The sequence below is a fragment of the Lissotriton vulgaris genome, chromosome 11 (assembly GCF_964263255.1).
Source record: "Lissotriton vulgaris chromosome 11, aLisVul1.2, whole genome shotgun sequence".
In the NCBI taxonomy this organism is placed as follows: domain Eukaryota; kingdom Metazoa; phylum Chordata; class Amphibia; order Caudata; family Salamandridae; genus Lissotriton; species Lissotriton vulgaris.
Genome location: NC_141699.1, coordinates 492,163,000 through 492,235,088, shown reverse-complemented (window position 1 = coordinate 492,235,088; position 72,089 = coordinate 492,163,000).

The window sequence follows — 72,089 nt, the reverse complement described above, 5'->3', positions numbered from 1 at the left end:
CTATGGTGGGTTTTTCGCAAATAGATATTATCTGGAATAAGGTTTTTTAGCCAGCTCTCAATGGCATTCCTTTTGCGAACATTATTCAAGCCATTTACATTGAAAGAAATAAACTTCACCATGCTATTTGTTCTTTAAAATGCTAAAACGCCTATAAACACAACCAAACAAATAATAGAAATAGGTATATCCGAGGGTGTTTAAAACCTAGGCTTGTACAAATGGGCAGTAAACAGCATATATATATAATAGCAGCAAATGATCATAGAGGAGCTACCTTTCTCTGTGCAAATATGCAAATAAGCAGCAAAATTATGCAATAGCAGCAGAGCTTGAAGAGATATACCCCCCTTGTGCAAAATACGCAAATAAACAACACAGTTATGCAATCTTAACCTGTGCAAATAAGCAAAAAGCAGCACAAGTATATAATAGTATAGAGATCATGTAAATAAGCAAATGGGCAGATAATTTAGCACGGTTAAGAGATAATAAAAGTACATAAAACTATTAACCTCTCTTTGTGAAAAACCGCCAATAAGCTGTGCAATTGTAAGATAGCAGCAAAGCCAGGATGAAAAACCTATTAATTGATCTTTAAAGTGACAAGTGCGAGGTATCAAAATGAGATTACCCTTTTGTACAGAAAAGCCTTTTAAATGTAGCATTGTTCGTACCATAATTGTGTCAGTCTGGAAACAGATAATTTTTCAAAATATGAACTCTCTTTTTTCCCCCCTGCGACACCCCCCTTCACCCCCCTCCCCCTCTTGAGTGGACGGAAACCCCCCGTGTCCCACTTCCTTCCTTCTCTGATATTCTTCTTTTTGGATGCGATCTCGTTGCATCCTTATGTGCTTCCTGCCTCCACCATAGGCCCGCCATTGAGTGGTAGTGAGTACAGCAGTGAATTGTACCCCGAGGCCATCAAGGAAAGACTGGGCTTCATGCAGGATCGAAAAAATAAAAAATTTCCCTTCGGCCAGGACTTTGAGTTTTGATTGCTGTACTATCATAGCTTGAGCTCCCTTGCTCCTAAAGGAGTCAATAAGTTTAACAAAGTCCCTGCGTCTATGGGCAGATGCTGCCGACATATCAGAAAAGATTTGTACATTTTTCACCCTCCCAGCATTGAAGGATTTTTTAGAAAATGCAGTGTTTATAATTTTTTGTTTTACTCTGAAGTCTGAAAAGTTAAGCAGAATTGTATGGGGATATTTCAAGTTATTAGGTTTGTGCGCAGGGACTCTGTGCGCCTTGGAGCTCAGGTATGGCTTTTTTCAGTAGAGACTCTGACCATTTAACTACATCCTTATCTTCCAGCCCATCTGGTATGCCTACTAGTCGTAGATTAGACCTCCTATTATAATTCTCAAGGTCCTGCATCTTTTCCGCTAGTTGAGTTTTCTCTCTATTGACCACTAGAAGATCTTTCTGCATTGCCGTTAGGGAGTCCTCTATTGGTGATATCCAGGCTTCAGCTTCGGAGATTTTCAGGGGGAGATTGCCAAGGCACTCCTCCATTTTCGTAAGCCTGCTGTGCATAAGTTAAATTTCCTGAGCCTGGGAGATTTTGAAGTCTCTTAATTCCTGAAGGATAGTTGCTTATCTTCAATCGTGTTCGCTTTTGTAGCACACGGGAGAGAGAGCAAACTATCCTCTTGGGAGATTAGAGAGGCTTGTAGACTTGAGTCTTGGCTTGGGGCTTTCGTGATTTGCTTGTTGCTTGGGCTTGTAATCAGCTGTGCCGGAGGGTGGGAGGGGGGGGCTGATCTGGGACAGGTCTGCGCAGGAAGCCCTGGATGATACAGTTAGTGCAGAAGAAGCTGCGTCTTCTAAGCCTGCCACCACCCCAGGTACTGCCGTTGTCTTAGGCGTTGTAGGGCTCATTGTCTTTCCTCCAGCATTAGAGACATACTGCTCCGAAGCGCCGCTTGCACCCCCCTGTTTCATCTCTCCCCGTGAAGGAGTGCTCGAAAGTTGCCCCTGCTAGAGAAGGGGTTTAGAAAAAAGAGGGTATTGCTTGGGGGTAGGTTGACTCTCAGGACGTTTAGTAAAAGGCATGTTAACAGCCTTGGCCATTTTGTCCACAGCTTTATCCCCCTGGTCTGACTTTGTTCCCTTGTCTTTCCCATCCTCCTCTCCTTTGATGCCAACAACCAGCAGGCTCTATTCTGCTGATAATTCAGATGGAGTCAAGCTCTCTGCATCTTCACCCTCTTCGCCCTCTTCGTCTTCATTTTCTTCATTGTCTTCATTATCTTCAACCTGTTTTCTTAAAACATTATATTTATTTTTTCTATATGGCTCAGCGGATTCCGTTATTTTCTGTTTTAGGGCGTTTTTTGTTGATTTTTCCTTCTGTTTTTTTTCTCTCCCTTGGCAGCTGGTGGGGATCTAAACGGTATTGGCAGCTTTAACAAATCCCTCCCCAACTCTGGCTTGGTCTGCTTGCCCTTTGCTCTTGCCGCCATATCTGCGTGGGGTTTATTAAGCTTGAGACAGCGATTTTATTAAATACTCTGAATTGCTGAATTGCTCACTGGTTTTTTCACATTAATTTTTTCAGGAGAACTCCCCGCTTATTGTCCGAGAAAAAAAAAGCTATGGTGGTATAGCCTGAGAGTTCTTCCAATAGTCTTACTTGACTTAGCCTCCCCTCCGACCATACACAGTAGCACCCCTTCTTCTCCAATGCCAATGCCCGGATTCTCAAGCACAGGGAGATAACAAGCTCTGTGGCAGAGTCAGAGTTAAAGTCAGAGTTAAGTTCGTTTTTGTCCCACTCGGCGGTGTCCCAGGCTATTTTTTAAACAATTCGAGCGAGAATGGCAGCCGTCTGATAGGCACAGATCTCTGCATAAATACAGCGGAGCAGGCATCAATCAATCAATCAATCAAAGACATTTATAGAGCGCACTACCTACCCGTAGGGTCTCGAGGCGCTTGGGGGGGGGGGGGGGTGCCGCTACTGCTCGAACAGCCAGGTCTTGAGCTTCTTCCTGAAGGAGAGGTGGTCTTGGGTCAGGCGCAGGTCGGCCGGGAGGGAGTTCCAGGTCTTGGCGGCCAGGTAGGAGAAGGACCTTCCTCCTGTGGTGGCTCTGCGGATGCGTGGGACGGCGGCGGGGGCGTGGCTGGCAGATCGGAGGTGGCGTTTGGGAGCGTAGAAGTTGATGCGGTTGTTGAGGTAGCTCGGGCCTTGATCGTGGAGAGCTTTGTGTGCGTGGGTAAGGAGGCGGAAGGTGATTCTCTTGTTGACCGGGAGCCAGTGTAGGTCTCTTAGGTGTCCGGAGATGTGCCTGTGTCGTGGGATGTCGAGGATGAGTCTGGCTGAGGCGTTCTGGATGCGTTGGAGTCTCTTCTGGTTCTTGGCGGTGGTTCCGGCGTAGAGTGCGTTGCCGTAGTCCAGTCGGCTGGTGACGAGGGCCTGGGTGACGGTCTTCCTGGTCTCTGTGGGGATCCACCAGAAGATCTTCCGCAGCATGCGCAGGATGTTGAAGCACGACGAGGAGACGGCGTTGACTTGCCTGGTCATGGAGAGGGAGGAGTCCAGGATGAAACCCAGGTTGCGTGCGTGGTCCGTCGGTTTGGGTGCGGTGCCCAGGGCGGGGGGCCACCAGGAGTCGTCCCAGGCAGAGGGCGAGGAGCCCAGGATGAGGACCTCCGTCTTATCTGAGTTCAGTTTCAGGCGGCTTGTCGTCATCCACTCGGCTACCTCTTTCATCCCTTCGTGCAGGTTGGCTCTGGCGGGGTCGTTGGTCAGGGAGAGGATCAGCTGGGTGTCGTCGGCGTAGGAGATTATGTTGAGGTTGTGTTGGCGTGCGATGGCCGCGAGGGGGCTCATGTAGACGTTGAAGAGAGTAGGGCTCAGCGAGGATCCTTGAGGGACGCCGCAGATGACTTTGGTGGCCTCTGACTTGTACGGTGGTAGGCGGACTCTTTGTGTTCTTCCGTCGAGGAAGGAGACGATCCATTCCAGTGCCTTCTCCTGGATTCCGACGTTGCTGAGGCGCTGCACTAGGGTGCGGTGGCAGACCGTGTCAAAAGCCGCGGAGAGGTCTAGGAGGATGAGGGCCGCTGTTTCTCCGTTGTCCATCAGGGCTCGGATGTCGTCAGTGGCGGCGATGAGGGCGGTCTCGGTGCTGTGGTTGGCACGGAATCCGGACTGCGATGGGTCGAGGGATCCATTCGTCTCGAGGAAGGCGGCCAGCTGTTTGTTGACGGTCTTTTCGATGACTTTGGCTGGAAACGGGAGAAGAGAGATGGGGCGGTAATTCTTGAGTTCGGTGGGGTCTGCTGTAGGTTTCTTGAGTAGAGCGCTGAGTTTGGCGTGCTTCCAGCTCTCGGGGAAGGTGGGGGTGTTGAATGAGGTGTTGATGATGTCCCGCAGGTGGGGTGCGATGACAGCGTCGGCTTTGTTGAAGACGTGGTGAGGGCAGGGGTCGGTCGGAGATCCGGAGTGGACGGAGTTCATAATGTGGACGGTGTCTTCGGTGTTGACCGGGGTCCAGGCGCGGAGGGTGGTGGTGGGTGGTGTTGCTGCGGTCGTGGCGTGCGTCGGTTGGGTGCTGAAGCTGTTGTGTATGTCCGCGATCTTGTTGTGGAAGTAGGAGGCGAGGGAGTTGCAGAGGTCTTGCGATGGGGTGATGTCGTTGTTTCCGGCGTTGGGGTTGGAGAGCTCTTTCACGATGTTGAAGAGTTCCTTGCAGTTGTGTGCGTTGTCGTCCAGTCGGTTCTTGAAAGCCGTTTTCTTGGCGGTGCTGATCAGTTGGTGGTGTTTCCGGGTGGCGAGCTTGAGGGTGGTCCTGTTGTCCGGCGTGGGTTCCTTTCTCCAGGCTTTCTCGAGGGCTCGGCAGTTCTTCTTGGAGCTCTTGAGTTCGTCGGTGAACCAAGGGGCTCTCTTATTGCCGGGTCTGCTGGGTGGGATCTTCAGAGGGGCGAGTTCGTCTACGCATTTGCTGATCCACTTCGAGAGGTTGTCGGCGGCCTGGCTGGGGTTCGCTGAGCTGGCCGGAGGGTGCTGGCTCAGGGAAGCGGCGAGCTGGTCTGCTGTGATCTTGTTCCAGCTTCTTCGGGCAACCTGTTGCTGGTGGTGGTGGATTGTCGTTCTTCTGAAGGTGAAGTGGATGCATCTGTGGTCCGTCCAGTGGAGTTCTGTGGCGTGGCTGAAGGCGATGTCTTTGCTGGATGAGAAGATGGCGTCGAGTGTGTGTCCAGCGAGGTGGGTGGGGGTGGACACCAGCTGCTTGAGTCCAAGGTTGGCGAGGTTGTCGAGTAGGGTGCTGGTGTTGCAGTCGTTGTTGTTCTCCAGGTGGAAGTTGAAGTCCCCCAGGAGGATGTAGTCCGCGGAGGGGAGGGCGTGCGGGCTGACGAAGTCGGCGATGTCCTCGCTGAATTGAGTGCGTGGTCCCGGAGGTCGGTAGATCAGGGCACCTCTGAGGGTGGTCTTCGGGTCGGTGTGGATCTGGAAATGCAGGTGTTCGGCGGAGGGTGGGGTGTTGTCGGTGCTGGTCGTGATGCGGATGGTGTTCTTGTGGATGATGGCGATGCCTCCTCCCACCTAGTTGGCGTTGCGGTCCCTCCGGGTGATCTTGTAGCCTTCTGGGATGGCGATGGCGATGTCGGGCGCTGAGGAGGCGTTCATCCAGGTCTCCGTGATGAAGGCAACGTCAGGGGCTGTGGCGTCTAGGAGGTTCCAGAGTTCGATGGCGTGTCTGTGGACGGAGCGGGTGTTGAGCAGGATGCACTTGAGGTGGTTGCTGCTGGTGTTCGGCTTGGCAGGTGCTGGTGTCGGGCAGGTCCGGATGCAGGTGAACTTGCAGGTGTTGCAGCTGAAGGGCCCGTGGACGCGTCGTGGGGTGGCTCTGCAGCATCCCGGGAATCGTCCAGTGTTGAGTGCGGTGAGGGTGGCGGCTGTGTAAGTCAGGCGGGTTGGCCGGGGTCCTCGTGGGCCAGGGGTCCTGGCACTGGGCGCGGTCCAGGCGCGGACGGGCGTAGACGGGCTTACCTTTGGCGCGCCTTCGGCGCACAATCGGTGCGCCTGCTGCGCGTGACCGCTGCGCGTTCGCACGGTCGCCATATAAGGCGAAGTGCACGGGTGGGCGGAGCAGCTGGGGGGCGGGAGCGGGGAGGATACAGAAGGGAAAAAAGGGGCGGGGTTAGCGGCGGTGGCGGGAAGCGGGGAGGGAGAGCGGAGGGCGGCGAGACAGCGGGCAAACAGGAAGGAAAACCACAATGACGGGCACAGAATTATAAAATAAACAGGCACAAAGGAAGGAAAATACAAAACAATGCAGAAAACAGGCTACAGAAACCGGCAGGCGCTCACGGACCACGCCGCTTGAAGGAGGGGGCGTGGTCAGCGGCAGCGAGGCAGGCAGCGAGGCAGTCGGGGCAAGGGGGCACACGCAGCAGCTGGTGGCCGTGCGGCGCGGGGGTGTCCTACAAGTAGAGGGATAGAGGGAAGGAATAGGTGCAAGTGCGAGTGCTAGCTGGGTAGAGCCCAGCCCAGCACGCCTTTCCTCGCAAACCGACGTCCCAAACAATGTGTTACTGCAGCAGCCGCTGGTTATGGAATCACGTCAGCGGGACCGAGTGACCTAGTGGGACTGAGCAGGCATCAAACTCCCAGTGAGCAGCAGCAGGTAGTCTCCGATTTAATTCTGATTGAATTCACCCGTAGGTATGCATCAAAGCTCCGATTCCGGCTCCGGCATCTAGCGAGGAATCAGTGTTGCACACGTGGGCGTGACCTCAGGGAGACAGGAAGCATAGCGGCGGGGCTTGCACTACATCATGTGGGCACCACACTCTGCCTCTTCCTGCCTGGATGTCACTGACTACATCGCTGCATGATCCGAACATCGACCGGCTCCGTCTCCTGCATCACAACCAGCCAGTACTGCATTGAGCACTTCCTCAGCAGCACCATAAGCCTTGGGCTAACTGATGCTGTTTGGACGATTGTCACCGAGCCACTGCCTGCACTGTGTTATGAAGGCATGGCACCCTGCAACGACTCCATTTTTGCAACGTAACCGCGGCAGGTGCCCTGACTGACTCGGACCCACATCTCGGCTGCAACGAGAAAGGTGCTGTTCATGAGTCTGTCAATGCTCTAGCTGTCCCGTACTGACGCGGTCGGCTGGAACTGTTGGACTCTGTTGTTTTTAGCATCGCACTAGCCCCAGACGGAGCTACTGACTCGGAAAAACTGTGTTTTGGGGATATTTCTACAATTTTAAGGTTTTCTAGCAAACTGCATATTTTCCAGAACTGAATAGTGGATTTTTGTTGTTTTTGGTCTTGCTTGGTTTAGATAAAGAATTGCTTATTTTTCTAAAGTGGTGTTCATTTGTAGTGTTTTCACTGTGTTACCGTATACATGCACAAATGCTTTACACACTGCCTCTGAGATAAACCTGTCTGCTCCTTCCAAGCTACCAACAGAGTGAGCAGGAGTTATTTTAGAAGTGTATCCGCCTTACCCTGACTAAGAAGAAGGGTCCCCAATTGGATAAAGGTGCAAACTATTGTCAACTAGCGACCCCCATTTCTATTACAGAATAACAGAAACTCAGGTACTGAGGTAAAAGAGCTGCAGGACATGATGTTTCCTAATCACTGAGAAAATAAGGGGGATAGTTACAAGAAAAGGACATCCTGGGCTGCTGCAACACCGGACCTTACTTTCAGCACCAGTCCATCTACCAAGCCCTAGTCAGCTGGCTAAACAATTTTGTGCCATGCAGTGATTTTGTCTTTATTTTGCCCTCTGCATACCTGTGAACTCACCCGCATCTGGAAATCAATGTGGATGCAAGAGCTAATTAACAGTGCAGTAAGGTAGTCCATAAAAACTCTACAGAAAGGTAATACCCTGGATGGATGAATGTGTAAGAGGTTTTCAACAGCTGCCTCTTCAGAGAGGCACCTTTGGAGTCCGGACTCTGTAGGTCACTTGCGTCCAGCATTAGAGGTACGGGCAGGTACAGGCAGTGCCAGTGAACTTGATTGTTCAGATTTGCAACCACTCGAGTATCATTTTTAGTTCCTTGATTGCATAGCATGGCGACACCACATAATCAGGGTAAATTAGGAGAACTGCCTGTCTCTAGGAAATCTGCACACTCCTTTAGTTTCTATGTGAACGGTGTGCATTCAACTTTTTTCAAGTAGTAATTTTCTCTCCGCAATCCATGCGAGATAGTCCAGAAAGGCTAGGTAGTTTATTGGGTGCCTGTAAACAAATCTATTGGCTTTTGGCTGTCTATTACCATTTCATTTCCTAATGAAAGATCACCCTAATGAAGAAAAGGGTACTTTATATGTATAAATATAATTGAAACACTTAATCGTGGTCCTGACCAGTAGGTTAAAAGTTCACTGTGAAGGGCAGTAACACAACATCATGACACACTACTCCTATGTTTTTTCAGGATGGCAGGAATTTGGTGGCAAGTGGCATTTTACCTTTACCAAATCGTTACCACTTAATTCCTTTGGGGCAGGAATCCCCAAAATTACACCCTTCCAAATTCTCCTTTGGAAGAACCACAAACCTCTGCTGGTGTTCAGTAATGCTTCTCCCTCAAAGTGCTCTTTTTAAAGTCCTAGAGCATCATTTATGCTTTTTTTTGCCTCAGGGCAGAGCAGCAGGTCTTGCTGCTGCACTGCCCTAAGGCAAAAAAATAGAGCATGAATGCACCTTATCTATTAGATATGGCGCATGCCTGTGTTTTTCCCTTTGCCGGTGCACAATGGGCTGCCTTGGGCCAATGCAGGCACCTTTGCACCGTAGATATTTCTCCTAGTTGTGCCTCCCTTACGCCTCAGACTTACTATTACTCGTAAATCAGAGGCAGTGTCAAACAGCCATGGATGTTGCTGGAAATGCCACCAACACTTATTTATAAGGCCATGAAAAGCCATGTATCATGGCTTTATGTGGCCTTATAACTATATGCCATGTGGCACAGTGTGCCACCGGAACATCAAAAAGTGACGCTCCGGTGGCGCAATAGTGTCGGTACCGCCTCATAAATGAAACCCATAGTACGTTCCAGATAGTTAATGCCCTTCAAATCCATCTCTAAAGGAATACAAGCAAAGGAAGAAAGAGCATTTGAGTCCAAAGAGGATTTTTTTAGTAGAAGACGTATTATAGCAGTTTTAAGATTGGTAGAAAAGATCTCAGAAGAGAGAGACACATTAAAAAGAGGTTCTAATTAGTAGCAGAAGGGAGAGTGCCGGCTTGGGCAACACAGAAAGTAGAGGTTCGGATGGAGCAGTTGCATCCTAGGCCAGTTGAAGAGTAGCTAAACAATCAGACTCAGAAGAGGTAAAAAGGACTAAAAACATTTGAGAGTAGGCTGGAGTCCTATAAGATCCTTGAGACAGCCCAAGTAGTAGGGTAAGACATCTGGGAGAATGGAAAAGAATGAGGCCCAAATATCATCCATTTTAAGAAGTAAAGTAGTTAGCAAAGCCGCCTGCCCAGCAGGATGAAAAGAGTGCTTGATCTGGAGACAGGAGTGGGAGTAGGCAACAGGCGAGTATGAATGAATGAATGAATTTATTGTTTCTTTTTTTAAAGTTTGATATTATTGAAGAAATAAAGAAAGGGGGGGGGAGAGAAGGAAAAAACAGGAAATGGATTTGACAATATAATACATCCTAATGGAAAGTATTAGCCAATGAAATATATAACGGAAATAAGGAATACGCTACAATTCTCATGAAAGGCATGGATAACAAGCATGAGGATTTCATGAACATAACATGTGTGTATGAATTTATTGTTTCAATTAATTAAAATTGTTACAAGAGAGACTGGTCAGGAATCCCTCGAGAGACTTGCCAGGAATCCCTCCATCCGATTGCTTTCCTCAAGCACAGTCAAAATATATTATTTTCCTTGACAACAGGCAACAGGCGAGTAAGTGTGCCCATCTGTGCACAATCCAGTTTCATCGGAAATACATACGAAAAGGCAAAACCACATATTTATGTCTTTTTCAAGTGTTTCTTAAGAATCATGTTTTATTAATTCTAGGAACACTCTCACTCCGAAATAAAGTTTTTGACATTTTTACTTAGAGATAAAACTGAATACCCAATCACACACAAGCAGCACCCACATACACACACACACACACACACACACGCATGCACCCACACGCACGCTCGCTCACACACACATACACACACACAACAAAAGGGTTTTCATAATGCAAAGCTAAATTTGAAGTACATTTTTTTTATGAGAGCAAGGTTTTATCTTTTTTTAATCGGATTGTGTCAATTACTATGCTAAATCACGTTTGAACAGTTGGAATCGTTTAAGATGTTTCAGAGTTATTGCACGTAAAATAATTTCTTGAGCAACAACAGATGTTACTATAAAATATTGTTTGGATTTTTGCTGGGCATAAAAAGAATAAATCTTTGCCGCTTGCTTTGTCTAGAATCAACAAGAGTAACAAAGCAACTTTTTTTTTTACAGAGGAGACAAAATGGGCTGGTAAAGACTGGGTCTTGAATTCGCACATTTTAATTTGGGTATTGCAGATCCAAATCCTATTTCGACTTTTAGCAACATTTTTTTTTTAATGGACAAAAAGATGCTGTTGAACATGTACTACCGCATATTATTGCACTGCCATTTAACTAAGTGAGCCCCTGTTCGCTTGAGAAACTATAAATTCACTTAAGTGATTTTTCACCAGTAGTTATTTTGGGAAAATATCTATAAATATGCATGCATACATGCACCAAAAGCAAATGTTTGGTTCTGTAGTGCCAGAATATTGCATTGCCATTGAAAGGCATCCGTAGAACATCCTAAATATACTTTATGTAGTGCCCCGTGCTACTAGAAGTACTAATTCCATAATACTAAAAAGCCCTAGCCCCAACTCCCCCAAGTACAGTAGTTTCTTGGTTGATTATGCCATGCTTGTGTTCACTGCAGATACTTTGAGTAACATGAGATATGACGTTTGTAAAGTGACACGTGCAGTGTGAGCCCAAGTGCAAGAGGCACTGCTACCCATAAACAGTGTCAACACACACATATAAAGATATATTATGCATGTACTAAAGGTTCCCAGAGTCGACAAGTGCCAATGGAGAAAAGTGCAAGTCTTTAGATTTCCCTTCTGACAATTCCAGTCTGGTGCAGGTGGGAGCAGAGGGCAGAGCATTGTCTCAATAATTAATACAAGGACTGCAAGTCTGCAGAGAAGGCGATAAGACAAATCTACATTTTACAGACCGATCCTGAATTTCAAATAATGCACACTGAAACAGTCAATGAATAAGACCAAACAGTAGCCCTTTTTTGCCAGAATTTTCATCAACAAACTCAAGAATATTAGGGGCCTCATAAGGGAAAAGGCCATGTGGTGATGGCCAGTTACACCAAAGCAAAAAAAAACATGGACCCACACGAAGTGACATGACCATGTTCTTATACAAGGCCATGGCAAGGAGTGGCAAATAAAACAGGTCTGCCTTTAATATGCTACCGTAGGAAAACACAGGCATGCGTAGGCTAATTCTGTTGTGTCTCTGTGCAACCTTCCTCATTCTGTGCCTTTTAAGTCTGTGTCCTAGTTTTATTCCCATAGCCTAAATTCCTCCATGGCTTCAACACCCCAATATTAAGGAATTTAAAACATCAGCACTACAAGCTTGGGAACAAAACCATGGTACAAAAATAGGAGGATCACAAAGAGATTGGTTGGATAGAGATAATACAAATTGTCTGTGAATATTTGCGCATGCCTGTGTTAGTATGCTGTTTTACATAAAGGCCAGACCTGTTTGTTTTGCCAATACATTTTGCCACATTGAAGAACCCGGTTTATGTGGTTGCATTAGGTATTGGATGAAGGAAGATGTGGAAGTTGCCTTAGAGATCCCTTGAATGGACGTTTAAGAGTGTATCTTTCATTGGATGTATAAAAGATGAGTCAATGGACTGGGTGGAGGTGATTCCTGTGTGGTTGCCTTGGGGTGTTGAGCATTGATTATATGTAACTGGAAATTGGGAAAATAGGATTGTTGTGTGATCCTACACTATGCAAGTGTGTGAAGTGTGTAGAGCCCACGTTCATTGGTGAATGTCCAAAATCCCCAGGTTGGCGTGCTTGTTGGGTTCTTCAGGTACTGCTGCATCAAATGAAGTATTATGGAGGAGGGGGATTAGTGTGAAGAAACTTTAGTATAACAAATCACATTTGTGTGCAAAAAACATTTAGTGGAATAAAATCATCTTTGGCATAACATACATAACTTTGTTTTTATAATATTTAGGAGAGATATCATTTTTAAGTGCAAATCCACACCAAAATCCAACATCGTGAGGAATGCGAAAACATTTTTGATGCACAAATCAAATTTAAGAGGAGAGCACATTTAGCTAAACAATCACATTGAGATGCAAAATCATCCTTTGGGCAAAATTAACAACAAGGTGCCCTATGCACACAGCAAAAAGACAAAATCAAATGGTTGTGCCAGAGTCAACACAATTACATCAAAGAACAAAGCTAACAGAGACAAGACAGGGGTTTCCTGTGTGGTGTATCAACAGTTGAGTCTTTTTTAATTTCTCTCAAAACCAGCCAGCCGACACGTGTTTCGTCGCATTTGGAACAGTGATTCCGCGACTCCTCAGCGCTGGGAAAGATACAAAAGACAACAATGGAGCATCTGACAAGATGTGAATATCAGGTTGAGCATTGCAATCAGTATTTATATTGAAAATTCAATCTGTTGAGAACCCAAAACGCAAAAAGACCTTCGTGAAACTTTCGTGGTGTGCAAAGAGTTTCTTAATGATCGAATTTGTGCGAAAGAGAATATGGTGGGACACGAAGTCAAAGAGTGGGTGGGGTCGTATGAAGAAGACATATGCATGAAGAAGGAAAGGAAAAGTGACGCGGTCATGCAAGAATCGAATACAAGATTGATATGGGTCTGAGTGAATATGTTGTGACGAACGGATCAAAAACATGCTAGTGCTCTATGTGTCACACAACTGATCAAAAATAGATGTGGTAAATGATGGCTTTTCAGTGAGTCATACCTATGGTAGAACAGTATACAGTTGGGAAGTCTGTATGGGAGGGAGGTAAACAAAGGTAAACATAAATGAAGGTGGAAGCAATTGCGGGTCGAAAGCCTAGAGATTCAAAGTATTTCAGGAGAAGAATAAAAAATTGAAAATGAAAAAAGGGGGGGGGCGGTTTGCTCATCGCTCCGCCGGTGATAATTCCGACCTGGCAGGGCCCGTGACTCTGTTGGTGGTCTCCCAGGTAAAATATGCTGTAGGGGAGGGAAACATGACAATAAAGGTGGAAGGTATGAGCTACCTATGTTCTATTTAGATGCATCAGAGTGTGGTTGTACGACACAGGGTTGCAGGGTATATAATAAAACAGGATCTCACCAGATATGAGTACACCACATTGTGAGCATCTAGAGATTATAGAGTGCTCTTTTTGCTTCAGAGGTTTAGCTTGACAGTGAAAAGATCGGAGTTAGTGAGCATGTAGACGCTGAAAGAATACAAGTAAAAGAATGTGGGTTCATGAATAAAAGGACCCGACAGTGTATACATGCGTGAACTGGAAAGAGCAAAATTCAAAAAGATTTACCGATTGTATTTTCATCAAAGTAGTAACCCCCGCAGAGGGGAAAGTGCTGCAATCAGGGAGCGGATAACTCCTCGTATCGGTGTAACCTGAAATCTAAAGAAAACAGGTTTGTTAAAACCCTGTCGTGCGTGTAGTCAAAAGGCTAAAACGCAATGAAATATTGCGGGTAAAGACGGAGTTCTGGGAAGCAGATTGCCTTACTTGTCAATGGTAATAGTTCACGTCCTCCTTCCCGTGGGTCGCCGTGTTCCAGTAGTGGACACGTGACCTCAAAGCGGAAATTATTAAATATCCGCTTTGGTTCACGGCGCAGTGACCGGATGTAAGCAACTAGAACGCTCCATACCCGATGTCACAATGAGCATGGTTTCTATAAAATCACAGATGAAACCACGTATGAATGGAATGACAGTCATGCCCTCGTTTAATTAAGAATATAGGAGACGTGTAATGTGAGCGAAAATATGATTAAGTTGAATCCCGAGTCTTTGGAAAAATCGAAAAGTGGTTTTGTGATGGGTGATCGTAAAAAAATATATAATGACCATCAGTGTGCAGAATGATCCATAGAGGTAGAAGGTGAACGGGGCTGTGAGCACATGCAAAAGAAAGTGACCATACGTAGACATACATGATTATTTGGTGATACTTATTATTATTATTATTATATTTATTTTTATAGAGCGCGCAGCTACCCGGAGGTTTCCCGGCGCTAAAGACACATTAAGCGAGAATACAATAGGAGGACAAAAGGGCCTAATAGGAAGTTTATTGGTTAAACAACCATGTTTTCAAGTTCCTGCGGAATTGGAGGTAGCATGGGTCTGTGCGAAGATAGATGGGGAGGGAATTCCAAAGGGAAGGGGCAAGGTATGAGAAAGAACGAACACCCATTCTTGCTCGGTTAATCCTGGGTACCTGAAACTTATGTTGGCTTGAGGAGCGAAGGGTTCTTAAAGGACAATATTGGTGAACAAGGGTACTCAGGTAGGATGGTGCTTTACCTGATTTTATTCTGTGCATGTAACACAAGGCTTTAAATTTTGTGCGGCTTACGATTCGAAGCCAGTGAAGGTTACGTAAACCAAAGAAGGTGGAAGATTTTTTGGCCAATTTGCAAAGTAGCCTAACCGCTTCGTTTTGTACTGTCTGAAGTTTCCTCGTGACTTCCTTACAGGCTCCTAGGTACAAGATGTTGCTGTAGTCCAGTCTAGATGTGATTAGAGCCTGGACTACGGTTTTTTGTGTGTCCTGGGGGAGCATCCATATGATCTTCCTTAGCCACTTGAGGATGGTAAAACAAGTGGCAGCAACTCTGACCGCTTGTTGTTTCATGGATATTTGGTCATCAAAAATGATGCCAAGATTGTGAGCAGTTTTGGAAGGAAGGGGTGTGGGTCCCATCTGAGGCGGCCAATGTTGGGGACCCCACAGGGCAGTGTTTTTACCAAACAGAAGCAATTCAGTCTTTCCCCCATTGAGTTTAAGTTTGTTTTCGTGCATCCATTTGGATGCACAAAGGTCGATATTCATGGTAAAACAATTACACATTTGAAGTAACAGTCTCCGGAGCAAGTACAATTGTTCACAAGATACGGAGAACATATCATCACTGCACTGTTGTTTTTCACAGTTCCAGTGTTTTAGTGTTCATAGAGTTCATTATTAGCAAAATCAAGTAACAGTCTGTGTACTTTAAACGTTTCATGAGAGTAAATAGGTGTTGTTCAGACATATATTTAGGAGGCTAATTTAGACATACTGGAAGGGAAAAGACAAAATATAGGTAGGACATGTTCGCTAATTTCTATTGTTACTATAAGTACAAAAATTAGTTCAGAAGTTATGGAACGGTTATTAAAGGGATTAGAGAGGGAACGAAGAAAACTGGGGGTGCATGGGGGTGTTCAGGTGGTATACATGTTTTGTATGGTGACACTGACAACACTACTTTCTCCCAAATGCTCTATGTGCATCACTGATGTATAAAGCTCAGCGTAATACTTGTAGGGCATAAAACATCAAAAAGTTTGTATTGTTCGCCGTATGTATGGAACCTGCAAACACCGTTGTGTTTGGCTGTATTACATAAGATTGTCTCAGGTTAGTGGTATATCAACCAAAGTGACGACCACATAGGTGGTAGGTTATTTGTAAAAAAGGAAGAAAAGTGAGTCAGCGTTTCAGATGGAAAAGGCAAAAGGTCAAAGAGATACATTGTAAGACAGGCGATGTGAGTACATGAATCACTGCAAGAGCAGAGGGCACTAGTTTCACTTGCCCAAAAAGTATTGTAGTTCCTGGTCAAGACCTTGTTCCACGGTACGAAGACGCATGATCCACATCACCTCTTTGCGCCGTAGTTTGAGTTTCCTGTTTCCTCCCCGCACGCTCGGTGCTTCCTCAAATAACACTTCCCTGAGTGCCACTAGGATCAGTGAAACTGAGACTGAGAATCGGATAGTGCAGGACAAGAGAAATCCTCTTTTTTACACGAGGTCCAACGCATCAGGAGAGGCAACAGGGGTCCACCTGCAAGAGAAAAATTAGATCCAAAACCTGCAGGGGCAGGAGGGTCAAACGCAGAGGACTACAGGAAGAAGCTGAGATCATGGACAAAGAAGAACTGACAAACCTAGGGGAGAATGAGGTACAGGTTATCAATTTCTCCTCTAAACCCCTAACCCCGGATATGAACTCTCTTTTGAGCAAGGGACTTAATTTCAACCCACATGCCACAGGTGATATTTATAAACTTAAAATAGACTTGTTGAAGTTCATTAGAAATTTGGAACTTAAAAAGCACTTTGTCTGTAACGAAATGACAAACAAAGCATGCAAAAACATTCCTTCACTTCATGATTTGATGTGCTTTCAATAAATGACATCCAAGCAACACATCTTCTCTTGTCTCTCACTGACTTAGAAGAAACACCCTATGACATGGACAAACTGTTGGACGAACTAAACATTGAATCTGACTACAGCATTGCCAGCAGTCTAAAATCTAAATCCAAGTGGATTCCAACCTTTTCGGGGGCAATGCAATAGAACATTTTCACAAACGTGTCTTGAAGGACATTGACAAACTGAACACCAAACACAACAACTGCTCCATTAAGTACAAGGATAATTTGACACGGGCGAACGTCTGGCATTCACTAGACTAAGCAATGATCATGAGATCATTATAAGGGAAGCTGACAAAGGGGGAAACATGGTGGTCATGGACCAATGCAATTACCATGGCGAGATCCAGAACCAATTGGACGACGGTACTTGCTATGAACGCCTCTCGCAAAACCCAATAGGACCCCTGACACTGGAGATAAACAAGAAACTGGGTATTTGGAAAAAAGAAGGTCTGCTCAATGATGATGAATACTTATATTTGAAGATTTACAGGCCAACATACCCTTGGCTATACACATTGCCAAAAGTCCATAAACATCTTCCCTTCCCTCCAGGAAGACCCATTGTGTCGGGCATGGGTGGACCCACGGAGAGACTGGCGGAATACTTTGATCTCTTCCTGGGCCCACTCGTGCGCAACCTTCCGTCTTATATACAGGACACTAAGCACATACTCAGTGTACTATCTGATATCCAATGGCAACCCGGCACCATCTTGGCAACTCTGGACGTGGTAGCTCAGTATACGAGCATCAGTCCAGACCTGGGGATGCGCGCTATTACAAGACTACTTCACAACAGACCAGATACTCTGTGGCAACACACCAATATGTTAACATCCATGATGGATTTAATCTTAAGAAACAATTTCTTCATTTTTGACATTTTTGTATGGACAAACAAGGGGAGTGGCCATGGGATCGAAGTTTTCACCCTCATTCGCGAATCTCTTTATGGGCACTCTAGAAGCAGACCTGATATGGGGACCCAAGGGTGCACAATTTATCGACTCCATAATTTTTTGGGGTCGGTACATTGACAACTGCATTCTCCTTTGGTCTGGAACACAAGAACACCTACAGGAATTCTTCACACATCTCAACATTAACAATTAGGAAATGAGGTTCACCTTGGAGTCCAGCACAACAAGAGTTGAATTTCTGGATGTTGAATTCTATGTCAAACAAGATACGTTGCAGAGTAGGCTATTCAGAAAGAAAACTGCATGCAAAGTAGTTTTACATGCAACTTGCTCACATCCACCACACCAAATACAATCCATACCCTATGGGGAATTCCTGAGGGTTAGACAAAACTGTAGTGAGGGAACTGAATTTGGAAATTGTCTTCTTGACATGAAAGATAGGTTCTCCAGAAGAGGATATCTCACAAACACACTCCAGAAAGCTGAAAACAGACTTAGGAAAGTGAAAAGGGCTGACACATTGAAGTCACCGGGTCTCAAGAAACCACTTGACAAATCTTTACGCATGATTTCTAACTTCAATGCTATGCACCATGGTTTACGCAAAAGTTTCACGAAACATTGGGGCATCTGGAAATCAGACAAAACCATTCATGAATACATCTCTGACTACCCTCAGATCACTTTCAGAAGGGGAAGACCTTAAAAAAACAGATTGAGCCCAACAATCCCGTGCAGCATCACCTATTGCACTTGGCTGACACAACACAATCTTGGCTTCTACAAATGTGGGTTTTGCTCAGTATGTAGATGGGCCGAACATGGCATGACTCATTTCACTGGTGCAAAGGGTTAAAACTATGAAATTAAATCAAACATCAATTGCACAACACGATTCATTGTGTATGTTATTGAATGTGTCTGTGAAAAATATTATGTGGGCAGCACAATTAGACCACTAAAAGAAAGGATCACTGAATACATGTGGGCCATTCATAAACAGGACCCTAAATATCCTGTTGCACTACATGCGGCCGCATGCCAGGCACAGAATATTGACAAAAAGGTGCTTTTCTTCGGCACTGACACAGTAGCACCGAGCGTGCGGGAAGGAAACAGGGAACTCAGACTATGGCGCAAAGAGGTGATGTGGATCATGCGTCTTCGTACCGTGGAACAGGTTGTTAACTATGACCAGGAACTACAATACTTTTTGGGTGAGTGAAACTAGTGCCTTGGCTCTTGCAGTGATTCATGTACTCACATCGCCTCTCTTACTCTTTGACCTTTCGCCTTTTCCATCTGAAACGCTGACTCACTTTTCTTCCTTTTTTTACAAATAACCTACCACCTTGGTTGATACACCACTAACCTGAGACAATCTAATGTAATACAGCCAAAGACAACTGTGTGTGTATATGAAGGTTCCATATATACGGCAAACAATGGAAACTTTTTGATGTTTTATGCCCTACAAGTATGACGCTGAGCTTTACACATCTGTGATGCACATAGAGCATTTGTGAGAAAGTAGTGTGGTCAGTGTTACCATACAAAACATGTATACCACCTGAACACCCCCATGCACCCCCAGTTTTCTTCGTTCCCTCTCTAATCCCTTTAATAACCGTTCCACAATTTCTGAACTAATTTTTGTACTCTATAGTAACAATAGAAATTAGCGAACATGTCCTACCTATATTTAGTCTTTTCCCTTCCAGTATGTCTAAATTAGCCTCCGAAATATATGCCTGAACAACACCTATTTACTCTCATGAAACGTATAAAGTACACAGACTGTTACTTGATTTTGTGAATAATGAACTCTACAAACACTGCAACACTGGAACTGTGAAAATCAACAGTGCAGTGATGATCCGTATCTTGTGAACAATTGTACTTGCTCCGGAGACTGTTACTTCAAATCTGTAACTGTTTTACCATGAATATCGACCTTATGTATCACCAAATACTCATGTATATCTTCACATGGTCACTTTCTTTTGCATGTGCTCACGGCCCCATTCACCTTCTCCCTCTATGGATCATTCTGCACACTGATGGTCATTATATATTTTTTTACAATCACCCATCACAAAACCACTTTTCGATTTTTCCAAACACTCTGGATTTTACTTAATTATATTTTCGCTCACATTACACGTCTTCTATATTCTTAATTATATGAAGCCATGACTGTCATTCCAACCATACGCAGTTTCATCTGTGATTTTATAGAAACCATGCTCATTGTGACATCGGGTATGTAGCGTTCGAGTTGCTTACATCTGGACACTGCGCCATGAACCAAAGCGGATATTTAATAATTTCCACTTCGAGGTCACGTGTCCACTACTGGAACACGGCGACCCACGGGAAGGAGGACGTGAACTATTACCACTGACAAGTAAGGCAATCTCCTTCTCAGAACTACATCTTTAACCTCAATATTTTATTGCGTTTTAGCCTTTTGACTACACGCACGACTGGGTTTTAACAAACCTGTTTTCTTTAGAATACAGGTTACACCGATAAGAGGAGTTATCCGCTCCCTGATTGCGGCACTGTCCTCCCTGCGGGGCTTATTACTTTGATGAAAATACAATCGGTAAATCTCTTTGAATTTTGCTCTTTACAGTTCATGCATGTATACACTGTTGGGTCCATTTACTCATGAACCCGCATTCTTTTACTTTTATTCTTTCAGCGTCTACATGCTCACTAATTCCGATCTTTTCATCGTCAAGCTAAACCTCTGAAGCAAAAAGAGCACTCTATAATCTCTAGATGCTCTCAACGAGGTGTATTCATATCTGGTGAGATCATGTTCCATTATATACCCTGCAACCCTGTGTCCTACAACCACACTCTGAAGCTTCTAAATAGAACATAGGAAGCTCATACCTTCCCCCTTTATTTTCACGTCGCCCTCCCCTACAGCATCTTTTACCTGGGAGACCACCACCAGAGTCACGGGCCCTGTTTGGTCGGAATTATCACCGGCCGAGCAGTGAGCAAACCCCCCGCCCTCCTTTTTTTTCATTTTCAATTTTTAATTCTTCTCCTGAAATCCTTTGAATCTCTCGGCTTTCCACCCGCAATTGCTTCCACCTTCATTTATGTTTACCTTTGTTTACCTCCCTCCCATACAGTCTTCCCAACTGTATACTGTTCTACCATAGGATTGATTCACTGAAAAGCCATCATTTACCACATCTATTTTTGATCAGTTGTGTGTCACATATAGCACTAGCATGTTTTTGATCCGTTCGTCACACCATATTCACTCAGACCCATATAAATCTTAATTTCGATTCTTGCATTACTGCATCACTTTTCCTTTCCTTCTTCATGCATATTTCTTCTTCATATGACCCCACCCACTCTTTGACTTTGTTTCCCACCATATTCTCTTTCTCACAAACTCAATCATTAAGAAACTCTTCGCGCACCACGAACGTTTTACGAAGGTCTTTTTGCATTTTGGGTTCTCAACAGATTGAATTTTCAATATAAATACTGATTGCAATGCCCAACCTGATGTCCACATCTTGTCAGATGCTCCATTGTTGTCTTTTGTATCTTTCCCAGCCCTGAGGAGTTGCGGAATCACTGTCCCAAATGCGACGAAACACGTGTTGGCTGGCTGGTTTTGAGAGAATTTTAAAAAACTCAACTGTTGATACACCGTACAGGAAACCCTTGTCTTGTTTCTGTTAGCTTTGTTCTATGATGTAATTGTGTTGACACTGGCACAACCATTTGATTTTATCTTTTTGCTGTGTACATAGGGTACCTTGTTGTTAGTTGTACAGTGCGTTGGTTTTTTTACCATCACACACTGAGGGGTTATAGGGCTTTTCCCCTCACCCAGTTGCACCACACCAACTTTTGTTACTCACATATTGCGTCCACTTTTAGCAGAGTGCCCAGGTATTAGCCTGTGGAGAAAACCCCTTTTGCCACCGCATTATCCTTTGGGGAAATATCAACTGATGTGTGAGAATTTGTTTAGGTGCAGAATATGTAATCGCAAAAATACATTTCAGTGCAAAAACACATTTTGATGCATAATAAGCCACATTCTATCCTCAAGACCAGTGTGGAGACACAGGCCTTCTTTAGAGTTTAGTTGGCAGGGTACTCCACCAAAAATGTGGAAGACTTTCCTGTCTGCCAGACTGTGTGCTCTATTTAGAGCCATGATGTTTCTTTCCACTGGCTTGCTCCATTGGCACAAGCCTTAGACCATTCATTGGTCTAAGCACCTCTGACCACTGTTCCTATTCAGAACAGACGTCTGACATAATTTATTTTCCTGTTCTGGACCCCCAGGAAAAGCTTGGCGTTAACAAACAGAATAAAATAGATATGCTACACACACCCTATCCTGGAAGGAAAATTCCAAGGGTGCCAGGGCCATGAGGTTTTTTTTGCAAAATAAAACTTATGCTTTGAGAGTTTGTTTTTGAAAATCAAAAATGCTTGTTGAGCAGCTACATAAAGCAAGAGGCACTGCTGAGGGGCTGACATGGGGGTAGCTTATGTAAAGACACAGAGACCTCTTCCAGAGATCTCTAATTATGGTGGACGGTCATTACTGGGATGGTGAGCTGTGCAATAAGCATTAAATAACCCTTATGCTAGACACATCACCACAGGTGCAAAATCACATTTAGTTTCTTAAATATATTTTGTGCAAAATGGTTTAGTCAGATGGAATTAAATTTAGGTGCAAAATCACTCAATATATGTTGAAGTAATATTTAACATTAGAATTGAAAGAAGTACATCAACAGGAGAAGACAATTTGGTAAAAGCACATTTAGCCGGAATATGACCCTTATTGCAACATCATCATGAATGTGGTCATTTTAAAAGAATACAAATTATAATTAGGAGCGGCATCAAATGAGGCATAACATGCAGAATAGGTATTTAACATGCCTTATTCAGAAACATTTGCAATGTTTTCAGGCCTTTTCCCTGAAAAAGTTTGTCAGGTTTGACCTGCTGTAATTTATCATGGGAAAATTGCAAAGGCTATAATTATCACACAACTCATAATTGCTATTCCAGTGCAAAGACATGTTTGCAAAGAGATCAGAATTTAGCCCTGAACTTGAAATCAGGGTCTTAGACTCTCATAACACACTGTAGCTGGCTTGCTCTGATTTTTCTATTTCTGAGCTCCAAGAATTGGACAATATGGCACTCTTTCTCACCTGTGGCGTTTGGAAATTAATCAATTATCTCTGCTCCTGTGAAGCATTAGTTGAGTTCCCTTGAAACAAACAATTCATACATAAATCCTCTGCCTAATATGCCAACCCTTTTATAAATCAAGACCAGACTTTCTGTCAAGCAAGGCAACTCGCTGCATGCAAGAACTTCGTTCGAGCTCATGGCTGCTCTTGGAATTCATCCAGTTTAAATATATTAGACGTGAAGGTGGATCCTTCCAAATTTTTATCTATAAAACCCTGGAAAGAATCACATTGACACTTCGCAGCATATGTAATTTTAATGTCTTTAAGTGTTCTCCTAAATCTTGCTTTGATTTCTATCTAGTTGTCGTCCTTGCTCCCAGAGCTGTGAGGCTCCAGTATAGTTAAGATGAAGAAATAGTAAATATGCCAAACGTTTACACCAAATGGGTCCCTGTAAATCCCCTCCCTGCAGAGTGAAAAGATATTATAATGAAAATAAACGTTAGGATTGAGTGCAATGGTGCCACTCCATGCAAGAACCTGCGAAAACTGGCTACGGTTCAGATCGCCAAATTGCATACAGATCTGTAAAAAAGAAAACAGATTGGGGTGGGATCTCGTTTTTGAAATCTAAGGTCTGACAAACAATACAGAAAAACAACTGAATACATTCATCAAGCAAAGAAAGCTGTATTGTGAGCCCTGAAGAAGTTAATTAAAAAAGAAAAGCTCTGGTTATAATCAAATCATTTGAAATGAAGATCTAATAAAGGACTGGAAACATTCCAGGTCATGGATCATCCTTCATTTTATTGAGTCTGCAATTTGGAACATTTGCATACATGTGGAGAATTGATGACTTTGTACATTGTGATTAATTCATTTATGATTGTACGTTTTCTTGATAGAGAGTTTGTGGTTTCTGTTCACTAAAACTCGTTCACCTGTATACATCTTCCTAGAATTAAGGGGTCTATTATGATGTAGGGTGGATCGCCACCGCCCGACCGGCAGTGGCGATCTGCCCGACATCTATCCCTGCATGCCCTCCAAATTACCCCCACCATAATACTAAGGCCCGCCATATTACTATGGCGGGGTCGCAGCGGCGAATGGAAGGACCAATTGGTTATTTATAAAAAACAGTTAAAAATCACAATTTTTTTTTAAAACATTTCATCATGAATGTCACAGTTGTTCTTGTAGACTACAAGAACAACTGTGACATTCATGATGAAATGTTTTTTAAAAAAATTGTGATTTTTAACTGTTTTTTATAAATAACCTATTGTGTATTTGGGCACATTTATTGTACAAACTATTTGTTTTTATCTTTGAATTGTAATAAACTGTATATTTTTATAAGACACACATTTTCTATGGTTTATATTTTTCTTAACATTTGTTTATGTTTACATGGTACAAACTTCAAGCTAGACCTGGTATTTAGAGGAATATGTGAACTACACTTGGGTTCTTTTTGAGTTGATTTGTTGTGGGACCTTCTTTTGTTCCTCCTAATAAGCTCACAAACACATGGGGTCCGATTCCGATCCTGGAGAAAAAAACGTTGTACGATTCGTATTCGTAGCCGACTCCGTACGAATGAAAAAAGACCGTCCGAATAGCGTAGTACGATTCGTATCCCGAAAATACGTCCGAATTTCAGCGAACCGTACGAACCGTAATGAAGACCCTATGAAATGGCGTCGTAACCCAAACTGTACGATTTGCAAACATGCCGTACGAACTAACAAGTACGATCCAGACCAGGGACCAAGTACGCGATTTGTATGGGCAAACGTAGTGGCGCTTGATTCATGATTCGTAAAGAAAACATTGCGTATAAGCGAGCCGAAGCAGTAAGTACGACACACACCCCCCCTCAATCAAGCATACACGAACACCCCCCCAACGGACCTTAAGAGCCAGCTGCACAAGTAAATACAACACGCACCCCCCTCAATCAAGCATACACGAACCCCCACCCGGAAAACAAACCGTAACAGCCAGCCGCACCAGTAAATAAGACACGCACCCCCCTCAATCAAGCGTACACAAACCCCCACCCGGAAAACGGACCGTAACAGCCAGCCGCACCAGTAAATATGACACGCACCACCCTCAATCAAGCGTACACGAACCTCCACCCGGAAAACAGACCGTAACAGCCAGCTGCAGCAGTAAATACGACACTCACCCCCCTCAACGAACCCACACCCGGAAAACAGACCGTAACAGCCAGCCGCACCAGTAAATAGGACACGCACCCCCCTCAATCAAGCGTACACGAACCCCCACCCGGAAAACGGACCGCAACAGCCAGCTGCACCAGTAAATATGACACGCACCCCCCTCAATCAGCGTACACGAACCCCCACCAAGAAAACGGACCGTAATAGCCAGCCGCACCATCAAATACGACACGCAAATCACTCAATAAAGTATACGCGAACACCCCAAAAACGTCACTAATGAACCAGCAACAGCAACAAAAGCGAACTTCACCCCCCCACTAATAAAGCGCACACAAATCCCGAAACCAGCACAAGGAGGTTGCAAAGGAGTCGCACAACCCCACAAAACATGTCTCCTGTGCATACACCATAGGAAAACAATGTCCTGGCCACAGGCAAACAGAGGGCCCAAGTCACACCCACCCCTTATAACACACCAACTAAACATTCTACAAAAGCCACGCCCACAAATGGACCAATAAAAGGGCCCACACATGCAACCCTTCATCCTTTGCAAGATACCTATTTGCACAAATACACTGATAGCACACCAGCAGCTGCAGCCATACATCTTCACACATACCCCCTAACTCATTCACGTACACACCACCCCTTCACAATCAGACCCACAAACCCTCATCTATACACACCATCACCACCCTAATCACAAACACCCCACACCATGACCACACCAAAGAATCCAAAGTTCACTAACCCGGAGATGGAGGTCCTTACAGATGAAATCATCAGAGTTGAGCCACAGCTGTTTGGCGCATTGGTCAGACAGACCCGCATAGCGGAAAAAACACGCCTGTGGGTGAGGATAGTCGATAAGGTGAATGCTGTTGCACCCATCAGGCGCACCAGGCAGGAATGCCAGGTCAGGTGGTACAATCTGCGGAGGATGGTTAAGAAGAACATGGACCAAAACTACGCCTATGCACAACACACAGGAGGTGGTGGACCCTGCAGACCTCCACAATACCATCCGTGGGAGGAGAAAGTCATGGCCCTGCTACCACTGGTGGGAGTTCACGGAATCGAAGGAGCCGTGGAGCCTGGTGAGTGTTCAAACAACTCATGTAACATGTGGGGACTACCAGCAGTGCCTAACAGTATGGGGGTGGTGTGGGGGGGTGTGGCCATGACTCCCAGCAGTGCCTAACAGTATGGGGTGGTGTGGGGGGGTGCGGCCATGACTCCCAGCAGTGCCTAACAGTATGGGGTGTGTGGATATGACTCCCAGCAGTGCCTAACAGTATGGGGGTGGTGTGGGGGGGTGGCCATGACTCCCAGCAGTGCCTAACAGAATGGGGTGTGTGGATATGACTCCCAGAAGTGCCTAACAGTATGGGGGTGGTGTGGCCATGACTCCCAGCAGTGCCTAACAGTAAGGGGGTGGTGTGGGGGGTGTGGCCATGACTCCCAGCAGTGCCTAACAGTATGGGGGTGGTGTGGAGGGGTGTGGCCATGACTCCCAGCAGTGCCTAGCAGTGTGGGGGTGGTGTGGGGAGGGGTGTGGCGATGACTCCCAGCAGTGCCTAACAGTATGGGGGTGGTGTGGGGGGGTGTGGCCATGACTTCCAGCAGTGTCTAACAGAATGGGGTGTGTGGATATGACTCCCAGCAGTGCCTAACAGTATGGGGGTGGTGTGGAGGGTGTGGCTATGGCTCCCAGCAGTGCCTAACAGAATGGGGTGTGTGGATATGACTCCCAGCAGTGCCTAACAGTATGGGGGTGGTGTGGGGAGGTTTGGCCATGACTCCCAGCAGCGCCTAACAGTATGGGGGTAGTGTAGGGGTGTGGCCATGACTCCCAGCAGTGCCTAACAGTATGGGGGTGGTGTGGTGAGGTATGGCCATGACTCCCAGCAGTGCCTAACCGTATGGGGGGTGAGGCCATGACTCCCAGCAGTGCCTAACAGTATGGGGGTGGGTGCAAGGGGAGTGCCAGAAGCCTGCAAGGGGAGGGTGAGAGAGTGAAAGGTGAAGGGTAGGAGGCAGCAACCAACCCATATGGCCCAGGTACACACCCATGCACCATTCTCAATGCACATGGACTGTGAAAGTACTGACAAGATATCGGACACGGGGCCCTGGGGTAGGCAGCACAAGGGCCTCCTGTGACCAGTGCAAACACTAACAACATGGCAAGGTCAGGTATCCTGCACAGGAACTCACAACCACTAGCATGGCAGCATGCTTCATGGGGGGACAGACACACCACAAGGGATGCTCACCTGCAGATCACACAACTACTAGCATGGGGTGTGACACATACTCCTTACAGGAACTGATCCCCTGGGGACAGGCAATGGAGTGCACCACTGTCACAATCGTCTAGTAATACAACATTTAAAATACTGATCTGATGATGCATCCAAGCAAACACAACACAGTGCTGAATCACAAGTCCATTGTGCCACTCACACAATGTTGTTGACACAGTTTTGTCACGCTGTGGATGCACGCAAGTAGCACCTTGGCCCTGGGTATTGACAAGCTAATGCATTCCAGAGAACTGACACGTTCTAAAGCCCTTTGCCAGAAGTAGGTGTACTGGTCCTGGGGGGTTGGCAGTGGCTGGCCGTCACGGCACAGCAACATCTCTCAAATGTTTCAGATCAAAATCAGCAAATTTCCACTCAATCCATATCATAAACAGGGTGCATTACAACCCTGTGAATGCCTGAACCAGGCATTTGAATTGACGCAGCATTGTGCAGATTGGCCCACACAGAGCACTGCTGGATCTCTGTGGTGGTTGCAACACAAGCCACAGCAATGGCTCTGCCAGTCACCGTAAACAGTACCCAACATGTAAAGCACCCCTGAGCACATGTGAATCTCATCCCATAACATATCCATACACAAGTGAACAATTACAACGATCCAAAGCAGGTGGAACAGTGCCAACGGCAATGGTTATTACAATTGGATGTTGCATGATAGTGCATTAACACTGTTTGTCTCTCACACCCACAGGGGAACATGTGGAAACTACCCCCAACCAGAGGGAAGATGGATCCCTGTGCCAGGCTCAGCAGGACCCTGACCCCACCGACAACGACGCCTCTCAACACACAGTGGCTGACCCCAACCAACCAGGCCCCTCTGGATCCCAAACCCATGCAGCAGCTGGATCAGGTACATCTGTGCCAACCACCACACCCATTCCCACCACATCCCAGCAAAGATCTGGGAGCCCTGACCATCATCCACAACAGAGCCAGTCTGACAGTGAGGGACAAGGTTCGCCGGGCACCCATGAGGTGGCAGATGACACTACCACTGCCAGCACTCATGGGTCCCGTCGACCTGATGTGCCCACAAACGCAGGCCAGGCTCATGTGGGCAGGGGTGGTGGAAGTGGCGCAAGGCAGAGGTGAGACCCTGACCTGCCAGCTGCAGGGCCCGGTATGTCCGAATTCCGAGACATCATGGATGTATACCGGCGGGAAACCAGGGAGTTCAGCCTGGTAGTGGAGGCCCTCAACAAAATGACAGATCAGCAGGCCCAGCTACATGCCAGTCAAGAACAACACCAGGGACGGATGGAAACAAGTCTGGATGAGCTCCTGACGGTGCATAGGGAAATCAACCAATCACTCCGTCTGATCGCTGCCAACATGCAGCACCCTCCCTGTGTCACAAGGCCAAAAACATCTAGGCAAGGACCAACAACAGGCACAGAGAGGGAGGAGGAGGAGGCAGATTTGTCAGATGGCGCATCCCACGCATCGTCAAGGCCTGCACGTGAGGGTCCCCCAGGGAAGGTGGGTCATCCATGGACAAGACGTTGAGAGGCATAGGGCCATGCACAACTCCCAGGTCACCTGGTCTGGCATCTTGCCTTCGTGTGCAACAGCATTACCTCATTGACTTTCTGACTCGCCCACATGGACTTGCTGGTTGCAGTGTGCTCAATGATGCCAAGCACTGTGGCCTGGACTCTGTTGACTCAACCTGTAAGGCATCACATCTCCAGCTGTGAACTTTGGATTCCCCCCCCTTTTTGTACAGCACCTACTCACTTCTCATGCACAAGATCTGTAAATAAATGTAAATAACATATTACGCAGTGGTGGAGACGTTTTGTACCCAGATGCTAAAACATATGTGTGGGGACATGGAAATAATACAAGAGTATTGAACAAACTGCAGCCAACCACACACTGAGATCTGAGTCCGGTTGAGGACACACATAGGTCACAATATTCCAACAACTACATACATGGATAGCAATTCACACCTGTGATGGTTACAAAATGCAGAACAGGGGTTGGCTTGCAATACTGCAATTACAGACAGGTACTGAAAAATCACTTAGAGGTGTACAGATCATGGGTAATATGTAGGTGTCCACGGAGGGAGTACCAGGATCAGTGTACAGAGGTATGAGAACTATCAGCCGCATGCAGTTGTACTGTGGATGTCATGAATGATGTCCAGGCCAAGGGTGGCAGGACGGACTGCGGGCAACGGGGTGTTGGATGGTAGACGTACATATCAGTGTATTGGCCTGGGCCTGTGGAGTGCCTACTGAGCGTGGCTTTGGATTATGAAGGAGAACCTGCAGTTGACTGTGGGACTATTGTAGGTATCTCAGGTGGACGGTCATGTGGCAGTAGCAGGGGATGTTGAGGATGAGAAGTGTGCATGCACCCTGGAGTTGCACGACTACTCCTGTAGTCTGGTACTCATACCTGTGTAGAGGTTATTGCTGTAGTTGTGCTGGCTGGTGTCGTTGACGGCGACCATGCTGAACACCACCTCGTCAACAGACATCGCCATAGCCATCCCAGAAGACCATAAGATCTCCCGCAGGCAACGCACAAACCGAGTGGGAGGGGGAATGGCCATCATCCTCATGAACACTCCCAGAGTCACAACAAACAAGAATGACCCACTCCACACCGCCTAGCACATGCACTTACAGATACACACTGACGCCAACAACACCCTCAGAGGAACACACATCGACAGACCACCTGGACCACGACCACGATCCATCAACTCCATCCCTGACCTCATCAGCACGCACGGCCTTGGATACACAGATTCCATACTCATTGGTGACATGAACTTCCAGCTTGAGAATAACAACAACGCAAGCTCCACTGCCATGATCGACAACCTTGTCAACCTCTGATTAAAACTACTCATGACAACACCCACCCACACCCCTGGACACACACAGGAACCCATCTTCTTTGCAACTCAACACGTCTCCTTCAACCATACCACATTACACCACTGGACAGACCACAGATGCCTCCACTTCATCTTCGATAAACCCAACACACCACCCCGCACACAGTACATGCCACGCCGCTGTTGGTGCAAGTCCACCATGGACTAAGTGAACGCCACCCTCGCCCCGGGACCACCCGCCGACCACACCTACCCCGACTCTGCTGCCATCAACCTCAAACAGTGGATCAACAACTGCGCCGTCATCCTCGCCACACTCAAGGCCTCCTTCACATATCACAACAACAAGATAGCCGCATGGTTCACCAAAGACCCCAGGACCTACAAGTGCACCTGTTGTAAGCTGTAGTGGATCTGGCTCGGATGCAAAACACCATACAGCTACACTGCTCACATGAGCGCCACATGCAGACACCACCAACTCATTCGGACCACCAACAGGACAGCCGAGACAGTAACGCACATAATAGAAAACAGACTTCAACATCGTGATTGAACTCACAACTCCCACCTACAACACCAATGAAATAGCACCATCACAAGACCTGTGTGACTCACTGTCCACCTTCTGACCTTTTACGATCATCCACATTCACAATAGCTTCAACTCCGCCGCCCCCCCAAATGAGTACACCCCCCCTTAGTCAAACATCCACAAAAATAAGCTGACCGCCCAGTACTACGTCAGCAATGAAGACACCATCAGGACCATGGACTCCATCCACTCCGGATCCTCATCTAACACCTGGCTACTCAACATTTTAAAAAAAAAACAGCTAAGCCAGCGCACCTCTTCTCCCATAAACAATCCACATCACCTTCCAGACAGCTATCTTCAGTGGGAGCTGGGAGAATGCTGAGCTCAACGTCTCAGTAAATATGCAAAATGCGGACCACAAATACCTCAAGAACATGTGGCCCATCTCCCCCTCACAGAAAAGGTCACATTGAAGGTCGTCAACAGACTGCTGACCCGCTACCTCGAAGACCACAACATCATGGGACCATCCCAGTCTGGATTCCTTTGCTGTCACAGCACGGACACGGCCCTCATCACCGCCAACAACGACATCAGCATCGTCATGGACAAAGGAGAAACATCCGCCCTCATCCTTCTGGACCTCTCACCAGCCTTCCACGCGGTCTGCCAAGACACCCTAACAGCACGCATCCATCACATCGGAACCCTAGAGATAGCCCTGGCCTGGGCAACATCCTTCCTCTCCCGCAGGGCCCAGAGCGTCTGTCTCCCACACTTCCATTCCAAGACCACTGACACCATCTGCAGCGTCCCACAGGGATCATCCCTCTCCCCGACATTGATCAATATCAACATGGCACCACTCACCCATGTTGCACTACAACATATCCTCACCATCATCTCCTACGCCAATCACACACAGCTGATCACATCCCTCACCAAAGAATCACAGACTGCCAAAGGAAACCTCCACAGAGGAATGAAGGCCGTTGCCAAATGGATGAAGGACAGCAGGCTGGAGCACAATTCTGACTAAATGGAAGACCTCATCCACGGCCCCACAACCTCAGCCTGTGACGACTCGTGTTGCCCAACATCGCTAGGAACAGCCCCAGAACATGCACGCAACCTGTGGGTCATCCTCAAATCCTCCATCACCATCAACATGCAGGACAACGCCATCTCATCTTCCTGCCTCAACACCCTCTGCATGCCCAGTACGATCTTGAAATGGATCACCTCAAACTCTTGATAAACAGTCATCTGGGCCCACTCCACGAGCTCACTAGATCACGGGAACGCACCCTATACAGCTACACCAACCAAACACAGGAGACGGCTGCAACACATCCAGGACGCCTCGTAATATATGATCGTCCATTTCCCCAACACGTCCACATCACACCACACCTGAGAGGCCTGCACTGGCTCCCTGTCAACAACAGGATCCCCTCCAGACTCATCATCCATGCACACAAGGCTCCTAACCACGCCAGACCAGCATACCATTACAACCAACTCAGCTTATACACACCCACCCGCAGCCTCCGCTCTGCAAACCTCGCACTTGCCACAGTCCCTCACTTCCAGAAAAACACCGTCAGTGACAGATCCTCCCCCTACCTTGCCTCAAAGACCTGTAACATATTCCCTACAAGGCTACAAATGACCCAGGACCTGCTGGCCTTCAGAAGACTTCACCAGACTGGGGTATTCAATATGTATCAGCCCCCGCCCCAGCACATTGAGACCCTCACAGGTAGGTAGGGCGCTTACTAATAGTATGGATTGATTGTTTGAGAGATGGCTTAGCCTAATTTTGTGTGTAGGATTGGAAAGCTGTAGATGATTGTCACAATGAGGGTGGACAGGCATTTGTTGTGATCCCGGATGTGCAGATGATTGACAATGCTGATTGTGTCCTTGGAGTTGTATGTGACTCTGAGAGTGTACCTCCTTAAGTTGCACCAATCATAATCCTGGTTTTGGTCTGTGGTCCCTGTGGGTTTTGGACTATCCATCTATGAAGGCTATGTAGAAGCGCTGTTCTGATGTTTCGTACTACCACGGTACAGTAATGAAGGCGTTGTGTGGTGCAGCAGTGTTGACGAGGTAACACAGTACAATGTGATGGTGCTGGAAGTTGTATGCATGTGCTGTACGAGGCCCATACCCTGTTTGCACGTAGACGCACTGTTAGGTGGGGCTTCATCGTGTTGCCAGTATGAGTTGCACACACAGGCTGAGAAGCAGTCATGGGTGTGTTTGTGGTAGCATGATACCGGGTGGATGATTGTCTGGTGTTCACTGTGTGGAGGTTGGCTGGAGCAAGAGTCTGTTGAGTCACATGAGTCATGAAAAGAGGTGAGCGTCTTGCAGTGTGGTTGTTGCCAGTGTTGACGGATCTGCCTTTCTCATGGAGGTTGTGCAACAGTGGCACAGACAAGCTGCGGCATGCTTTAGAAATAGATGGATGGAGTTGTGTCTTGTAGGTGTGTGTGGTGCAGGATCTGGACACTCGCTGCTGCACTGTGCCTGGGGATGCAGCAGCACAAATGAGTGAACACATTACGGCAGAAGGGGTGTGACAATATGCTAAACAAGCACACAAATCAAAGGATTCTAGCAGGGCACAAAGTTACATGTGTATGTGAAGGCTGGTGTGTCTGGTCACCCATGGCTCAACGCGAGGTAAATGTGTTAACAGTCGCCAAAGATCATGGGCACAGGATTAGGCAGCCTAAGGACAAGCGGGGCACAGGACACATAGCGTCAGCAGGTGTAGCATGCACGTCGTGTGTAGCAAGCAAAAAAACACATACACAACCATGTACGTCTGGCACTATATGGTACATTTACCATTCCCAACAGTATGCATGTTGTCACTGTACACGTAATCACATGTGAACAACCATCATAAGCCAGGCCATATTTAACGCATGCAGACTGGCAAGAGATGTGCGTTGACAGCAATGAAGCACAATGTACTGTGTTAAACACACTTAGTGCACAATAAGATAACATTGTTTGTGAGGCCATGCTGCATTAGCCATTGTACATGCCCAGTGGCATTGCTCTGAAGACAATAACAGTCCTGCAATGATGTCACCTGTAATGCGGCAGAAAGATTCTCCACACGACTGCCAGGGACTGGCCGTACCTTTGATCATCAGAGTGGTGCGATGCTGAATGAGTTCCATCTCCAAATAGCCCCTTGGTCTGAGTACAAATGACAGGCACAAAAGGGAGATCAGGCGAGGGAAGGAGAGAATGGGAACTGCATGGAGGGAGATCTGAAACAAAGGTAAACATGCATAAGGATTCAATATGTTTGTCACAGAATCACAGTATACCTTTGCACCTACACTGTACCAGTCACACCTGTGAAGTGTAACCACTGGCACTGTACCCTATGTTTGATCTCAGATTTGGCAATGAGACTTTATCAGATGCATCAACACCAACAGATAAATAGGTAGTACAGGTTATCACCTGAACAAAGCAAGTGTAACGCTCACAAAGGTGCTACTATGCAATTAGATCCATGCGGCCATCAAATGTTTCACAGTGTATGATTGAGGGTCCTATTCTCAGAAAATGAAATGTATAGTAGTGCTACTGATACAAGGACAACAATCCATATGTAGCCCTGCGAATCTGTAAGGGCCATGACAGGACAGCAGACATCACCCGCAAGAGCCGTTAGCTGCACCTCAAATGAGGAAAGGAATCACCTTAACACAAGGAAGCCCAACAGGAGCCAGTCATTGGCTCTTGCAACTGTGCCCCACTATGCTAAACATGACAAGCAGGTGTGACCTAACTCAACAGCGGGTAAAGAGGAACAAAGCCACTAAAATAAGCCTACCGTGACCTTGAGATGCTGTACTGCACAAGATAATCCTGTGAATTACCTTAGTCGACTGGTGCCACGAACATGTAACATTTGCTACAGCCTAACGAAGTGATGACATCAGCGCAACATACCTGGCATCATGGGAATGGAAAGTGAACATCAACTCACCGAGAAGGCTAGCAAAGCAGTGTTCTCCACCGGCACTGAGGTAACGACATGACAGTGACATGACATACTGGCACTGGGGGGAAAGCATCCATGCAAACAGACTCACAGGACAGTTGACAGAGCATGTGGGACATACACTGGCCCACACCGACACAACATTGTCATCTGAAAATCAAACTGTACTGGCCGACAAGGTTTAGTGGATGATTGGGACACATCCTGCTGCACACAGTGAGGCTGCAATTCTCCATCTCCACGGAGCCTGTGTCTGTGATGTCACACACAATGGCAAACCCTGTCATTGGTAATGTGTCAGGCTCAATGTTACTACACATTGATGCATTCACCAAAGTCAATACTCAACTACAGATGACTGCCAAGAAAGGTGAGTGTCTTGTCACATGGGAGTGGCGCAACATGAAAATGATTGATGGTAACGTGCCAATGTATGTATGGGCCTACAACATGCACATGAACAGTTTCCACACATTTATGAACCATACCAACAATAAATTCCTGTATGTAATCCTTACCCAAACTGACATTTCCACATGTTCGTGCAGGGAACGCAGATTCATCCGACGTTGCCATCAACAAGAGGAATAGCAGGAGGACCAAGATGATTCAAACAGACAAGAGGCAGGGTGACCTAGAAAGGACAGGCACACAAGGGGTCAGGTCATGGATATATTAATTCTGACATGGTCATGTACAGAACACTAACAATGTCGTACACTTGTACATTCAAAGTTCACTCATTGCGCTCATGTGTGTGGCATCACATCGGCACTTGTGTGACACTGCACCACAAACATCAAAGTGACATTGAAGACAGTCTGCTGGACACACAGTCTGCTACACATGTCACTCCATGGTAGTAGCATGAACAGAATTTTACAGGTATTCTCCGTTATGAGAAGAAGTTGCGTATGAGCTGACTCCGGATATCATCATCATCCTCATCGCTAGCATCCTAGCAGAGGCCTTCATCCTCAATGGGTGGGTGTTCCTCATCATCAGGATCCAGGATGAGCCATCCTTCTCCACTGCCATGTTGTGCAGCATGCAGCACACAATGAAGATGTTACATACCTTGAGCGGGGCGTATGGTAGGGATCCGCCTGTCTTTTCGAGACACCTGAACCGGCTCTTCAGGAGTCCAAACGTTCGCTCTATCACTCGCATGGTCTGCCCGTGTGCATTGTTGTACTGCTGGTCTGCAGCAGTTCTGGGGTTGCGTAGTGGAGTCATGAGCCATGGCATGTTTGGATATCCGGCGTCTCCTACAACAATACATCATGGCAATGAGTGTGTAAAGAGAAGCCATGAGAGAGATAAATCACATTAAGACATACATGAGAAACAGTGTTTACCCACCAACAAGACATGCCCGATGGTTGCGCAGCTGCAGCATCATCTGTGGTACCCTGCTCCGCCTCATGATGAATGCATCGTGGCACGAACCTGGAAATTGTGCACAGACATGGGAAATCATCATGTTAGCAAGATACACCACCAGGGCATTTATGGAGTGGTAATGTTTCCTGTTGCGAAAGGCCTGCTCCTGAGCCTGTGGTGGCACCAGTCCAACATGTGTCCCATCAAAGGACCCAATTACATGTGGCATGTGTCCCAGGGCATAGAATTCACCCTTGACATTGGTCAACTCTTCTGGAGTAGGGAACTTAATGAATTCATCAATGTGCTCCAACATAGCAGCTAAGAAATCACATAGAACACGGCTGAAGATTGTTTGGGACCCCCCCCCACATCAGCTATGGTGAATTGGAACGTACCTGTGGCAAAGAAATGTAGGGTTGCTATCACCTTTACCTTGGGTGTCAGCGCAGTTGGATACCTGTGTTGCGGTTGGACGTCAACTTCTGAATCAACTCGTGCATGAATCTGTAGCGGCGTATGCAATCACGTTGCCTCATGGCATCCAAGTCAGGCAACGGCCTTGGCAGAGGGGGTGCCCTACAGAACATGTTTGTGGAGAAAGGTGTACAACTATCAGCATACAACAATTACAATGTACATAGCACAATCAATACTGCTGCAACACATCAAATGAAAAGAAATTGTGCCGTGGGCAATACATCATGGACACTTATGCCAGCTAGTTAGCACTCCTACTACAAAACTGATTCACCTGTTGTCAGTGAAATGGGCATGACATGCACTGAAATTTTCAGCTGGTCTGCTCTGAGTTACCAGAACAGTGTTTCACGTCAGTGACACAAGTCACGTGACCTGCAGGAGAAGGTTGTCAACACATCCAGACAGCTGACTGCAAGGAACACACCCACGTCACATGTGCTATATTTTTTTAATTTCTGTGATGTTGTGCCTGATTTGCCCATTTGACTAAACTACACCACACCCATCCTCAGAATGCAGATCTGTATGTCTGTGGACAAATGCTCTATGATGCCATCACACGCATGAGCTGTAGAAATGCCCCTGTGGCATGATGTGCGAACATGTGAGACACTTGCAATCACGACACAGACCCATCACAGATGCACCTGAAGAGGATTACGTGCACAGGATACAAACAGAATGTCCAATCTGTTACATGTCACACACATAACATTGTCACACGGGGTAATGCTGAGCGTCAATTGGTCAAGTGAGACAGTGCCCCTGTCCCTGGCATCATGTGACAGATGCCCGTACTGAAGAGTGTGACATCCCAGTGTTCATGTGAATTACAACATGTTCATGATGTAACTCATGTGACAAGTGTGAAGGTAATGTGAACAACATAGTGGGCCATCACACATGCCATGTCTCCACAGCCCACCACACATCAACTGTGCCACTAGATCACATGCCCTCTGCCATAGAACTGTGTGCCACACCTAGGGCCTGCTCATGTAAGTATGCCATGCCAACACCTACATGGACATCCTCTTGATGACCCCACACCCACATCCCTGCATGTGTTTTCCTGTTCTCACTATAGTAATGGTGCCATGCGTGAACTTGTTGAATGCACTGTACACATGCATTCACTAGAGCGTGTGAAACGCCCAGTACCTCATTTGCACGTGCGTGTGTACGGGTCATCTCCCTATTGCATTGTAGACATACGCGAGCAGAGCATACCCCAATGGTACGTGCGTGCGTACGAGTCGTCTCCCTATTGCATTGTACACATACGTGAGTAGAGCGTACCCCAATGGTAGGTGCGTGTGTACGGGTCGTCTCCCTATTGCATTGTACACATACGCGAGCAGAGCGTACCCCAATGGTACGTGCCTGCGTACGGGTCGTTTCACAATTGTATAAGTTGCATTTGCGATGGAAAACGTACTGTACTTGTGTGGGGATTCCAGATACTACATAGGGAACATCTAGGGGATGAGTAGAATGCCCAGAATGCAGGCTAGTTGACAAGGAAACAGAGATTTGAGTGTGTTCTACAGGTGTTCTGGAAAAATTCAGTTGGTCAAAACTATACAATGTTGCAAAATTTGTTGTGGTGCTCAAGCTCAGTTTTTAAACCATGCAAATATGTGTCATGGACTTATGTGTGATGGGATTGGATGAAACATAGGATGCAAAGTTATGTGGCCTATCACACTGTACTCCTTGTGCTGACAGCCCCTCAACAGCACTGATTTAAGGCTGCATGTGGCTTTGAGAGGGCATTTGCCTGCACAACATTCAAGTGGACAACACTGCTGCTGTCTCTGCATTCCCTGGGCCCTGATTTTGCTGAGCATGGAAAGGGTACCTGCATTCAGTGAGGAGGGGAACAAGGCCCTGCTGGATGCCCTCCCGCCCAACTACAGCAAGCTGTATGGGATGAGGTGAGTGATGACTGCACTACCTCGGACTGTGCACCTGTTGTGTGTGTGATACTATAGCCATTGTGTATTAATTAATGGAACTGAGATGCAATGTCGTTTTGAGTGAGTGCCGGCTGTGTACATTGTGGTATCTCCCATGCAGTGAATGATGTGGTGAAATTGTGTTTACTGCTCACCTGCATTGTGCTAACTGTGACTTTTAATGCAATGTGAATCACAATTTCTGCTGTACCACACCTTGCATGTTTTTGTGGCATGATTTACTGAGGAGTGACAGTGTTTCCCCCAGAGTGACAGATGAACTCACTGTTGATGATTGTTATTCATCACCTGTGTGGATGTTGGACAAATGCATGGTTTGAAGTAATGGACATGGAAGAGTGTGAATGTTCTTTGTCACCTGGCTAATTGGTATGCGCGGTTTAGCAACACTGATGCATGACGTATGCCACCGCTATACCCATCTGATGTGGCAAGTGTGCAGTGCCGTGTGCATAACTTGGACAGTTAGCATGAGGCTTGTGTCACATCTTCCTAAAGTGTGACGTGTGCAAAGAGAGGTTGTATACACTGTTGACAATGACAAGCAAATGATCTGTGCCAGGGTGTGCATGTGTGGTCTGCTGAGGGTTCCTAGGTGTATTGGGATATGTGACAGCATGTCACGTGCTGTCCAACACCCTGAAGTAGCATATCTTGTGCAGTGTGTGCCATGCTCAGGGAGTGTTTTGCAGCCCTTATGGCATCTCTAGCCTTTCAAAGACTTGTAGTGCATTGGTGTTTGCTCACAGGCCACATTCACATGGTCAATGATGCAAGTCCGCTCAGCATCACATGCCCTGTTGTCATCGTCAATGTGGTGCAAGTGTGTGTCTTTGAGACTTGGACCAGGTGTACTGATGTTGTTTCACTTTATCTTCCTGACAGGTATCTGCCTATGAGAAGGGGGAGATCTGGCTTGCCATAGCCAGGGCTGTCAGGAGTGAGGGGGGCCCTCGCTGGAGGATATCTAACATCCCCAAGAGATGGCAGGACATCCGGTGCTAGACCCGCTGTATAGCCCGTGTCCAGCTCAAGCTGTCACCTCCACGCCAGCATAGCGGCGGACGTCACCTCACCCCCCACATGCTCCGGGTCCTGGAAGTGGTTTTCCCAGTCCTCCATAGGCAGTTGCAGGAGGGACAGCAGCAAGGAGGGGGTAGGTACATGTCTGTTTGTTGTAATGTGTGTCACATGCTACCTGCAGTGTTCCAAAGCCTGGTAACACTCCCACAGTTGGGGTGGGTGGTCGGACAGGCACTTTATGCATTGTCAATTAATTGCCCCATATTCAGCAGATGCTCTTTTATATCCCTTCCCCTCCTCCACATCTGTCCCCTGGTTTGGGTCTTTCATTTTTGCGCATGTCCAATTAGGGTGCAATGTATTAGTATGCATCTTGCTCATGACATCATCATGTCGAAGGGAGGTCTGTGACACGTGTTGGTACCTTAACTGTTGCACTACATGTGCACTATGTTTGGCCTTCATGATATGTTGGCACTGATCATGAGTCTCTACATGGAGCTCAGCAGAGGTCTGCCTCAGTGGCCTTTGTCCCTGGTATACTTTGTACTTCTCATGTGTTAGCTACTTGTGCACACTGTCCATGTATACAGATTTTTGCTGGTGCATACTCCCACTGGGCAGTGCGTGTGTGCATATTCACAGGAAATGTTGCAGGTTGGTTGTAAGTAATATTCATGGCCAGCAACACAATGTGACCTAGGCTTACTTGATATAGCTGCCCAGTTATTGATACCCAGATTATGATTTCTCACTACTTCAGCTGTATCACTCACATTGACGGAGTGATGGGGTGTTGTGCATGGGAGGTGTGATGGGCCTGCCCATTTGGCCTTGTCAGGGGTGTGCTGTGTATGTTGTTTCTGATGTGAAATAGTCATTGTGCACTTAGCCTGTGCTGCTGGACAATGCAGTCATTGTTGGATTTACAGGCGTTGTAATTGGATCCCAAAGATGATTTTTCCACATCGTTTATTGCTACATGTATGGATTGGTGGTGCAACACAGTATTTTCTTGGTGTGCCCACTAAAGTATTCAGATTTCCCATGTGGTTATGGGTGTGTGAAGAATGCATCAATGTTTTTCACATTCACAATTGTAGGCACATTAGCGTTATCATTTTTGGAATTTTGGACATGTGTGCAACTTTGTTTGACAGCCAGTGTGTGTTCTGTACTAGCAACTGTATGGTGTGGTGATAGTTCCCCCTGTGAGGAGTGTCACTACAGTGTGTGGGGATGGAGGGAGCCTCTCTACCAATCATATACTCACACAGAGTCAACAGGTCAGGGTTCTATCCATCACCTCTCTGTTGCCCACTCTGCCCCCCAAGTTTAAACATGGTCATCTGCAAATCTGTCTGTCCATGTGCCTCATGGGAACAGTCCAGCCATTATTGTCAAGCCATGCCTTCCCTGGACTGGGAACAAGGTTAATGGAACCACTTTCTGGCATTACAGCAGTCTTCAGCCATGCTTGTCTGTATACACATCTGTGTTTCACACAGGCCTGGCTGTAGACAGCTGTGATGCCAGTGAGAGGTGGTTGTAAACTTGTTTCAGGTCCAGGGATGGCATCACATAGCAGTTCGGGCAGGACTGTTCCCATGTGGCACAGGGTGAAACAGATTTGAACATGACCATGTCTGGACGTGGGTGTCAGAGTGGGCAACTGAACGGTGATTGATCAACACCTATCCTTTTGACAGGCAGTGGCTCATCATTGTGACTCTCATACAAGTGGTGGCCTTGTCTGTTACTTTGTATACAATGAGCGTTGTGTCTATTACACTTGTGCATTACTAGACTTATATATGGGCTCGGTTATGTGACATGCCATGATTAGAAAAGTCCACAAAAGAATATTTTGCAGATATGTCTGATGTGTACAGGCAACTGATATATTTGTATTTTTCTCCTTGCCAACAGCATCATCACCACAAACTGGAGGAGACACAGACACAGACCGGACAGAGAGACCCAGCAACAGTGCCAACAGCTTTGAGGAGTCGGAGGGAGATAGTGGCACAGAGGGTGAGGGGAGTCAGGTGGCTGGACCTCATGAGCACGACACATCTTACCATGCGGACGGCTCGGATTCTGACTTCCAGGAGGAGGGGTAATATGCAGCCATGCCATCTGCAACAACTTTGTCTGTACCCTCCTCCTCCGGAACCATCTCCACCCTCCCAGTTGTTAGGGTCCCTAGGGTCCATGCTAGCCCCCGTGTCTCCTTTGTCCCCGGCACCGCAGCCCCTGCCCCTGTCTCCCCTGCTGCCATCAGTGCTGAGTCTGTGGCCCTGCTCCGGCAGTTCCAAGTTGGTCAGACATCAATGCTGACTGTCCTCCATGCCCAAACACACATCATGACCCAGGTGTTGTCATACAGGGAGGGCATGTCAGCAGCCATGTCTGGCCAAAGTCGAAGTTTGGCTGCCATAGAGTCATCACTGACGGCAGCACTGTCCATCCTGCAGAGTCAGCCCCTCCACTCCTTCTGACCCGTCCACATCACCCTCTCCCATACCTGTCCAAGTTACACGCAGACTCCACAGGTCAGACACCACAACAGACACACCCAGCACACCCACACGCCAGACAAAACGCAAATCTCCACGCACCCAATCTCAAGGGGATGTAGGCACACCCACAGGGAGAGGGGACAGATGCCACATACGCATCCACAGGCGCACAACACCTGACTCACAGCCCTCTACCTCCACCCCCATTGTGTCCGCGGGTTCAGGTGCTAGTTTGTCAGAACTGGCAGCAGTGTGCAGCGCTGAATATTTATCATCCTTTGGCGCTGTGCCAGACATTGTGGAGGATTCCACTCCACCTGCACTCACTACACCTGCCCTTCCCTCTCCTGTCCCTGCGGTGCCGGACAATTCCACCGATGATGCCCCCCATGTGTCCACAGACATCTGATCTCGATGTGCAGGCAAGTTTGGGTGTGACAACATCCACTACACCACCACTGTTGGGGACTTTATTTGGACATGCCATTGGCCTTCTGTGAGCCTGGACTCATTCTTTCAATTTTTCATTTGTGACGCTGAATAAAGCTTTTTTTTTTCTTTCTGAACTTTTGCATTTCAGGACATTGCTTTGACTGCTGTGTGCCTATGAGTTGTTGTGATGTTCATATTTGCTTACTGTGACATATGTCTATTTCCTGATGGTAATGAGCTGGACCATGGTATGTTTTTGCCATCCCAATGTTGCATCAAACTATCTAGATTTATGTGTCTGCAGTTTGCATGCAGACATTGTCACAAAGAGTGTCCCTTCCTCAGTGACACATGTGATGTGTGATGTTCACTGTGGACACTTACACATTAGTGGTGATGATGTTTCTGTTGATTCCCTATAAATTTGTACCTTCACTTCATCAATGGCCAGGCCTGCGCACAGATGAATTCAGATAATTGTTCAGTGCTATCCATGCTACTCACTGTGCTTGGGTTTGTAGTATGTAGTAATGCCTTCAGGCAGACCATCATACTTTATCAGACTATGCATGACAATGTTATCAGCCTTGACGTTATGATTCAGATTTTACATTTCGAATCTTTGGACACACACAATAGAATTTGTTTCTTTGTATCTAGGGGATTTCTACCCTGTTACATCCATGAGGGGGTACATGTTGCACCACCTGGACATTCACATCATGTCCGGGATGTACATGATACTTTATTATTACATTTGTGCTTCGTTTGTTTGGTGGTCTGTTACATGACTGCACACTATTGAGTCAGGATGGAGAGGGGTGGCAGCGACCTAGACGGGTGGATATACATGTGGGATCTGTACACACCCTTCTCCTATGTCTGGGCACTGCTGGGGGTCCTGTACACACCCATTTCCTATGTCTGGGCACTGGTGGGAAGTCCTGTACACACCCCTCTCCTATGTCTGGGCACTGCTGGGGGTCATATCCACCCACCCCTGTCATGTCTGGGCACTGCTGGGAGTCCTGTACACACCCCTCTCCTATGTCTGGGCACTGCTGGGATTCATATCCACCTACCCCTGTCATGTCTGGGCACTGCTGGGAGTCCTGTACACACCCCTCCCCTATGTCTGGGCACTGCTGGGAGTCATATCCACCCACTCCTGTCATGTCTGGGCACTGCTAGGGGTCCTGTACACACCCCTCTCCTATGTCTGGGCACTGCTGGGAGTCATATCCACCTACCCCTGTCATGTCTGGGCACTTTTGGGAGTCCTGTACACACCCCTCTCCTATGTCTGGGCACTGCTGGGGGTCCAGTGCACACCCCTCTCCTATGTCTGGGCACTTCTGGGGGTCATATCCACCCACTCCTGTCACGCTGGGCACTGCTGGGAGTCCTGTACACACCCCTCTCCTTTGTCTGGGCACTGCTGGGGATCCTGTGCACACCCTTCTCCTATGTCTGGGCACTGCTGGGGTCATATCCACCCACCCCCTGTCATTTCTGGGCACTGCTGGAAGTCCTGTACACACCCCTCTCCTATGTCTGGGCACTGTTGGGAGTCATATCCACCCACCCCTCTCATGTCTGGGCACTGCTGGGAGTCCTGTACACACCCTTCTCCTATGTCTGGGCACTGCTGGGGGTCCTGTGCACACCCCTCTCCTATGTCTTGGCACTGCTGGGAGTCATATTCACCCACCCCTGTCATCTCTGGGCACTGCTGGGAGTCCTGTACACACCTCTCTCCTATGTCTGGGCACTGCAGGGAGTCATATCCACCCACCCCTGTCATGTCTGGGCACTGCTAGGGGTCCGGTACACACCCCCTCTCCTATGTCTGGGCACTGCTGGGGGTCTTTACACACCCCTCTCCGATGTCTGGGCGCTGCTGGGGGTCCTGTACACACCCCTCTCCTATGTCTGGGCACTGCTGGGGGTCCTGTACACACCCCTCTCTTATGTCCGGGCACTGCTGGGGGTCTTTGCCACCCACCACTCAGATGTGATGCACCGTACCCGACATTTCAGACGTGTTTGCGGCACGTATCACTATTTCAATAGTGATATGGGCTAGCGTGTGGCGCACCATGCCCTCCCCCACACGTTGATGGCGTATGTGTGGGACGTATCACAGTAGCAATGGTGATATGCGCTAGCATGTGGCGGACCATACAGGTATACTTCCGTTGATGTGGTACGTTGTACTCAGTGTCTGCGCCGTCATCGATTTCTATGTATGAGGTCGTAGGCCTACAGGGCTGGAATGACACGGTCAAGGGGGTTCATGTTGTGTATGTCATGTACCGGGGCGCAGTTCGGGCCGGACTCTGGTTTTACGGCTGTTTACAGCTCTCATAGCAAAAGATTCGTACGGAGTGTCATCAACACGGATCATACTTTCTGGTTCGGAAATGGCTGCCAGTTTACGTACGGACGTAGCGTACAGCGTCACCCGGAGACAATCCGTATGTAATTTCTAGTTGTACGGTGTTTGGTACGAGTCGTACAGAGTGGCGCATTGGGTTTGGATCGTACTTGCTCATTCGTACGGGGACGTAGAAGGTGTACGATTTGTACGTGAAAAACCCTCCATACGGCTGTTTGGAGCGTTTTTTCCAGAATCGGAATCAACGTCATGGTCTACCATTTTTATGGGGAGAAGTGTGGGTACTATTGCCAATAGCATTTCTCTCCATTTTTTGCTTACAAATGTAAGTCAGTATCCATTCACATGATATGATGGGAAATCCTAAATTCAGAGATGTACAAATAAAAAATATTATTAAACTCGGTATCTTGTTTACATTTGAAGAATGCAAAGGTTTCCTTCATCCATTTTTCATTTGTTTGATTTTTTTTATATTAATTGCTTCATGGTTAGTCTGAAATGAAAAATGTTACTAAGCTGCAGCTCAGTGACTGGCTCAGGGTATTGCTTGTTTTGGACAACCAGCAAATACTACATATATTTGCGACAAGAAGGGTATGACTGATGTAATAGTATGTTGTTTATGTAAATCAACCAGAAGGGCAAAACATTACATTGTCACCAATAGCTATTTGTTTCTTCTTATTTTAAAAAAAAACTTTTAATGATTAGAAAATTACACATGGCCTCTTCTTGTAGTTAGAATTTGCTCTAGTTTTCAACAACGTATAGCCTTCTTGGTTCCCAGAAAACTACAAATCGGTAGAAACCACAAAAAATAAGAAAAAATATCTACTTCTAAGAAGAATGAAAAAACTGCAGTATAAATTGGTTTTGTTTTACTGCTCTACTAGTTCCTGAAAGCTGGGATGGTGGTGGTGTTAGTACAACAGACCTTTTGGTGATGCTGTTTTTAGACAGGAGGTACAAAACGGGGTGGTGATGGACGGAGCATCTGATCCAATCAAACACTCACACCCAGTCAACAGATCTTGGTTTAATCCATCACCATTCTTTAGTCCACTCTGCCACCCCAATTCAGACATGCCGGTCCCAGGATGCTTGTTTCCGGTCCAGGGAAGACATGGCTTGGCAATTCGGGCTGGACTGTTCCCATGAGGCACAGGGTCAGACTGATTTGCATATGGCCATGTCTGAACTGGGGTGGCTGAGTGAGCTAAAGAACGGTGATGGATTAAACCCAGATCAGTTGACTGGGGGTGAGTGTTTGATTTGCTCAAACGCTCCGTCCATCATCCCCTTTTGTTTAGCTTTGTTCGCCCTAAGTTGGCAGGGTATGCTCAGACGTGAGTCCCTTGCTCACTTGGCCACTGGATTCAAGATAGCCTTGCTGATGAGGATTATGAATCCCACACCGGTCCCAGGATGCTTGTTTCCGGTCCAGGGAAGACATAGCTTAGCAGCTCGATGAAATGAATATCCTGAGTAAGTATTTACAATGTTAGAATGTATCAATGTGATGTTGGGTCATTTGACCCCTGCTTATATTTGTGAGTGTGTACGTGGGAGAGAGAGTGAGCATGTGTGTCTGTTGTGTGCATGTGTGTGTGTGTGTGTGTGAGTGTGTGTGCTAATGCATACCTCCATCTGTGATGTGTGGCGATTAATACTGTGTGAGGATAATTTTAACATGGTGGCCCCTTATTTTCACTTCGTTTTGGTGCTACGTAAGTATTGCATGGCATGTGTCTTAACTACATCTGCATTCAACAAGTGCATGATATGGTATACTGTACTGAGTTTATCTATTAAATTTGTTTAAGCTAAATAGGAGTCACATCCTCTAGGGATTGTTTCTACTCGTGATCCTTGGTAATTAGCTGTTTTAGTAAACATTAAAGTTATGTATCAAGTCAGGGGGTCATGAACAAATATGGGCAAATGTCAGATCACCACCCTACATCACCTACACACTGATACAGTGAATCATTTTCCAATTCTGTTCTTGCTTCAGCGCCTTGATGCCCCTCTGGGGTTAAGTCTTCGTGCGTGATAGAAATAATTCCTCATTCATTCATTCATTCATTTCTGGAATTTGGAGGCAGCAACTGGGCGCAGGTGTAGGAACTTGCACCCTCTTCGTATATGGAAAGTCTTCTAGGCCATCAAAGAATTGTGTTGAGACAGAATATAGAGTAGGAAATGTCGACTCACTCAAATATCGAGTTGGAAATATTGTGTTTTAGAAATATCCACTCTCGGATGCTTGATTCTGTTCTGGGAAGGACATGGCTTTTGTAGTTCGGACTGGACTGTTCCCATGGGGCACAGGGTCAGAGCTGATTTGCATATCGCCATTGCCTAACCCAGGGTGGTGTGGAGTGCAAAAAAATGATGGATTAGGACCCAGATCTTTTGACTGGGTTGAATGTGTGACATTGATCCTCATTCGGTCCATCACTTGTTGTTTTTGCAAACTCGCTATAAGTGTACTGGGGATGCCCAGACGTGGGTCCCAGGCACTCCACACCACTGGAGTCAAGCTAGCCGGGCTGATGAGAGGTGTTACCTCGAAACCGGTCCGGTCCTCGGATGCTTGATTCTGTTCTGGGAAGGACATGGCTTTTGTAGTTCGGACTGGACTGTTCCCATGGGGCACAGGGTCAGAGCTGATTTGCATATCGCCATTGTCTAACCCAGGGTGGTGTGGAGTGCAAAAAAATGATGGATTAGGACCCAGATCTTTTGACTGGGTTGAATGTGTGACATTGATCCTCATTCGGTCCATCACTTGTTGTTTTTGCAAACTCGTTAGAAATATCGACAGCAAGAATATTGTGGTCAAGAATATCGAATTTAAGGTAGGAAATATCTTTTATAATAATATAGAAGTCAGTAATATTGTTTCCAAAAATATAGTTGATTAAAATATCGATTTTTTAATTAGTGTTATGTATTGTAGTTAATATTGTAAATGTATGTGATGTATGTTGTGCTTATGTTTTTAATATATGTATTACATTTTTAGAGGTTATGCATTTTATTTTAAATACATTTTGCGTTTTTTATTTCTGCAGTGGGTTGTGGGTTTATAGGGGAATAGGATGGGAAGTAATGTAATTACAATGAATTCATAATTATTTTTTATCTATTTAATTTAGATTTTATAGTGTTAATTGTGTTTTTTGTTTGTAATTAGTTATTAATTGGTTGTTAATTACTATTAATTAATTAATTGATAATTAAGTATGGTAATTGTGTAAAAATATGTATTTTTGATTAATTAATAATTAGTTGTTAATTTATGTTAGCTAATTAATTGATAATTAATTATGGTAATTGTAATTTGTTTTAGGTGTGAGTTGTGGGGTTTATGGGATAAAGGGTGGGAAGTAATTTATTTTTAATTAATAAATAATTAGTTCTTAATTAATATTGATTAATTAATTGAAAATTAAATATGGAATTTGTGTAATTAATTTTAGGTGTGGGTTTTAGGGTTTATTGGGGTAGAGTGTGGGAAGTAATATATGTTTAATTAATTAATAATTGGTTGATCATTAATTTTAGTTAAATAATTGATATTTAATTAGGGTTGTTGTTTATTTTTTTATGTTTGAGTTTACTTTTTTAGGAGTAAATGGTGGGGATTCAATTATTGTTACTTACTTCATATTTAGTTTTTATATACTACTAGCTTACCCGTTGCACGTTTCTGCGATCTCAGAAGAAAGGAAATTTAAGGAAACTTGTTATGATAATATTCAATTTACATTGTGTCATTTTTATTGAAACATATTCATTTTAATATGGAAAACATTTTAAAGTGTTGTTTTAATTCTATTTATTTTTTCGAGTGCTTGTGGATACACTGTATTTTTTGTGTTTCTGTCTGGTGCGTACACGAATAAATCAGAAGGTTTTCCGATGCGTGAGCTGGCCACATGTAAATGTATATGTGTGTGTCTTGTAAAGCGCACAGCTACCTGGAGGCGTCCTGGCGCTATAGATCGCTGGGGAACCCGTCCTGGCTTTCCCTGTGAGATGTTCCCTCCTGGGTATCTCCAAGGTGAAACCAGGCATCCCCGGTGTTTGTGGGGGGCCGTTGTGGAGATGAGTCAAGCTAATGCCCAGAGTTGCCGAGTCTGCTCCCTGGTTAGAGTAGGCAACGAGGTGAGAATTATCGAGTCCCCTGATCCTGGACCCTGCCGCATTGGGAATTGAACCCTGGTCCCGGGCCGTCCTCTGTGTCCGGGGCTGCCGCCTCTAACCAGTGAGCCACACCACTCCACTCATACAGTCGTCCATGTGAGAAGCACGGATCCTCCAAATCTAATCCACACACTTGCAGCGATTGTCCTTGTGCTTTGTTGATGGTCGCACCGGAAACTGTAAACGTTCAGTATTGGAAGGATTATGAGGGCCCTGGGGGCTGGGGGGCCGATATTTAACAAATGTAACTTTTTTGCCAGAAGCCTTTGCGGGAGTGTACTCAACAACTTCCCAAAGTTTCATGCCGATCGGATGAATGGTGTAGTAATGCATAACGGACAAACTGACAGACATACATTTGTTTTTTATATATATATAGATTCATTTTTTTTAAATGAAAATACATTTTGATTGTGTAATTCATTTTTTTACAGTTTCATTTTACCAGTGGTTTGTGAGGAATACAGGGGTAATGTGTGGTAACGGTAGTCATTGTTATGAGTTTAAATGTGTTGTTTTATTATTAATATTTTTTAATTGGCAATAAATTATAATAAATATGTAAATGCATTTGTTTTTAAATATAAATTGTGTGGTGTTACAGGGTAGGAAATAAAAAAACTATATTTATGTAATAATTTATGTTTTTAATTCTAAATAATTTCTAAATAAAAATATTTGTTTGAAACTTTTTTTATTTTATTTAATATAATATTTGTAGGTATTTGTCATATGCATTTATATCATAATTGTATTTTATTTGTAATTTTAAATGTATTTGTATTTTAATTTTGTATATGTTTTTATTTATTTTGTTTATATTTTAAATATTTTTGTTGGTAATATTTTGTTTGTTTTTACTTTTGAACTGACTGGATTGAGAATATTAACTGTTCCCCCATTGTAATCCAACATTTTCCCTACTGTTGCAGTGATTGGAGTGCTAATAGTATTTTGTATCCTGCTACTATCCAACATTTTCCCTACTGTTGCACTCACTGCAGTGGGAATAGTAAGTGTTACCCCTTCGCTATCCAACACTTTCCCTACAGTTGCATTCATTGTAGTGGGAATAATAAATTTTACCCCTACGTAATCCCTCACTTTCCCTACTGTTGCACTGACTGGATTAGGAATGGTAAATTTGACCTCTCCACTATCCAACACTTTCCTTACTGTTGCAATAATTGTAGTGAGAACAGTAATTTTTACCTCTCCTCTATCCACCAATTTCCCTACTATTGCAATCACTGGAGTGTGAATGGTAATTTTTACCCCTCCGCTATCCAACACTTTCACAATTGGTGCACTGACTGTAGTGGTACATTTTAGCGTAAAGATTTTTAAATAGTTTAATGTTTAAATTTATTATAAATTTTTTTGAATAGATGCTATGTTATTTATATATATATATATATATATATATATATATATATTCAATGAAAAAACCATAGGTTATAGGCCATATATAGTTAGGAATTAGCATTTACAAAACCTTATTTTACTCGCATAAAACCATTGAAATTCCATATATAGTTAGAAGCGCTAACTATATATCGCGCACCCGCAATCCACTGCTGATGATGTCACATATTACATCATTCATGACATGGTCAGTGACATCACTGATGACATCACTGATGACATCTCAAATGACATCACTGATGACAACTCAAATGATTGTATGTGTCTGTAAAGTTTAAATATGTTTCACATATTGAAGAATGAGTGGATGTATAAGTGTCTGGATGAAGAATTTAGTAGGTGCATGACTGACTGTATGAGTGAGTGATTAAATGTGTCTCACTGAGTGCATGGGTTAGTGACTAAACTGTCTTAATTTGTGCATCAGTATGTTTGTTGTTGTGTAAGCTGCTGCATGTGTTGATCAGTAGCTATAAGAGTGGCCATATGGGTTATTGATTGGTTGCCCAAGTATTTGAATGGGAGGCTGAGTGTGTGTGTGGGTGGCTGGGAGGTGCGTGACTCTGTGCATAGATGTGTAAGCAGTTGATTCACTAGGAGTATGAGTTCAAGAGTGCATGTGGAAACAGCTATATGGGCGGTTGACTATGCATGGGTGTGTTGGTGAGTGAATGGATTTCTCATTGCTACATGAGCAAGTAAGTACGTATGTAAAACACAATACATGTGAGAGTTGACAGATATAAATAACTGAACATAAGAGCCAGTGAATGTGTGAGTGGCTGTATCGATCACTGTGAGCTTGTATCAGGGATTATATAAGAGAATAAATATGTGTTATTATATGTTTGAATAAGTAAGATGTGTATAACTTTATAGTTGAGGAAATGGAGGTGTGATTGATTCTTTGCATGACTGAGTAGGTGTGTGAGTAACTCCATGGATGAGTGACAGTCTGTGAGTGTCTGTTTATACTGAGTGTATGTAAGGTTATATTAGAGTCTGAAGAGGTTCATTGTATTATCACATAAGTGATGTGATCAGTGATGACAAATGAGATGTCATCAGTGATGTCATTTGAGTTGTCATCAGTGATGTCATCAGTGATGTCATTTGAGATGTCATCAGTGATGTCATTTGAGTTGTCATCAGTGATGTCATTTGAGATGTCATCAGTGATGTCATCAGTGATGTCACTGACCATGTCATGAATGATGTAATATGTGACATCATCAGCAGTGGATTGCGGGTGCGCGATATATAGTTAGCGCTTCTAACTATATATGGAATTTCAATGGTTTTATGCGAGTAAAATAAGGTTTTGTAAATGCTAATTCCTAACTATATATGGCCTATAACCTATGGTTTTTTCATTGAATTTTCAAGGTTTTGTAAATGCAAATTCCTAACTATATATCCACTATAACCTATGGTTTTTTCTGTGAATTTCATTGGTTTTTTAATAGCAAATATGAAAAGCTTTAAAATGTCAAGTACGTGATAGATAAAAACATTTTCGTATTTATGCACGCTGATGTGCTTTGAACGCTGCAACCCCCCCCCTCCCCTCTTTTGCCTTAGTAGTACTCTCTCTTTGCAGATACTGAAGGGTAGTTAACGCAGGCCTTTACCCCCGTTGTAATCCGTCGTGCCTCCTTGTCTCTCCATTTGATTGATTGTTGTCCAAGCATTTACTGTTTTAGAATTGGTTCTCTTTGGATCATTCTCTATTTACAAACAAGCACAAAGTCGCAATACTCTGTTTAGTCTTTGCAGATAGTGAAAAATCGTGTAAAAAAATAAAAGTAATCGAGCAAAATCAGTAGGCCACTAATTGGATCTCTTTTTGACCTCGCTAAAATAGAAATATTAGGAACAACCCTTCTTGAGAAATACGAAAATAGTGAGATGAACTGAGCTCCACACCATGAGGGCTGCAAGACAGCTCGGCTCCATCACCCATCCCGCACAAAATAACGACAAACCCTATGCAAATATTAAAAATATAGACAACACACCAGCAAAGAAACAGGGTAAAACATTTTATTAAAAAACTATTTACATAACGTTGGTTTATAAGATGATGTCAGTAGTGGACCGATGTGTGAATAGATCGAAAACAGCACAAGGCTCCAAGATCCAGATAGCAAGCTCCTGGATGTTGGGTGCCATAGTTTAGAGTTCTGAATTTCAGCCTTTTTCAATGCCTGTGCTTTGTTGAATCAAAATGGCGGCTTGACACAAAGCTGACTCAAGCGTTGTTACTGATGCTATGCAGACCAAAACTGGTTTTCAGTTTGTACATTTTTCTAGATTTTTCAATCCAAGTTTGGTTGACTTTGTAGAACGATGGCTTCAGATTTTCAACATGCGGTGTGGTGGCGCTGACTGGGAGGGGGCGCTTCGCTCCTGCCCCCTCCCCAAGTAAGATTTTCATACGTGAAAGTACGTTAATGGTTTTGGTCCCTGAGATGCTTCGATGTTACTACCATTCTCAAATAGCATAAGTTCTGGATGTTGGGTGCCATAGTTAAGAGTTCTGAGCAGTGCTTGTAACACTGTCTGAAGCTTATTTCCACCTACTGCAGCTTCACTATTCTCAAAGTAAGTGAGTGTCGTTTGTGGACCTGACTGCATTAGAAAACAATGTGATATGTTACCTTCCTAAACAGCTTGACGGAGGCCCCTGAGGGGCGGTGTGATGGCCATGGACTCGGAGAAGACGCTTGGCTCCGACACCCTCCCCAAGTCTTATAGCACTGGTGTAGCCTGAGATCGCCCCCGACATAGGCGGCCGGCTCCCGGGGTCCGGCGGAACTTTTTGCCTTTTGATGACTCTTCAATTCTGGACCTTGTCCCACAATCCGTTTGACCTGAAGACAAGCTGTAGTGGGGCGCCCCTTTATCGTTTTAGTTGCCATTCCGCCCGCTTTTGCTACACTGTGCCTCTTCCGCCATTCAGCTGTTTACCGCCCGCTCTTGCGACTACAGCGTCTCGCTCACCATGTAGTTGAGATGCGCCCGCTCTTGCGGTGCAGCGATAGGCGGCTGCCACAGGACTCTCAAAATGGCGGCCGGCTCTTCGGTTTTGGGCCTGGTCCACTAAAATGGCCCTGGGACACCTTGGAACTCGGACGCTTGTCTGCTAGGGCTTGGGTCCCATTCTCGAAAAGCGTCCCCTCAGCCGTGAAGATTCTACAAAAGTCTTGGGGGCCTCCGACTCCCGCAGGCTTCTGGTGGGGAGCGGCTGCCATGATTGCTCGTGGAATGGCCACGACGGAGCTACGAGATGGTAGTGGTCTCATGCTGACGCCAGCTTTAGTCTGAAACATCCAGAAACACTGTAGACTACCAATTCGATCAGTTCCGGTAGCGCCCCAACATGACCCGGAAGAGAAGAACTTGCCCTCCCCTCTTTGACTGATGGTTCTTGTTGCCTGTCCCCTCTGTTGTCATTTAACAGAACTTTTTGGACTGCTGAAAGGGGTTGTGTTCTGAACGCTGGTTGGTGGAGACATTTAGACTATATTCTTGACCTACGTTGTCGCGTAATGCGTTTTATGACACGCCGCGTTAGCGCACCCGGAAGTGATCCGAGGCGCGGCGCGCAGCGCGTAACGTAAGCATAACAGGTCATGTGACTTGTTAATAAAACTTTTCATTGGTTCATTTTACTTTTGTTAATTTAATGATGAAAAGCTTGGTCATATGACCTAAAAATTACGCTTTTTATTATTTTCGAACAATATTTTTTTTTCAAACATATGTTATAATATTCCAGGCTAATGTACTTTCCCGGAAAATTTACAACTGTCTTGCAAGTAAAATATATTCCTTTTTCGAGAAAAAGGGCGTTTCTTCCTTCCATGACGGAGCCGTTGAGTAAAAGAGATTCGGCCTGCTGTCTTAGTCGCCGATACGCCTGATTATCAGATTCTTATCGATCACTTTATGTTGCAGACATGAAAAACACAACTGCCCTTGACCATTTATCTTTACTGCGTTCCTACATATTATACCTTTTATCCATCATGTAATTGGACTGCTTTATTTCACTTGCCTTTTACTGATTCGAAAACAGTCACTAAAAGTAAAAACTCTACAAATGAAAATACTACTACCGTGTTTTGTTTTAAAAACCTTTATTGTGAAAATGTCAGTATACAAATACGGGCCTATAACCACGTGGGCCGGCCACGGAGCAAACTGAAATCGTATATGATGAGGAGACATTTACACTGTAGAAGAACGTAACGAGCGGGCCATTAGGTGACAAGAACAAAGGTGTCTAACAGTTGCGGAATCGGTGGACGTACATTTTGTAATTAAAATACGACAGGGCCACTTACAATAACATTTTCTAGATATACATTTGCGGGCAAGGAGTTACGAGTCCCATTTATACCGGCGCCATTTTGGGCGAGGCCGGGCAGGTCCAAGATATAGTCAAAATGTCTCCACCAACCATCGGCCAGACCAGAACCCCTTTCGGCCCTTTATGCTACAAGATGGTGTCTTCCATTCAGAAAATATTGGTGGCAGCATTTTGAAAGGAAACAGAAACAGCCGTTCTCGAGTTTCACATTGTTACATTTAGGAAGAATGTTGAAGAGTAGTATGTGGAAAATCTGAAGCCATTTTTCTACAAACTCTCAATCAGACTTGGATGGAAAAAAAAAACCTGAAGAATGTACAAACTGAAAACCAATTTTTGTCTGTATAGCACCAACAGTAACGCTTGAGTCAGCTTTGTGTCAAGCCGCCATTTTCATTCAATCAATAGCGTCCCCCTGCACACATTCAGGGACCTGGTCGTGTCTTCAGATGAAACGCATTGTAGGAAAAGAAGCAGAAAAGAAAAGGCAAAAAGTTCCGCCGGACCTAGTGAAGCTGCAGCAGGTGCAAATAAGCTTCAGACAGTCTTCAACTTACTCTGATTCTTATAATAAACTTCAGATAGTCTTACAAGCACTGCTCAGAACTCTAAACTGAGGCACTCAACATCCAGGACTTGCCATTCGGATCTTAGCGCCTTGTATTTTTTTAGTAGTTTTGGAAACAACAAAAAACAGGCATTGAAAACGGCTCAACTGGAGCAAAAAAAAAATTACTTCTTGGGTGCATTAGGGCATTTATGATTTTCGAATGCCGTATTCATCAGGTTGATGCTCATGTTGCCATAGGACAGCATAGCATTCACCTTCTTTGATCCAGGAGGGATGGAGAAAAACTGCCAGATGAAACTTGAAACTTGGCCATCCAGATCTCGGCGCGTTCGACTCACTGTACCGCAACAGTGACCGCAACTCAGCTGGACACGCCGTCTTTCGGCGCAGCATTGTAGGATGGCCACACCAGTGCGGCAATTTGCTAGACACCACCTCGGTGCCATCCGGATCTCGGCGCGTTCGAGTCACTGTACCGCAACAGTGACCGCAATTCAGCTGGACACGCCGTCTTTCGGCGCAGCATTGTAGGATGGCCACACCAGTGCGGCAATTTGCTGGACACCACCTCGGTGCCATCCGGATCTCGGCGCGTTCGAGTCACTGTACCGCAACAGTGACCGCAATTCAGCTGGACACGCCGTCTTTCGGCGCAGCATTGTAGGATGGCCACACCAGTGCGGCAATTTGCTGGACACCACCTCGGTACCATCCGGATCTCGGCCCGTTGTGCTGCCTTCGGCCTATTCGCACATCGGTCCGCTACTGACGCCGCCTCACGTGCCAACGGATTTTCTACGCTTTTTGTAGCCCTATGTCGCATAACAGGTCATGTGACTTGTTTATAAAACTTTTCATTGGTTCATTTTACTTTTGGTTTCCTAAAGATGGAAGGCTTGGTCATATGACCTAAAAATAACACTTTTCATTGGTTTAGAACATTTTTTTTTCCCAAACGATGAAAGCCCCACCTTGTTTCTGGATCATTCAGACTGAAGCTGGCGTCAGCATGAGAGCACCACCATCTCGTGGCTCCGTCGTGGTCATTCCGCGAGCAATCATGGCAGCCGCTCCCCACCGGAAGCCTGCGGGAGTCGGGGGCCCCCAAGACTTTTATACAATCTTCACGGCTGAGCGGACGCTTTTCGAGAATGGAGCCCAAGCCCTAGCAGGCAAGCGTCCGAGTTCCAAAGTGTCCCAGGGCCATTTCAGTGGACCAGGCCTAAAACCGAGGAGCTGTCCGCCATTTTAAGAGCCATGTGGCAGCCGCCTATCGCTGCACTGCAAGAGTGGGAGCAACTCAACAACATGGTGAGCGAGACGCTGTGGCCGCAAGAGCGAGCGCAACTCAGCTAGATGGCCGCCACCTGGGGAGGCCCGTTCACGCCGGCTCCCCCACGCCCCCCCCCCGAGCCGCCGCACGCCAATTTTCGGAGCAGCATTGTAGGATACCAAAACCAGTGCGGCAGTTTACTGGACATCACCTGGGTGCCTGTCGTACATGTTGTGTCAGCCATGTGACACTGGACACAGACCGCTACTGACGAGGCCTCCCCCCGCACCACCCGGGACGCCCCACGCTGTTTTTCTGTGCTGCATTGTAGGATCCCTAAACCAGTGCGGCACCCAGGCGACATCACCTGGGTGCCGTCCAGAACTCTGCACGTTGTGCTGCCTTGGGACTATTCGCACAACAGACCGCTACTGATGAGGCCTCCCCCCGCCCCACCCGGGACGCCCCACGCCAATTTTCGGAGCAGCATTGTAGGATCCCTAAACCAGTGCGGCACCCAGGCGACATCACCTGGGTGCCGTCCAGAACTCTGCACGTTGTGCTGCCTTGGGACTATTCGCACAAAAGACCGCTTCTAACCATTGTTGCTTTTTGTGTTGAGAAATGTTTAAATGTTTTTAGTTTTTGTTCCGTTTGTTAAAGTTAGTAGTTAATAAAGTTTTATAACCTTACTTTGTTGGAGTGTTATCTATTTTTTTAAAAACGGGTGAATGGGGCCTTGAATCGGGTTATTGTCATGTGTGGGCTTTGGAAGTGTGCTGCTGCAGGATCGGACATTTCAAACTCAAATGCACGTTCTTTTTCTTACCTTTCCGAAGCATGGAGCGCAATAGCAGGCAGAGAAAGGGTGATGCACGTGTTGAACACTACCTGACCTGGCAAGTTGCTGGCAGTGCCCCCCCGCCCGCTCCTGAAAGAGGGCACACACACACCGCCGCCCCGAGTACTTCACAAATCTTTAAAAGACCATGCGCTTGTTCATGAGGCTTAAATGGTTTATCACCTCTTCTAGAACCCCTGCATCGACCCTCTGACGTTTCATGGAAAAATTACCATGTAACACAATACCAAGCCCTGTCGGCTGAAACCCCCAAGGAATCGTGGGGCATATTATCAAGGGGGTTTATCTCCGCTTTTTTTGGCTTTAAAAGCCATGAAAGCGGAGATAAAATTATCTCCCTATTACCAAGCTGTCGCTAACACCAGTTAGTGACAGCTAAAAGGAGATAGCGATAGCGAAAATGGTCTACGTATCTTGATGTATTTTCTAGGTTACTGTTCCTTGAGGATACTATAGGCCTCCCTGGAGGGTTGATAGGGTCTTTGTGCAATTTAGATTTACGATCAATCTGTGTAAAATACCATTTGGACACGAAACCTTCTCCAACTTAGACCGCCAATTATTCCCAAGACATAAGAAAGCAATTTGACTTGGTGATAAGAGCGAGGGTACTGAATGAAATGCTTTAGCTCCAGGTAATAAACGAGCGAATGCGAACACGCAGCAATGGCACTACCGCGGGTTCGCAGCACCTATCGGAACGTATAAATTTTAGGAGAATTTAAGCCAATTTTATTTTATTTTCCTTAAAAATCATAGAATGTGGTCAATTCTAGCATATTATTTGAACTGCCATAGAACCTCACCGAGGGTTTTAAAGTATTTACGTGTGGTCTAAAATGGTGTAAGCAGGCTGACCGTCCCAAATGAAATCGAAGGAGCAGCGAATAAATTGGTGTAATATAATCTACCAGCTCTAAATTATGTGCAACATAAGAATTGATTTTCATTTTTTGATTTATGCATAACATGCCACACGTTGCTGATAAAAAGTATGTATTGTATAGCTCCAGACATATGATGTGTTGGTAGTCTGTTGGCTATGTCTATCATTCAATGAAGTCATGTGATTCACTTTAAATAATGGATGCAAACAGACTATGGTACTCGTGAGAAAGGGAAGGCAATTCCCGAAACGCGTAGAGTAGGGCTGTAAAAATAAATCCAGTTTGAATACTACTTGTGGCCTGGACGTCGTTCTTGTGGAGTGTGAACGAATTGATTGAATATATATATATATATATATATATATATATATTTATATATATATATATATATATTCACTGAAAAAACCATAGGTTTCACATAAGTTTTAGTTAGCTGGAAATTTTACTGACTTAAAACCATTGAAATTCCCACATTACAGTTAGTTGGACTCACTATAACTTGCGCGCCTGCAATGCACTGCTGATGACGTCACATATTACATCACTAATGACATGGTCAGTGACATCACTCATGACATCACTGATGACACCATCCAGTGAATGTGTGTCTTTCTGAAAAATAAATATGTTTTATATATGTATTTGTAAAGGTCGATGGAAGAATAAATGTTTAAATAAGTGTCTTAATGGATGTTTTTAAAAAAAAATGGATTGGTTAACTGGCTTATTAAGTGTGTCTTAGTGAGTATATATATATTAGCGAGTAATTTTTAAATATTTAAATATAAGTATCAGTGATTCACTTTGTGAATAAGTGGCTGCAAGGGTTGGTAAGTAGCCACATGTGTGTGTGTATGGGTTATTAGATTTCTTTTTAGTATCAGGATGAGTGTCTGTGTATGTGTGTGTGTTAGTGAGTGAATGACTGTCTCATTAGTGTCTTTCTTAGTAACTAAATATGTTTTATTCTAGTATATGTGAGTATTGATGTATATAAGTGAGTATATGTGAGAGTGAGAGATTGTAAGAGTTCCTGTTGTTGCGTTCTAATCTAGGACCCTGATCGATACTGTGACCTTATGCCCCTATACGGCTATAAATCCATTTATTCCCTATATTGGCATAACCGTTCAAGTGCAATATTCAGAAACTCGTCTATGGCCTCACACGAACAGAGCCACATTTCAGAATCGCTTTCTCTGCCACTTCCTTTGCAACCAATTAGTGCGATGACATAGCAGAAGTTACTATCTGAGATTCCTAGATTAACACTATGAGTTCTTCAACAAGATAAAAACTCAGCAACCTGGAAATCCCCGCTTGCTGTGTTTGATTAGTAATAGAACTCTAATGAGCACTGATAGACGATCACTTCCTAGTGACATCTTTATTGACGTCTTATGTCCAAAAACCTATGTCAAACAAGGCACCTTTCAGGTATAAATATTACCAACGTTGCCTTAAGCAAACGCTGTCTCGCTGTTGTTTTCGCTGATGCTGCTAGCTGACTAGCTGCTGCTGAAGTAGCTGTCATGCTGATGATACCATAGCTGCTATCGCTACTGCTATCGCTGCTAACTAGCGAACGATGGTGTGGTGAACTTAAGAGCTGAACAGCCGTCCCCTGCAAGAGCCCAGCAGATGCAAGCTGCCCGCGGACGCTGCCCCTCCTCCTCGACGCGCTGAGAAGAGACGCTGTCTTTCTCCTGCAGAGAAATCCAGCTCCGGTGTTTCTAGTCTACCCTTGCGGGTGACTGGAATATCGACCCCCTGAAGGAGATACCAGACCTCCATCATTCTATTCCAGAGGTATGGTGTTGACTAAACCCTTAGAGAGAATTCTTGAAGCAAACCTTGGCAAAACCAACTTAACTTAAAGCTACTTACTTACTCCCCTCCCAAGTATTAGGCTTAGGTCAGGTACACTGAGGTAGGCGTAGTTAGAAACACCAGTTGAGTATTTTAGCCTAATGTATATATGAATGTATATATGTTTTATTCATTTTAAACCATTGTATGGCTAAGAAACCATATCAATGCTTTTACAGTATTATTTCGCAATACTTATCTTACTTACGTACTTTTTATAATAACAAGTCTTGCAATTGTGGCAATTCATTTCTCTTCTACGAGAAGAAAGACTGTTCAATAAATGTTACCCTTTATTGACAACGCCCGTCTCTCTATTCTCTACATATTGTGAAAGTAAACTGCACAACCACTGACTGAGTAAAATAACTGTCTATTGTTCACACGACCCTAGAGATTGACTCTTGATCTGAGGAGCAAAGTTGTCATGTTGCACGGTGTTGGAAAACTGAATCCCTTCTTGTCTGTGCCAGGGAAGCTGATCACTTCCTATTCAGTCAAGAAAGTTTCCAGTGACCTCTGAGCTAGTTGGTAACAACCCCAATTAAGTTTAGCATAGTCAGTGGAGGCCTGGAAGATCCGCACTTCTACGTCAATACTACTGTTTATGTTATTCCAATGCCAGGGCCTATTGGGAAAATAAGAACTACACTACATGGCGCCCAAACGTTTGGTAAGGCGATAAACTAACGCAAGACGTTAGAGTAACTCAGTCGTGCATATTTCACACAGACCCCTTTCTCCCGTAAATACTCCAATAGACGTCTGGAGTGGGTGAAAGGTTAAAATCCGCCCGAACTCAGTAGGAAGAGATTCCTATGTAAAGCTCTGGTTTATTCAACGTTGAAGGATACAGTGTTCCAAAATATTGTGCACCTAATCTTTGTCTCCTTGGAGACCTACTCTGCAAACCTTGCATTTATACAATGCCAGGAGAAAACGGAACCACTGGGGCCGCAGCAGATGCGACTCAGCAGGGTCCCGACACTACTACTGAACCGGGTGCAATAATCATCCCGGCACATTTAAGAAAATCTATAACTTTAAAACTTATAGAAAATGGACTGACACCACAAGGTGGTACAGTAATTTTCGTGATAGAGGCACAGGAATATCGGCAGACAGAGGTATTCTATTCATGGATAAACTTTCCAGCAGCAAACGCTAGAACAAAAGAGTTTCACTATTACAAAATAGAGAAACCTCCGGATGAGTACGCTCCTTTCGAGGAGACTGAAATCCCACTAAAATTCCAAGAGCACCTGCTCTGATTTAATGGCGCCCTAAAATATAATGATCATATTACCAGGCTCGGTCCACTAGGTAGACCAGGAGCAACGTGGCCGGTTCTAGCCAGCTACACACCCCATCCGGACATTGAAAAAATGTCAAGTGAAGAACTCTTAGTTAACATAAGAGAACTAACAAAAGCACCACAGCAATTATTTTGCTTGATCTTAGTGCCGCCTTCGACACCGTAAACACCACCATCCTTATTCACCGCCTTAATCAAATAGGAGTGTCAGGAACAGCCATCCGATGGCTACAATCTTTCCTAGAAAACCGCTTATTTAGAGTAGTTGAGGGCACTACTCACTCCAGAACCTGGCCTCTTGTACAGGGTGTGCCTCAGGGCTCGTCCTTGAGCCCCACCCTTTTTAACATATATATGCTCCCCTTGGCAGACATTGTCCACTCATTTGGCCTGGAGTTAGTCACATACGCTGACGATACTCAATTGATCGTCTCCCTGAACCAAACTAACACCTCCCCGCCTAATCTCAGTAATTGTTTAGTAGCAGTCAATAAATGGATGGCCATCTTAGACTCAATGGCGATAAAACAGAGCTCATGATTCTTGGGAACCCAAACATCCCCTGCCCATTGCCCGACTGGCCCCATGCATGGGCACCCAGCCTCAGTCCAAACCCCAAATAAAGAGCCTGGGCATCTGGCTTGATGCCAATCTTAATTTTATTCACCAAGCAACCATCATATCTGCCACCTGCTTCGGATTGATGCGTATGCTTAGGAAAGTATTACCACTTCTCCCCCCACAAGCCCGCAGGATCATGGTGCAAGCCATCATTCTGTCCCGTTTGGACTACGGGAATGCGCTGTACCTAGGGGCTCCAACCACTACAACGAAGAAGCTCCAGGTCACGCAAAACGCAGCAGCCCGCCTCCTGCTGGGCCTCAACAGGCGGGACTCAGGGACTGCTGCCCTAAAAAGACTCCACTGGCTGCCCATTAAGGCCAGAATACTGTTTAAATCAATGTGCTTTATGCATAAGGCCATGTGGAAGGAAGCACCAGCAATAATCTGCTCGCTGGCTACTCCATATCTCCCTCGCAGGTCGCTGCGCTCCAGTACAGCCTTTCTGGCCACTGAGAACAAAGTCAAACGTTCCAGATGGGGGGGCCGCTCCTTTTCCTGGAATGCGGCCAAGGCATGGAACTCCCTGCCGGCCTCCCTGCGTAGCGAACCTAACCTCCTAAAGTTCCGGAAGGAATTAAAAACCATCCTTTTCACCTAAATCACACTGCCCTCACTTGCCCCCCAGTCATACTCAGTGCTACGAGGCCTCCGGGTAGTCTGCGCTTAACAAAACCCATGTAATAATAATATAGAAAGTTAGTAAAATTATTTATTAAAAATAATTCAAACACTCCTAAAAAGAGTTGGGATGGAAATAAACAATCCACTCCCAAGGAAAAAGTTTTCCAGTCCAGAGGAAGGTCTCCTCGACGGAGGGAAAGAACTCCGACTCGAGAACACCAGTCTCCCCAGAGGGAGCCCTCTGAGAAAAGATATAACCTTAGAAATAGGGATAATTTGAAAAAAACTGATAGATATCAAAGTATTGATACACGTCCCTCTCGATCTTTTTCGCAGAAATCGGAAAGAAGAGGACGGTCAGACCCAGGAGAGCACACCAAGTCCAAAGACAAGGAACCTGCTCAGAGTAAAAAATCTCAATTTCCAAAAAAGAAGGTAGCCAGTATTAGAGTAATCAACCATGCTGAGAATACTGAGGACACAGTTGAAAAACGGGGAGTGGGCACAGACAATGTTAGACAGTGCAGCAGAAATCAGTATAGCCCGCAAGATCTTGATGAGTCATCTGGAGACAGTGGACACGAATGAATACATTCAGGATGAAACTGCCGACACCAGACTTAGCGAGCCCCATAAAATATACGAAATAACATTGCGTATAGAGGGTGATAAGACTAGGAAAATAAAGGGTCTATTTTGGGATAAACTCTCAAAAGGCTATGATATTTTGTTAGCTGAAAAAGATTGGCCCCCAGAGTTTGTCAGGGAGTGCCCTCGTGGCGAAGAAATGATTATGCCTGCCTTCTCGAATCACATTCCGATTCACAAAAAATTTACTTATGCAAGGAAATGGGCAGTAGCCCAGGCACCGGCATTATATAAAAATCAGGTAGGATGGGATGAGGACTCACCTCCTCACAAAATCCAGTTAAAAAGTGAACCAACTGCCCAACGGCAGTATCCCATTAAGCAAGAAGCTAAAAAACAAGTCAGGGAGATCTTAGATCAACTTGAATACCAGGGGGTGATTGAAACATGCACCTCTCAAATGAACAATCCTTTGTTTCCTGTCTCCAAGCCAGACAATTCATATCGTCTAGTTTTGGACTACAGACACCTTAATGCATTTTGCAAAACTTTTGCAGTACAAAACTCGCATAGTGCTGCACTAATGAACAACATAGTTAGGAAAAAATATAAAACGACATTAGACATATCTAATGGTTTCTTTTGTCAAAACATTGCACCAGAAAGCAGGTATTTGACTGCTTTCTCCGTAATGGGGTCTCAGAAAAATTTCTGTAGACTCCCACAGGGGTTTAAGAACAGCCCAGGACTATTCTCAGCTAGAGTAACAGAGTTACTACAAATATATGATGATGAGGCATTATCTTACGTAGATGATATCTACCTCACAGACGACGACTTGGATACTCACTTGAAAAGAGTGAACACCATTATACTTGGGTTCGCAGCAGAGGGTTACAAATTCAACTTTAAAAAGTCTCGAATTGCCCATCTGACAGTATTATTTTTGGGATACGAATTATCAAGTGAAGGAAAAAGCCTAGCGGACAACTTCTTAGAGAAGTGCGCTGTACTCCAAGCTCCAAAAATGCTGAAGAATTTACAATCCATACTAGGTTTTCTGAATTTCGGAAGAACATACATTCTAAATTACGCAGAGAGGGTTAAACCTCTCTACGAACTAATAAAACCTGATTTTAAACAAATCAATTGGACTCAAAAACACACAGAAATTTTGAGATCACTGCAAACAGACATGTTAGCAAAAACAAAATTAGATACACGTGATAACACACGCGATCTTGTAATCCGAGTCATCCCAGGAAGATGCGGATTCACGTACCTAACCTCTAATGAGGGAGAAAAGGTACCAATAGCTTACAAATCACATTTGTACACAAAGGCTGAAATAAAATTCAGTTCAACGGAGAAAATTCTAACTGCGGTTCAGACTGCTGTAGCAAAAGAAAGGCCCCTAGCACAAGGTTAACAAATCATAATCGTAACACCTATACCGGCTTTAGAAGCGGTAACTAAAGCAAGCATTCCTAATGCTAAAGCTTTGCATCCGAGATGGATTTAGTGGGTTAATTCTCTTGCTGCAACAGACGTAGTGTACGAATTTGATCCTAACTTAAAAACACAGAAATCTTTACAATATGAATATGAATGTCCTCTGCCAATTGAAATCCTGCCTCTCGAAGAATACGGAAGTATTATATATACTGACGGATCAGCACAACCCGCAGTTGGGGGCAAACAAGCTTATAGTGCTGCGTGCGCGATTGTTAAAGGTCGCTGGCACAAAGGTAAATTTAGACCAATGGTCACTAAAACACAATCTCTAGGAGATTGCTCAGCTCAACGAGCTGAATTGGTAGCATTTAAGATGGCGCTAGAAAATACCGATCGCGAATTCCCCACACTAATAGTGTGCGATTCTTAATATTGCGTACAATCTTATAATGAATACTTGCAGAATTGGGTGGAAAATGGTTTCAAAGATGCAAAAGGTGGCACAATAAAGCATAAAATGCTTTGGGAACAGGTAGTTCTTTTACAGAAAGAACTACAAAAGACTCACGTGATACACACTCAGAGTCATCAACGTGATGGCGTTCACGTTGCAGGGAATTCATTGGCTGATGAAGCCGCGAAGGTAGCTGTGCAAACGGCTTCCGTAGCTGCGATAACTCGGTCACAAACAAAAATAGACAGCGATATTCTACAAGCTGTCAGTGCGTCAGTAAAGAATGATAAGAAAACACTCCCAAAAGGCTTTCCAGAAAAGTACTTATATTCAACAGAGACGAATAATGTTCCTTTTGCTCGAATCCCTAGAGTGGGGGATAGGGTAATTCCAAACATGGAACACAGGTTAGGACTAATCAAAGCGGCACACGAAGGGCTTGCTTCTGCACACGCTGGCGTTTATGCAACAATATCACTATTAAAACAGAGATATTGGTGGCCTCGCTTGAGAATACAAACTAAAAAGTATGTATTAGAATGCGAAATATGCCAAAGGATAAAAGTATCAACAGTAAAACGACCAGCGCAGACACCCCTTCTCATCTCGGATAAACCATTTGCATGTGTTTACCTGGACCACTGTGGTCCCCTATAAAGGGACGGCAACTATAGATATATCATGGTAGCAGTGGATTCCTGTACGAGGTTCATATGGATGTGGCCCCAGCGCTCGGCTGACGCCAGAACGGTTATAAAAGATCTGCGAGTCTTTATCAGCACATACGCAATTGCCACGTTCCATTCTGACCAGGGTCCTGCTTTTAGCTCTCGAGCTTATAAGGAGGCCATGGCCAGCATGGGAATTGGGCTGCGGTATTCTTGTCCGTCACACCCCGAAGGGAATAGTGTGGTTGAAAGAAAAAACCGGGACATAAAGCGATCTATACCAGCGAAGGTATTAGGTTCAGGCGCTGGGTGGGTCAAACATTTGATAAGTGTCCAAACGAGTCTTAATAATTTGCCAAGAAATTCTCTAAAAGGTTTCAGCCCATACGAACTATTGTTCGGAATTAGAATGAGAATTCCGGACTTAGATAGTCAAGTATCAGTGGTACAAGATAAGAAAACAGACTTTGACATCAAAGATCGTTTGGGTGTTTTACAGGACTTGAATGAAACAAGAAAATCCTTAAGCAACATAAAGTTAAAGCAACAGCCAGCTACCACTGACGAGGCACCACAAGCAACAGCCCCAGCAAGGCCTGTCTGGATTCCAAAGATTGGGGATCTAGTCAGAGAAAAAATAGCGGTGAATAAGGAATTTGGGCCTTCTTACAGAAAAGCAGTACCTGTCTTGGCAGTCACCAGAACAAGATCAGTAGTACTACCGCCCCTTGCTGGTAAAAAGGAGAACAGAGTTGTATCTATCGACCTGGTAAAACCACAAGCATGTGGCCTATAATCAACAGTAGGCCCAGTGGACTCCCAAGAAACAACAGAATACCCAAACTTGCAACAATCCAAGAGGTTCAAACTGAAAGACTAATCACATTCGATCAGCCTCCAGTGCACAGAGAGGGACTATGCAATAATGCCATGGAACTCGTGCCTCTTGAGACACAGATTGAAACAGTTCGTCAAGAAACACCAGTCTACAATAATGTGGCATCAGAAAGTGCTACCGAAAGACAGATTGAAAGAACAATCCCAACAATTGACAGAACTGCCTCTGGTTATTTCATCGACTTCGACAACTTTTCCGAGGATCAAAGTAACCCCGAAGTGATGCCAGAAACAAAAAAGACTTTTAAAGAAAATACAACAGAACTCCTTCAACTAATCAAAGAATTATATCTGGATACACCGTTGATTGAGCATTGGATTATTTCAGGGGTACTCATACTCCTACTATGCCTAATTTTAGTTTTAATTTTAGGAAAGTTTATTACAATTGAATGGACACCGCAAGTCAGAGCATCAACTTAGTCCTCAAACCACACAGATCATCCCATGTGAAGAAAAGAGAACTGTCAACAGTAAATGTCACAGCCATTCCAATACCCGGTGGGGTAGTATGGCAGAAAACTGACTATGAGATCTATGGTCCGGTCGAGATGCTGAAATATCCCCATCAACTGAAGGTTTCCTTAAGTGACTTTGTAAAACCTAGTACATTCTCTGATGATTGGGACTTTAACAGTATTAATGACATGATGTCTGATTTAGTAATGTCAGCTAGATTCACAGAACATGATTATTTACAAGGTTCGTCTAGTTATGAACAGTTGTTCTGTTTTACACATTATGGTGATCATTATTTGCATAAATCTGCACAGCCTAGAAATGTTTTTAAGTATAATCAATGGGAACATTGTGCTACACCACCTAAAAGCAGTTCTAAAACATTCTTTGAGAAATTCAAGTACTTCTCAGGGTTTAACACCAGTGATGCAGAAACGTTTTATTACAAACTGTTAGATAAAACAGGAATGAAAACAATGCTGACAAACACTAAATTAATATATTCAGAAGCATTTTATGAAAAAATGATGACATTTGGTTTTGATTATTGGAAAAATAACATTGAAACAAAAACCATTTGGGGTACGAAAGATTGGCAGGTACAAGGCCTAGAAGCATTATTCAGAAACTGCATGATACCTGAACAAATGATGTTTTTAAATGACACAATTCACCAAACATCCAGTCTTGGCCTAGCTAAGATCAAAGACCTAAACAAACCGTCTATTCCAAAGCCAATACCTGAAAATGCAACAACAGATATTGAGATAGACGTAACTAAAATTTTACATTTTAACAGAACACATCCTGATTGGAAAAAGTGGTTAATCTGGCCTACTGACACAAACAACTGTCAAGATAGATTCCTGAATAAAACACAGGGGTTAAAAATGACCAGACAAGACCCTAGATACTCCCAGAGACAACATCCAGGGATAGTAACAACATACAGTGTAGGGAAACTCTGCCTCGAATGGCTAGGATCATCCACACTGGCTGAAATTAAGCAACACTTGTCTTTACTTAAAGATGGTGCTGATTTGCGCGACTTTATTATGGGACCACGCAAACAGCGTCTAAAGCGTTTCATAGCGGCCAGCATCTAGGCTGCGTACAACGAGGCTTGGAAAGTCACACAAATTGAAACAGCAGAAAAAATAAGAGAAATTGATCGTATTAATTTGGAAAAATCACTTTCAGTGGTGGACAATGGGTTAATGACTCTGTCCTCCAGAATATATTCGTTGGACAATATTGTATCCTCTGCCTTTGATATAATAGACAGAGACTTGCTAATGTTACAGCATGGCCAGTCGCAATTACGTTCTATTGTACAATTAGGCTGGACGCTGCAAAATCTTCGTTCAGGCTATGTGCCTTGGCGTTTAATCAACACAACGTCATTATTTTCCATTTTTAACCTTAGTGATAAACAAATCAGCTTGGCACAGAAAAGAGCAGACTATACAATCCTGAGCATCGAAAAACTTGAGAGATTGCCATTGACAATGTCAGAAAGTCCTGTCATTGAATGGATAATGCACGGAATTATCACTATTCCGATAACAACTTTCCGATTTAAAAAGTGCCTTGAATACATACCTACTGGCCAGTATGAACGATTGGGTAAAGGATATGTGAAATCAGCATGGAAATTACCATACACACATTCATGCTATAGTGACAGTGACAAAAATGTATTTCTTAGTGGTGAAAACTGTAAACATTCACTAAGCGGTATACTTTTGTGCCAGGGTATTAATTTACACGGAGCCTGTGAAGGTAATTCTAACAACCTTTCATGCCACCAGCTTGTCACACCTGCAACGCAGATAGAGCCCTTCTTTATGCAACTCGCAAATGGGAGTTACATTCTAAGAACGGATCACAGATGTTGTGGCCTTGTTCCAGGGAAAAGTTATCTCGTGAGCGTAACTTCCATGGTCAAATGCTGTATGCAAGCATTGTTCCCGAGCAGGCCTGGAGACATAGAGACTCCCATCTGGCCTCGTCTGAAATTCTATTCTATACGAATTGATACTTTAAGCAAAATGAAGTCTGTGCTTTTACAGACAACAGTGCCCATCACGACATCAAAAGAGACGTATGATCTCCTAGTTGCAAGGACAGCTACGGAGGTTCATGACCTTTTATCAACAAATTGTCCCGTGCATTTCGTAGAAATGTTGAGCCAACTCCTTAACATGTCTAGTGCCACAGGCATCCCAGGCATATTTAGGATGATTTTTACGGGACTGCTAACACAATTTCAAGCAATTCTGGGAATCGTTCCAAATTTTGTCCACTCTGTTTTTGGCGGCATACCCCTATTTTTGGCACTTGTAGCAGGGATTTTATTTTTGACCCTCCTGCTTCGTTATGGCAAGCCACAGCTCAGACATGACTCCTATGGGAATGGAAGAAACAATCCTAGCAGTTCGCTACCGGGACAGAATAACTAGAGTCGTTGGATTGGCCAGGCTGAGAGATCTAAACATGACCTGGTTCCTTTCATTCAGACCGATATGGCAAAATTGCATCTTACCTGTACTACGATGTATGCTATGCGGAGATGAGTGCGTGTTGGACATCTGTCTTTCACTTCCATCAGCAGTACCAATGGATATCGATACTTTGCTAAGTCCGATAACGACTCACGCATTGTGTTGTCCCCAGCGGCTACCAATCCTGATGATGGCATTCGTTGAGACTCCTGTGCTACGACTAGGTGGTAACAGTGGAGGGAGTGACAAAAGCAACATCACCCAGGTACGACCTTCTGTGAGCATTGCTGATCCCGACTTTGATGACAGCAATCATTCTCACACCTGCCAAGTTACAGCACTATCGAATTTGGTCGAATTGTCACCTGATTTTGTAGACCAATTCTTTGAGAGCCTGTCTGATATGATGTTCTCGCCCGAACAGAAACAATAACTTTAGAGAAGCATTCCGACACACAGCGTTCCCATGAACTCTGAATTCGGCCTTCAGTTTTGAACAACAAAAACTGCTAAAAGCGTTGGAACTCTATTTTCCCTGTTCAGCAAAAATTCTTTTGAATTGAACACTTTTTAATATTCACCTTTTTTCTGGCACAACAAATTCTTTGCTTAAAGTAAAACTATTCATAGAGAACAGAAGCTTCAACTTCTATTTCTAAATACATCTAGAGACATAATAACTTTACACCAGCCTCTAGCACATTTTACTGCAATGCATTTATATGTGACTAGCAGCCCGCCCCAGCGTTGCCCGGGGCAGAAGGGGGCTGGGGGCAGAATTTGTTGCCCGGGGCAGAAGGGGGCTGGGTGCAGCATATGAGGCTTTGAAAAATGTTGAATTTAACTGAAAAATCTGCTCTTGCAGAATGTGGGGGAGCACTACGGCAAGCAGCAGCTTAATATAACGCTGGCATCCGATTTTTCAGTTAAATTCGACATTTTTCAAAGCCTCAAATGCTGCACCCAGCCCCCTTCTGCCCCGGGCAACAAATGCTGCCCCCAGCCCCCTTCTGCCCCGGGCAACGTTGTGGCGGGCTGCTAGTATATATATATATATATATATATATATATATATATATATATATATATATATATATATATATATATATAGATATTAAAAGCGTACCACCTCCAGAACTCCGGAGATATGACAAATGACGCACCAGAGGATAGCACAATTCCACTTTATTGTGCCCACAACAATGCGTTTCGGCGATGCCTTTTTCAAATTTGGTGACCTGCGCCCAACTCTCCGTAAAAATAAAGGTCAAGATGCATAGAAACTGAAAACATACTACACCATTCTGCATCATGTGTTACAATTCAATTCATACATTGCAATAAAGTTTTAAATAAACATTGTAATATTTTCAATTAATCCGGGATATCATTATATATGTCCATCATTGCGGGAAAAAATTTGAAATAATTTCAAAAGCGCATCCTGCATAAATAAAAGTTTCACATTTGATATTGTGAAAACCTTTAACGTTAGCTGATATATGTACACAAGTCTCCTATTAGCGCAAGTGTTTACCTGTGGCCCCATATCTCCTAATTAAATAAATGAGTTACAGAAAATACCTCCACACTGATACGCGGGGGCATTTATGTATGTTCTCCCGAATCCCATATGGTGACGCTCTCAAGATGAGCGTATGATAGCTTCGATAGATCAATTCAATAAAGTTATATTATTTCAAAATAATCAAACACAGGTATTGTACCCTAATTGATCCAAAAGATTCCATTAGTTCATTCCAACGAATCACATAATAAAGAGAGAGAACCACTGTAGATGGGTAATGTACCCTCAATTCAACACATGGATACATGTCCCTTCATGTAAAAGCATGTAGATACAGTTCATCATGGCATAATGTAATCAGCAAAGTTGTCAAGATGCACTTGAAATTTTATATATACTTGGAGGGTAATGTACCCTTATTGCACATATCTCCCCGTCAACAACACTCAATATATTTCTGGATTCGCATCTCTATTATATTCGGAGTGTGGGTACAGGTACATCAGTGTCAGTGGTCAAAAAAGTTAAGTGAAAAGAAGGTGTTAAATAAATACAAAAAGAAAGAAAGAGAAGTGCTTAATAAGGAGGAGGTGATA